Source organism: Chiloscyllium plagiosum, unplaced genomic scaffold (genome assembly GCF_037043375.1).
Source record: "Chiloscyllium plagiosum isolate Xiang-an unplaced genomic scaffold, Cpla_swu_hap1 HiC_scaffold_32, whole genome shotgun sequence".
NCBI lineage: Eukaryota > Metazoa > Chordata > Chondrichthyes > Orectolobiformes > Hemiscylliidae > Chiloscyllium > Chiloscyllium plagiosum.
Genome location: NW_028270170.1, coordinates 23567588 through 23626889, shown reverse-complemented (window position 1 = coordinate 23626889; position 59302 = coordinate 23567588). Strand labels below are relative to the sequence as shown.

At 42.4% G+C, this 59302-nt stretch overlaps 1 protein-coding gene across 1 annotated transcript; it reads left to right on the top strand.

Annotated features, from left to right (window-relative positions):
- The first annotated feature begins 3796 nt into the window (after nucleotides 1–3796).
- Nucleotides 3797–54581, top strand: LOC148141784 (beta-1,4 N-acetylgalactosaminyltransferase 2-like). Its single transcript, XM_087977601.1, is given in 12 exon segments — nucleotides 3797–3826; nucleotides 12337–12413; nucleotides 21206–21331; nucleotides 25329–25435; nucleotides 25526–25563; nucleotides 34870–35050; nucleotides 38165–38251; nucleotides 38356–38543; nucleotides 44601–44672; nucleotides 44674–44742; nucleotides 47265–47490; nucleotides 54472–54581. Coding segments are annotated over 12 exon segments (1311 nt in total).
- Nucleotides 54582–59302: the final 4721 nt, after the last annotated feature.

Here is a 59302-nt window from a genome sequence, read left to right as displayed (position 1 = left end):
CATCAGGATGCTAGTTCCAGCAAAGTTCAAGTGAAACCTGCATGATGGGAATCATAGAATCCCTACAGAGTGAAAGCAGGCCACTCAGCTCATCAAGTCGATACCGACCCTCCGGAGAACACCCTACCCATATCAACTCCCCCCCAACCCCACCCCCACCCCACCCCCACCCCCTACCCCCGCCACTGCCACCCCCATCCTATTCGTGATATCCTGCATTTCCCATAGCTAACCCACTTAGCCTCTACATCCCAGGACACGAGTGGAAATTTAGGAGCAAGGAACGACTCAGATGCTGGAGATCAGAGTCAAAGAGTGTGGTGCTGGAAAAGCACAGCAGGTCAAGCAGCATCCTGCCTGGCGAAGGGCTTATGCCCGAAACATCTACTCTCTTCTCCTTGGATGCTGCCTGACCAGCTGTGCAAATTTAGAATAGCCAATCCACCTAACCTCCATCATCCCTTCTTTCCCAATACTGGTGCTAGTGTTCCTTGAACTGTAACTCAATTCTCCTATACCAACAGTTAAGCCACTCATTTAAGTTGTTGATTTTATTTAAACTAAGTCAGTTTATATGAGGCTCAGGTCATAATCCTGAGACTATCATCATGGTGAACATATAGAAATTAATGATATCAGAAATATAGAACATGCAGCAGTTGCAATAATGGTTGTCCAATTCTTCATCCAGCAAGGTACTATTTTCCACAAATAACATCCTAAAACCTTTCGCCTTATGTTCTCTCTAGCATCCTTTAAGATGCTACAAATTTTGACCAACCTTCTGGACATCAGCCTTATTTATTTCAAAACTGTGAAAAAAAAGTAATTAAATGTTGCCTACTCTTCTATATTGCATGGGCTGTTTCTTTTTAGATAGAGCAGGAGGACAAAATATAATAGATTTGTGAAACAGTTCTTGATCGTTTAGCCTTTCAATAACAATTTACCTGTCAGGTGAAGCAATCAACCAGACAAAGATGCTTCAAAAAGTAAGCATCTAACAATAAGTGCAGAATAAGTGCCTTAAAATCAGAAGGTAATTATGATGAAGGGTGTCATTCAACCAATTCACCCAATTAGAATGAATCTGAATGACTTCCATACCTGTTGTTACGACACAGCGGTTAACTCTTCTGTTAATTAAACCAAACACCCAGAAAAGCTCCCCTCACCCCATATTCTGTTAAAGTCTGAGTGACAGAGAAATTCCAAATATCACGATTTAAAGAAAATAATCTCAATTTATTCCTTAACTCGAAAAGTGAACATTAAACAACAACTACGTACAACTCGAAGCCTCCTTTCTCTTAAATGCTTGTTATCTGCCTCCCACTCTATAACAACACACTGTTACAAAACAAACCATGATTAAAATTACATCAATTTAAGTTCAAAACCACACAGCGTCTGTCATCGTTGGTGTCTCTCTTCCTCTGGCTGAAGGTTTCCCTGTACTGTCTTCTGTCTTTTACTGCAAAGATGTTTCATGCAAAAACAATATCTTTGGGAGGGAATGTTTTGAATGGCAGTCTCTCTCTCTCAATGGTTACTCTGTCTAACCATTGCTTCTTTGTACCAGCTTCTTTGTACCCCTCACATCAGATGGTCTCATTGGTTCACGGTTGATAAAAGAAATAAATTCAAAATCGATTGGGTTTTAGAATCCTGGGGTATAATTTAAACTGAATGGTTAAATTCAAATTGTTGTCAAAATAGCAACCAAAACATAAGGTATCTGTTTCACAGCCAAATGTTACATTTTTCAATTTTCCAGTGCACTCTGAGACTGCTAGCTCATCATATGACAGGTGCTTATAAGCTCTCAGTGCAAAACAGCATTCACAATCTCTTAAAGATACAGTAGCCGCCTTTAACTTCATAACATTGTCCTTAGTTGGCAACTATTTCAAAACTACTAAAAGCAGAAATCTCTGAATGAAATGTTTGGGAAGCCTATCAACATGTTGATATCTCTCTCTGAGTTTCCTAAAATATGGTTATTTACATTGACAAGTACATTCCTATTCATAACCAATTAAAATTCTAGCTTCACTGCATTCCTCATAAGCTTAATGAATTGGGGTGTAGAAATGCAAAGCATCAAGTTAAAATCCTTGACAGTGCAGGTTGATTCGGATTGATCACATCCTTAACAAGTTTGCTAAAACATGATTAAGGAGAAACCTTGTTCACACAGAGAGGAGCATTAATCCAAGGACACAGAGTTAACATACCTGGCAAAAGAATCAATGCCAACATGAGGAAAATGTGGTGAGTATTATCATCGAGAGTATTTTTTCCTGAAAGGCCGCTGGAAGCAAATAATATATAACAACTTAGAGAAAAGTATGGAATGAATACTTAGAGACTAAAACTATTCATGTTTTCATGGCTCTTTCAAAAATATTTATGCCTGTATAACAGGGTTTGGGGTTCACGGGAACGTTCTTTCAAGGAAGCTACTTCCAAACCTAAATCAACTTTAAATATTGAACTCTTAAGATCTCAAGTAGTCCATGACTTGGAGACATAGAAATGCAAGTTTCTTGTTTGAAGTAATTAATACAATTGCTACTGCTTACTTGTTCAAGCACATCCTGCAGATGCTTGTTAGAATACAGTGATATGTTAAAGAGAACATTATGATTTCAGATGGTGTATACTTACTTGTCTAATGAAGCAATGAATATTATAATTTTTGTGTTCCTTTGGTAACTTTATTCACTGTAATCCAGTGATATTCAACAATTTGCAATAGCATAGTGCCTTTAATGTAGAATACTATTTCAAAGTGCTTTATAGAAACCAAAGGAAATTCAAATATCACTATGTAAAGAAATGTGAAATCGAACTTCATAACAATTTTTCAAGACACAATTTGTTGCAAACTCTGGGAATTAAAAATAACTTAGCGAAGGTTGATAAACACCTTGTTAGAAGGCTTGCATTGAAACCAAACACAGTAGAAGGGGGTGCCTCAGGTCTTCATTTTGAGACCACTGTTAGATTCATTACAATCGATGACCTAGATTTCGCAACCAAATATAAAGTGAGCAAATGTATAAATTTATATCAAGCTTTGAGTATGAGTTACAAAATTCATAATTGGTTTTTGTGAAATGTGGGCAAAGAAACGGTTGGTGAAATTGAAAGACCATGCTAATGGTAGGTTCCTTGGGCAGTGCTGTCGAACAGAGACACCTAGGGGTCAGGTACATGATTCTTTGAAATGTGCGTCACAAGTTGTGAAGAAGGTTTTAGCATGTTTACCTACATTGCTCAGGCCTTGGAGCACAGGAGTTGGGATACCATGTTGACATTGTACGGGAAATTGGTGAGGCCTTTTCTTGAGAACTGTGTACAGTTTTCTTTGCCCTGTTATAGGAAAGATATTATTAAATTGGAGAGGATTCAGAAAAGATTTATCAGGAAGTTGCCGGGAATGGAGGGACTGTGTTAGAAAAATAGGATGGATAGGCTGGGACTTCTTTCACTGGAACATTAGACTTTGAAGGGTTTATAAAACCGTGAGGGGCATTGAATATCAAGAGTCTTTTCCCTATGTTGGGGAAGCTCATAACTAGGGGCCATATTTTTAAGGTGAGGAGAGCAAGATTAAAATAAAACATGAAGGTCATGTTTTTTTACGGAGAGTGATTCGTGTGTGGAATGAGCTGCCAGAGGAAGTGGTGGATGCAATATTTAAAAGACAGCTGGATAAGTGCATGAATAGGAAAGGATTGGAGGTATATGGGCCAAGTGCATGCAAGTGGGGCTAGTTTAGTTTGGGAACATGACCGACATGGACCAGTTGAAACGAAAGGTCTGTTTCCTTGCAGTATAACTCTCGGGAAAGGATTGGTGCTGGGTCCACTACTTTTCATTGTTTATATAAATGATTTGGATGTGAGCATAAGAGCTGTAGTTAGTAAGTTTGCAGATCACTCCAAAATTGGAGGTGTAGCGGACAGTGAAGCAGTTTACCTCAGATTACAACGGGATTTTGATCAGATGGGCCAATGGGCTGAGAAGTGGCAGATGGAGTTTAATTTAGATAAATGCAAGGTGCTGCATTTTGGGAAAGCAAATCTTAGCAGGACTTATATACTTAGTGGCAATGTCCTAGGGAGTGTTGCTGAACAAAGACACCTTGGAGTGCAGGTTCATAGCTCCTTGGAAGAGGAGTCGCAGGTAGATAGGATAGTGAAGAAGACATTTGACATGCTTTCCTTTATTGGTCAGAGTATTGAGTACAGGAGTTGGGAGGTCGTGTTGTGGTTGTACAGGACATTGGTTAGGCCACTATTGGAATATTGCATGCAATTCTGGTCTCCTTCCTATCAGAAAGATGTTGTGAAACTTGAACGGGTTCAGAAAAGATTGGAGGATTTGAGCTATCGGGAGAGGTTGAATAGGCTGGGGCTGTTTTTCCTGGAGCGTCAGAGGTTGAGGGCTGACGTTATGGAGTTTTATAAAATCATGACGGGCGTGGATAGGATAAATGAACAAAGTCTTTTCCCTGGGGTGGGGGAGTCCAGAACTAGAGGTCATAGGTTTAGGGTGAGAGGGGAAAAATGTAAAAGAGACGTAAGGGGCAACTTTTTCATGCAGAGGGTGGTACGTGTTTGAAATGAGCTGCCAGAGGAAGTGGTGGAGGCTAGTAAAATTTCAACATTTAAAAGGCATCTGGATGGTTATATAAATAGGAAGGGTTTGGGGGGGATATGGGGCGGGTGCTGGCAGGTGGGTCTAGATTGGGTTGGGATATCTGGTCGGCATGGACAGGTTGGACTGAAGGGTCTGTTTCCATGCTGTACATCTCTGTCACTCTGACTTTATGATTCTAAGAAGGACCAAACATGAGGCATCAAACAGTTCTGAAGAAGGAGTCTTGACCCAAAAGGTTAACTCTGCTTTCTCTCCATAGATACTGCCAGACCTGTTGAGTAATTTCTGAGTAATTTCTGTTTTTATTTTTGATTCACATTTCTTTGGTTTAATTGAGGCGTTAATCTTTGCTTTGTTACACGTGACTGTTTTTACTATTCATTTCCATGTTTTCCCTGAGGCAATTACAGATAGGAGAAGGAGAAGAGATCCACTTTTTTACTGTTGAAAATCAGTTTCTCAGCAGTATTCAGGCAACATAAGGGAATTTTATTCCTTGCCACCTGATAAGCAGAGAAAATTAAAGGGGAAAGTTTGGAACGTTTTTTTTTCAAATTTATGTCGGGTTTTGCTAAAGTCAAATGGATAAATTGCTCCCAATGCCAGGAACATGCCAATTGGAAATTGAGACAGAGAGGAGATGAGGAGAACCAGCTTCAAAACAGCAAGTGGTGAAGATCTGGAATGGATTTCCAGAAAGCATGTGTAAGCAGATTTAGCAGTAACCCTCAGAAGAGAATCGCAAGCACAGATAAAATTTACATGCATGCTTGTACAAAGGCAATGTGCCTGTGTTAATGCTAAACCAACTGAAACTGAGGCAGAAGACCGTTGACTTGGAGGCAGAGGTGAACATAGAACAAGTTGGGATAATAAGTTCATAAGATACAGAAACAGAATTAGGCCATACAGCCCTTTGAGTTTGCTCTGCCATTCGATCATGGCTGGTATGCTCCTCACCTCCATTTTCCAGCCTTCTCTCCCTATCCTTTCAACGCATTACCAATTAAAAATCTGTCCAGCTCCTTCTTAAATATACCCAGTGCCCCAGCATCACCACACTTCGGGATAGCGAATTCCACAGTTTCACAACCCTTTGGGAGAAGTAGTTTCTCAACAACTCTGTTTTAAATTTGTTAGCCCTTATCCGAAGACTAGGATGTCTCGTCCAAGAATACCCCATAAGAGGAAGCGTCTGCTCCACGTCGATACTATCCACACCTTTTATCATCTTGAATGCTTCAATTTGATCTCCCCTCATTCTTCTTCAGCATTTTGGTATTCCTGTCTGTTTAATGTTCACCCTTAAGATCTGTGCCAAACCATCTGTCTTTTGTCTGGCTTCATCATGAAAAAGTGTCTGTATATTTGGGGTTGTTAATCAGAGGTGGAAAAGAGACAGAAACTTGTGAAGTCATAATCACAGTTACTGAGCAAACTGATGGAGCTATGGGGTGACAAGTCCTCAGGTTCAGATAGACTTTAACCAGCTCTTTTAAGACCCTAAGATAATGAGGTAATAGGGTTACTGGTGCTAATTTTCAAAGCTTTGCTGAATTCAGGAAAGATTCCATCAGATTGCTCTATTCAATAAGGGAGGGATGCAGAAAACAGGAAACTATAGGCCAGACAGCTTGATGTCCATCGGGGAGAGGATGATAGGATCGATCAATAAAGAGATTATAGCTGGAAGCAGGGTAATAGGGAGGGGTCAGGATGGGTTTGCAAAAGGGAAATCATGTTTAACAAATTGATTAGAGTTCTTTGAAAAAGGAACATTTGTACTGACTGAAAAATGTGAAGAATGAAGGCCAGCTACATCCCCCACATGCATGGAGCTGTTGGTAGAGATCTCCTACTACTGATTGCAACATCTAAGGTTTGAAAAATACATTGTGGCACCGACAAACCAGGGACAGGAGGAAAACAGTTCCGAGTAATTCGAGGCGAGGGGCCTCATCCCCTGAGCTGGTAGTTGAGAAGGTGGGTGTGAGGACCATTGCAGTGTTCCTCTTCACATTGCACTGCATCAGTGGCCTCCCACCTCTCCATTGCCAACCCCCACCTTTTCCCCCTCTCATCAGTCTCTTTGGTGACTGAGATTTTGAAGATTTAAGGATCGCGGATTTTTAAACTATTCTAAAACAGAATAAATGCTGCATTCTCTACAGGAGATCTGGGAATGGTTTGAGTAATACAAGTGACTGCATGTTTCCTCCACAAATCCAGTTCAAGCATATTTACTTTGTTCCACCTTACTCACTGTTTTTGTTGTTCTGTTTGATATCTGAAGCCTGCAACACGTGAGGATCATTGCAATTTATCCCCGAGGTGCTAATTATAGTCAGGGTGTTGCTTTGCTGTCGATTTCAGTATCTAGCAGGCAGTTACTGAGAACTGGTGAGTCAATCACCAGCCACTCAGCTTAAAATCCATAGCAGGATGAGATGAAAGGTAAGCAAGAGAGAACAGACTTCAAAAAGGAGATGCCCTATCTCCAATTTATTAAAGTTTAAGTGAAATATCTTCTGTACTGCTGATGGAGAGCGAGCAGAGAAGGGATTGGAGCCCACCCACAGGGTAACATGCACCTGCTGCTGAAGGCAAGCAGACAAGTCACTTCTATATTTGTCTGTAACACTGATACTCTACACTGTTCCCTAAAACTGAATGACTACCAGAGAGAGTCCGCCTCCAGGCAGCGGAACTGGCACATGCTTCCTGCTGGAGCTTACAGCCTGTCCAAAACATAATTACAGCTATCATCCTTTAATTGGCCTTGTTCCATGTGGAGACAATTAACTGTGTAAAGACGATGTCCTTTTATGCTTTTCTCTACTTCTTGTTCTGAACAAGTTGAGGAAATGACTTGTGAAAGCTGAGGATTGTTGAAGGATTAAGCACTGTTATACAAGCAAGTAACCTGACACTCATTGTAAATGTTGTTTACAGAACTTGTTCAAGCAGAAGTGGGTGTTTCCAGATGAGCTGGGGCCAAAGAGCTGTGTATAAATGGACATTCAAGTAGTTGATTAGTCTGTAGACTCGTGACCATTTCTCAATGACAAAGACTTGCCTGCCTGTCAAATCTACATCAGTGGTTCTCAACCTTTTCAGTTTCAAGGCACACTTCAATGAGACAAACTGTTCCATGGCACACCTAGATATTTCAGCAGGACTTATTGCTTATAAACATCACACTTACTTGCATTTTGTATAGTTAAAAATCACACAACACCAGGTTATAGTCCAACAGGTTTAATTGGAAGCACTAGCTTTCAGAGCAACGCTCCTTCATCAGGTGGTTGTGGAGGACACAATTGTAAGACACAGAATTTATAGAGTTGTACACCAGGTACATTGATGACATTTTCTTCCTCTGGACTCATGGCGAGGAGTCACTGATAAAACTACACAGTGATATCAACAAGTTTCATCCCACCATCAAACTCACCATGGACTACTCTCTACTATCAGTCTCATTCTTGGACACATGCATCTCCATCAAGGATGGACACCTCAGCACCACACTCTACCGTAAACCCACCGACAACCTCACAGTGCTGCACTTCTCCAGCTTCCACTCAAAACATATTAAAATAGCCATCCCCTATGGACAATCCCTACGTGTACACCGGATCTGCTCATATGAGGAGGAATGCGATGGGCACCTGGAAGTACTCAGGGATGCCCTCATAAAAATGGTGTACGATGCTCAGCTCATCGACTGCCATTTCTGACATGCCACAGCAAGGAACCGTAACAATCTGCTCGGGAGACAGACACGTGCTGCACTGACAGGGTACCCTTCATTGTTCAGTACCTCCCAGGAGCAAAAAAACTACCCCATGTTCTTCATGACCGGCAACACATTGTCAATGAGGATAAGCACCTTGCCAAGACCTTGCCCACACCTCCACGGCTCACCTTTAAACAACCGCCAAACCTCAAACAGATCATTGTTTGTAGCAAGCTGCCCGCTTTCAGGACAACTCCATACAACCCTGTCATGGTAGGCGCCTTAAGACGTGTCAGAGTGTGGATATGGATACCACCATTACACATGGGGACACGTCTCACCATGTACGTGGCAGGTACTCATGCAACTCAGCCAACGTTGTCTATCTCATACGTTGCAGGCATGATACGTCAGTGAAACCGAGCAAAGGCTATGGCAATGGATGAATGGGCACTGCACAACAATCAAAAGACAGGAGAGTTCCCTCCCAGTTGGGGAACACTTCAGCGGTCCAGAACATTCGACCTTGGACCTTCGGGTGACCATCCTCCAAGGCGGACTTCAGGACAGGCGGCAGCGAAAAGTGGCCAAGCAGAGGCTGATGGCTAAATTCTGTACCCATAGGGAGGGCTTCAACCGGGACCTTGGGTTCATGTCACATTACAGGTGACCACCATTGCATTATATACACACAATTCTATACACACACATACACACAGACACATGTATATACAGACACGCACACAGACACTCACACACACTCCTACAGACACATACACTCCCACACTCACACATGTATCCTCTCACAGACTTAGACCACTTTACACTCACACACACATATACACTCTCTCTCACAGACACTCACAACCCCCCACCCCAGACACACGCACACTCCTACAGACACACACACTGCCACATACACATATGCATCCTCTCACAGACTTAGACACTTTACGCTCACACACACACACACATTTATACACTCTCTCTCACACTCACAATCCCCTACCCCAGACAGACACACACACATAAAACCCACATGCACACATACACATATACATTTTGTACTTGCAGAGTTACATTGTACTTTGCACAAAAACTGCATGAATCCATGTAAGATTCTGTTGACTCACTTTTTACATCAGAATCAGTCTAAACATTATGGCACAGACAGGGAATACAGGGGACTAACACCTTCAACATCTTATCTGGCTGACACCAATTGTTAAAGTTAACTTGAGAATGTAACTTCTTAAAAAAGTTTTGTGATTTAGATAAGACAGAAGTGAAACTATCATGGTCATTCCAATAGATGAGAGACTCAACAAACAATCAAGGTAGTTTTCAATGTATAATTTCAGTTACATCACACTGTAAACTTTTGCTGTAAATTCTGTGTCTTACAACTGCGTCCTCCACAACCACCTGATGAAGGAGCAGCGCTCCGAAAACTAGTGTTTCCAATGAAACCTGTTGGACTATAACCTGGTGTTGTGTGAGTTTTAACTTTGTACACCCCAGTCCAACACCGGCGTCTCCAAATCAAGCATATTCTATGCTTATGACATCCTGGAGAGGTTTGAAACATTGTGCATATAACAAGCTCAAGAAAGATCCAAAACTTCAAAGTTTCAAATCCACCAGAATCCAATACACCATCTTCGACTGCACACACTGACACATTTTTAAAATCTGTTCAACTCAATTATTTCAAACTATTCATGAAGAACGGATCAGAGTCAAATGCAAAGTAAATCTTAATTCACTAACACAGGGGGAACAGTGGCTCAGTGGTTAGCAATGTTGCCTCACAGTGCCGGAGGCCCAAGTTTAATTCCAGCCTTGGGTGACTGTCTGTGTGGAGTTTGCACATTCTCCTCATGTCTGTGTGGGTTTCCTCTGGATGTTCTAGTTTCTTCCCACAGTCCAAAGATAGACAAGTTAAGTGGATGAACTAAGTGAAATTGTCCAGAGTTTTGAGTGATATATGGCTATGTGAGTTAGCTGTGGTAAAAGTGGGTTTAAGGGGATAGAGAGAAGGGTTGAGTTTGGGTGGAATATTCTTTGGAATATTGATGTGGACTCAATGTGCCAAATAACTTCTTTCTACACTGTCGGGATTGCATTAGAAGTGTGCCATCCTGTTGTTTTTCATGTATGCTAGAGTTGAAAAATGCTAGCTCTTATAGGTATGTTGTCTCAAACAGCAAGAGTACAGAAATAATGTGGTCAGAGATCACTGGATTTTCAGGGACTGTAGAGAGTTAAAACACATACAATGACACCAGTCCAAACATCAGCTTCATTATGCAATCCATTTGTTGCTCTGCATATCCTCTTTTCTTTTCCATCAGTCAAAAAGGTAACGTATTTGGTACCATCACATTATTTACCAATTTCTCTCTACAGGTGAGACATTCAGCTAAGGGGCAAGCCACATCTCCTGTCTGGGAAAATCGAAAGGTCCCATTGCTTTTTATTGTAACCTCTCTGTCTCATTTTTTTGCCTTTGGTTTCGGATTATTTTTTGCACTTATCCAAACAAGTCTTAAGTGGTTGTTCATGAGCAGAGTCAGCTTCTCACTGTGTGTGGACAGGCATCTCAGTCAACCTACATACACAAGCTCAGGGCGAAACACAGGCACATAGGCTGTCAGTGTTAATGTGAAGACATTCTCTGCAGTGTAGCCTACAGGTCAAGGCAATCAAATCTAAACCAGAAAGCATTGTTTCAGAATGGTTAGTTCAGGTTAAAGTCAGGAATGAAAAATGAAATAAGATTAGAAAAATTATGTCATCAAAAAAGAAAAGATGAACTGAACAATTGCAGCTTTCTGTAAAAGATTGATGTTTCTAACTTTGGCATGATCAGTAAAATCTGGCGTGCTACTTCACGTTTCTAAAAGAAAATTTATTGCTTTGCTGAGAAAGCCCTTGAGGACATTTGGTTAATGACAGCGCTCTTTTTAGATGATGGGTGTGTCCCAAACGTTTCTAGAGAAACGAGGGAAGAAGATCAGCAGGTCTGGCAGAGTTTTTCCAGCACCTTCTGTTTTTATTTTTGGTTTACACCTTCTGTGATTATTCCAATTTTTCAGTAAAATCCCGAATTTTCTGAACAGCTGACTCAAAGGATAATCGAGCAGAGACTTACAGATGGTAAAAATGTTCTGTTTCGTTAAGTCATTCAGTGATGCTGATGTTAGGTTGGTATTTCAGGCTGTTAATGAAACTAACTGAGGTGTGTACATTGTGACATCCCTCTAAAACAGTAATATGTATTTTAGTGATGTACTATATTATGCTAAAAGCCCTGTTAATTTGGATAAATGAAAGCAAAGCAAATGGGAAATTTTGGTTAATACTTATTTTTTAGATTCCTTACAGTGTGGAAACAAGCCCTTCAGCCAAAAGTCCACACTGACCCTCCGAAGAGTAACCCACCCAGAACCATTTCCCCCCTAACACTAACACTAGTGGGCAATTTAGCATGGCCAACTAATCTGACCTGCACATTTTTGGATTGTGGGAGGAAATCGGAGCACCCAGAGGAAACCCACGCAGACACAGGGAGAATGTGCAAACTCCACACAGACAGTCACCCGAGGCTGGAATCAAACCTGGGAGCCTGGTGCTGTGCGGCAGCAGTGCTAACCACTGAGCCACTGTGCCGCCCACAATAATATATGATATAATAATATATCGCAATAATATATGATGTGTTCTAAAGAATATAAAATTACTTTAACTGCACTGCGGATACAAATCTTTCATACTTAACTTTGCCTATGTTTTTCAACAGGTGCAGATCCTTTAATACATCGCTCTTGGGCCTATTGATTTTAGTGGGTGCATTTTTGCTCTCAACACTCATTTCCACTAAATTTATTAAGCCACACAATTTAAACACTGTTTTTCCAATCCAGAAGCAGATTGATAACTGGCATTTAAATCTTACACCACCAGAAAAGCTAACTTTTCTGTCTCCATATGGAGAATCTTGGTAAGTCATGTCAGATAATATTTCTACTTTAAAATAATTCTCATGTTCATAGCTCCTTAAAAGTGGAGTCACAGGTGGATAGGATAGTGAAGAAGGCATTTGGTATGCTTTCCTTTATTGGTCAGAGTATCGAGTACAGGGGTTGGGAGGTCATGTTGCGGCTGTACAGGACATTGGTTAGGCCACTGTTGGAATATTGAGTGTGCAATTCTGGTCTCCTTCCTATCGGAAAGATGTTGCGAAACCTGAAAGGGTTCAGAAAAGATTTACAAGGATATTGCCAGGGTTGGAGAATTTGAGCTATAGGGAGAGGTTGAACAGGCTGGGGCTGTTTTCCCTGGAGTATTGGAGGATGAGGGGTGACCTTATAGAGGTTTACAAAATTATGAGGGGCATGGATAGGATAAATAGACAAAGTCCCTGGGGTCGGAGAGTCCAGAACTAGAGGGCATAGGTTTAGGGTGAGAGGGGAAAGATATAAAAGAGACCTAAGGGGCAACTTTTTCACGCGGGGTGGTACGTGTATGGAATGAGCTGCCAGAGGATGTGGTGGAGGTTGGTACAATTGCAACATTTAAGAGGCATTTGGATGGGTATATGAATAGGAAGGGTTTGGAGGGATATGGGCCGGGTGCTGGCAGGTGGGACTAGATTGGGTTGGGATATCTGGTTGGCATGGACGGTTTGGACCAAAGGGTCTGTTTCCATGCTATACATCTCTATGACTCTATGATTCTAACTGCCTAAAAACATTCATAATTCTGACATTGAATTATCTAAGACTCTTTTAATGTCCAAGATGCTTCCTTTCCTGAGAACAGAAACTGTCAGCAATAGATTTAACATTATATAAATGATTTGGATGAGAATAGACAATAGCTGCAGGAGTAGGCCATTCTGCCCTTCGAGCCTGCACCGCCATTCAATATGATCATGGCTGATCATTCCTAATCAGTATCCTCTTCCTGCCTTATCTCCATAACCCTTGATTCCATTATCTTTGAGAGCTCTATCCAACTCTTTCTTAAATGAATCCAGAGACTGGGCCTCCACTGCCCTCTGGGGCAGAGCATTCCACACAGCCACCACTCTCTGGGTGAAGAAGTTTCTCCTCATCTCTGTCCTAAATGGTCTACCCCGTATTTTTAAGCTGTGTCCTCTGGTTCGGGACTCACCCATCAGCGGAAACATGTTTCCTGCTGCCAGAGTGTCCAATCCTTTCATAATCTTATATGTCTCAATCAGATCCCCTCTCAGTCTTCTAAACTGAGAAACTAGAATATAGGAGACATGGTTATTAAGTTTGCAGATGACACCAAAATAGGCAGTATTGTGGACAGTGAAGAAGGTTATCTCAGAGCATAACGAGACTTTCATCAGATAGGCCATGAAGCCAAGGAGTTTAGTTTAAACAAATGTGAGGTGGTGCATTTTAGTACTGTTAAGCCGTGGCATGACGTACATGGTTAATGGTAGGGCCCTGGGGCGTGTTGTGGAAGAAAGAGACCCAGAAGTACAGGTGCATATTTCCATCAAAGTGGAGTTGCAGGTGGACAGGGTGGTGACGTATGCACTATGCACGCATGCCTTCATTGGTTAGTCTATTGAGTATAGGAGCTGGGATGTCATGTTATGGCTGACATTGATGAGGCAACTTCTAGAATACTGTATGTTATTCTGGTTGCCCTGCTACCGGCAGGATATTGTTAAACTTGAAAGGGCGCAGAAAAAATTCACAAGGATGCTGCCACGACTGGAAGGCTTGAGCTATCGGAAGAGGCGGACAAGACTGGGGATTTGTTTGCCTGGAGCAATGGAGGCTAAGGGGGTGACCTAATAAAGTTGCGTGTGTAGAATGAGACGCCAGAGGAAGTGGTAGAGGATGGTACAATTATAACATTTAAAAGGTAATTGAATGGAAATGTGAATAGGAAGTGTTTAGAGGGATATCATCCAAAAGCTGATAAATGGAACAAGTTCAGTTTAGGATAACTGGATGAGTCGGGCCAAAGGGTCTGTTTCTGTGCTGTATGATTCTCTGATTCTCTGACTCGAACAGTACTTTTCACATGCGGAGATCTATCCCCATACACTAATCTGCTAACCTCTTAATACCTGAATGAAATTGGCTTTGGAGACCCCACACTTTTTGCTGGATTCTGTTTGAACAAATGTTGCTGCCATGACAACAACAGGAAAACATTCCAACTGCAAACCAATGTTTTTCTCAATACTGGCCTTAACTTTGTCTTCGCTGGCAATTTTGGTTAGATTTCTGAAATAAAAACCATTCCTCACCTTGATCATAATGCCAAGGTTCGTGTAGTCTTTAGGAAGCAATGCTACGTATTACCATGAGCAAAAATGTTGATGGTTTGGCGAGGAATAGAGAGGAAAAATAGTTCAAAAGAACAGGATCATTGTGACTGTCAAACTGATATCTGATCGTGACTGGAAAGGGCCGGTAAATTACTCAAGAATCAACAACTGATAATTAACTGATTCAGAATAGCTGAAGACATAGACATCAATATTTCAAAATACAATGATTCATTGACAGCAGAAAAAACAAGATCACACATAAATATTGAATTTTGTTTAACTGAGGCAATGGACACTGAGGGATTATGGCTGACAAAATAAACTTACCTGATATAGCTATCAACAATTAGTCTGCTGTAATATTTGGAAAATTTCCCTACAATTATTAGGAAGTCCAAGTCATAAGCATCTTCCTCGCATCAAACTTCAAGAGTTTGAAACAATCAATATGTTTCATGTTTTGCTAGGTTCAGGGATGTGTAGGTGAGGTGCATTAGTCAGGGGTAAAACATAATAGGGTTGGGGAATGGGTCTGTGTGGGTTACTCTTCGGAGGGTCAGTGTGGACTTGTTGGGCTGAAGGGCCTGTTTTCACACTGTAGGGGAAAAAATTGATAGGTTTATGACGCCAATTATTTTCATTCATTCAGTGAAGGATGAGAAATTCGAGATGCGATAGAATGCCTTTATTTTTAAAAAAAGTTGTCATTGGATGCAGGCATTGCTTGTTCGGCACATCCCTGACTGTCATTGTGAAAGTGGTGATAAGCTGCATCCTTGAACTGATGTGGTCCATGGGGTATAGCTGCACGCACTATGCTGTTATGAAATGGGATCTTGGGTTTTGAACTGGTGACTGTGAATGAATAATGATATATTTCTAAATCAAGGGGGTGAACGTCTTGGAAAGAACTTGCAGGTAGTGGTGTTCCCATGTTTTGCTGCCTCTGTGCTTTTGTGTGGTAGAGATCAGAGATTTTTAAGATGCTGTCAAAGGAGCCTTTGAATCTTTTATGTGCAATATCACGCTGCAGTGGTGGAGGAAATAAATGTTGAATTGGAGGACAGGGTGTCCATTATGTTGTCTACTTTATCCTGGATGCTGTCTAACTTCATGAGTGTTGTTGGACCTATCAAATAATTATGTTTGAACAAATATTGTTGATTTTGTTGCCACTAATCTCCAGATAGCCACAAGACAAAGCGAAGATAAAGTATGATTGATTGTAATGAACAACTTCAAAAAGAACCATACCCAGTATCATTTACTGCCAGAGCTGGGAAATACAGGTGACAAACCAACCATGGTTAACCAAAGAAGTTACAGACAACATAAAATTAAAAGAGAAACAAGAGGATTGGTAAAATCTTGTTAAAAAAATCAACAAAGTTGAAGGAAAAGAAAATAAAGAAGGAGAAAATAACCTTCAAGGGTAATCAAGCTTGTAGTGTGAAAAATGATAATAAGAATGTCTTTAAATATGGAAAATAGGAAGACAGCATATGGGCCCCTTAAGGAATGAGGCGAGGGAAATATGACGTGGAGTACTCTGTGTTGGGCTGGAATGTACAAATTTAAAACTCACACTGTACCAGGTTATAGTCCACCAGGTTTATATGGAAGCACTAGCTTTCAGAGCGCGACTCCTTCATCAGGTGGTTCTGGAACAGGACCATAAGACACAGAGTTTATCGCAAAAGATGACAGTGTCATGCGACTGAATTGATATAATGAACAAACCAAGATTGTTGTTAAGTCTGTCATCTTTTAGAATGAGTTGCAGGTTTCGGTTCATGAATATGTAAATCTCAGAACATCTTTTAAGTCGCATTCTTGAGATAACTTAAGGTTTTATAAAAATGGGTGACCTCTCAACACAGAAAGTGCATTAAAGGTATGAGGTTAGAGTCTGTCTGCATCCCAATCTTGGGTCAGACTGGTTCTATTTCCAAAGTGAAATTTATAAATTATTACATGGATTGATTGTCTGCATTGACTGCCAGCAGATTGTGCATTTTTTAGGCAAAATAGAATGTATCTGCAAATATAATTCTGTAAATACAAATATAGTTATATGCGTAAGAGATAGAGAGTGAGTGAGCATGTGCATGTGAGTGTGTGTTTGTGTGTGTGAGTATGAGTGCGTGTGAGAGTGTGTGTTTGCAGGTGTACAAGTTTGGTAAAGTGTATAGATTATAAGCCTGTGAGTGGGTGTGTTCGCAGGTGTGAGTGTTGGGGGTTCAGGTGTGTGTGTGTATGAGAGAGCATGTGTATGAGTGACTATCTGCATGAGCAGGTTATTATGCAAAAGAGTGTGTGTGTAAGTGAGAGTGTGTTCAGTGCAGTGGGGTCACCTGTGTTGTGACATGAACCCAAGGTCCCGGTTGAGGCCATCCTCCTGGGTACCGATGAGCCTTGGGCCTTATGACAGAAATTCTGTATCTTTTGGTCTTGCTCCACAACTACCCTGATGAAGGAGCAGTGTTCCGAAACCTCGTGCCTCCAAATAAACTGCTGACAATAAGCTGATGTTGTGTGATTTTTAGCTGAGGAAATAAAGCAAAGGAGATAAATAAGTACTTTGTTTCTGAAACAAACACCAATAGCATTCCTAAAATATTAAATACTGAGGTGACAAAAGAAGGGGAGGAAATAATAACAATCACTAATTAAAAGGTAATGTGAATACTAATGAGGCTAAAAGTTGAAAGGTCCTCTGATCTTGATGATTGTTATCCTAAGATATCAAACTAAGTAGCTAAACAGACAAGGGAATCTTTAGATTCGGAAACAGTCGCAAAGGTTTGGAAAATTACCAATATTACACCGTCAGTGCAAAAGAGAACAAAAGATACAAAACAATAGGCAATTCTAGGTAAGGTATTTTCACTTCTGGCCCTGGGAAATTATTAATATCTATTATAAAGGATGTCAAAACAGAGCTTTTTGAAAAACATATCGTAATTAAAACTAACTCAGTATGGTTTCACGAAGGAGAAATCATGTCTGACAAATTTATTAGAATACTTTGAGGAAGTAACAAACAGGATAGATAAAAAGAAGGCAATGGATGTAATTTATTTGGATTTTTCCAAGGCAGTAGATAAGATGCCTCATGTTGGGCTAATCAGAAATAAACTGATGGAATTGGAGGTAGTATAGATAGAGGATTGTCAAACAGACAAGATTGTTTTGGGATAAGGAGGTCCTTAACAGAAAGTGAATCAAGAGTTAGGGGAAAGGTCAGGAAAGTAGAACTGGAGATTTGCAGATCAGTCATGACCTCATTGAATGGCGGAGCAGACTCTACAGGCTGAACAGACTACTTTGATTCCATTCCCTCGAGTCTTATAATGGTCATCTCAGAAGATATCACAAGATAAATTCTGCAATTGGGAAACATAAGGAGAACACTAAAAGGCCATGCACAGTCAAATGTTAGGTGCATTGGCTGTTCTTGCCGGACAACTTCTGACACTATCAAGAGACATGGAGATACCACATTCAAATGACCAAAGGTGTAACACAAAGCTCACCATCTCCACAGCCTTTGCTGCAAGCTCCTGTCATGTTGCTGAACCAGAGTCACTACCAATGCTGCCCTCACAACTGCAGCCCCAGATTCCTTGCTCCTCTGTCATCCTATTGGATTGAGGTGATATTTTCTGCCAAGTTAGGAGCTCACTGAAACCTTTCCAACAACACTGCAAACTACTGATAGCTGCTTTGCAATTGAAATATTTCAAGAACAAAATTTCCTTCCTTGGATTCAGAGTTTAAATGATGCCACTGCTGGGTTTTTTGCCTTTTTTTTAATGATCAAACGATGCAGATCATTCCAATTCAATTATTGCGCAAGTTTGCAATCTTGACCTCACAACAGCTAGTTGGTTGTGTAACAGCAGGATTGTATGTAATCAATATCTTCAAACACACAAAGAGAAGCAGATATGTGCATCCATATATCTCCTGAACATGGCACAGTTCATCCCTGTCAGCAGCGCACCATGTCCCAGGAAATGGAAGCATGTGTTCCTGTTTTTGCTGAACTTTATTGAAATATCGATATTCCTGATATTAAAAATGATGGTCAATAGACAATTAACAAAGGTAACAAATAAAAGCTCTTGCTTGTGTCTACGATTCTCTCATTACTTGTGTGGCTCAATTTCACACACTTGGCAAAAGTGGGTACTGCAGATGTTGGAGATTAGAGTCAAGATTAGAGTGGTGCTGGAAAAGCACAGCAGGCCAGGCAGCATCCGAGGAGCAGGGAAATCTATGCTTCGGATGCTGCTTAAGCTGCTGTGCTTTTCCACCACCAAACGCACACTTGTCTATCTAAGAACTTAGGGTCCACAATTGTGGTCAAACAACCACGGGACCAAAATAACACATTCTAATTTGACACAGAGGCGGAAAAGTCAGGTCTGACAGAAAATTGGCCTTATTGGAAACCAAAGACAGACAGAACACAATGGTTCAGGGAGAAACCGTAACAACCACTCGCCTGTGGGTTATCTATTGGAGTTCTTTCAGGCACCTTGACTTCCAGCCAGTGGCTGAGGACATGTGCTTCATGCCTCCCTGGCATAGCAACAGTGAAGTGTGCGAGTGCTATTGGATACTTTGAACCCCACGTATGACCCTATGGACAAAGGTCACAGAACATTCAGAGAGGTCAATGAAGGCATAAAAACACAGATTCCTGGACACTGCACCCACCCCCCTTTCCACACCCCCACTCTGCAAAGATTTGCAGCTAGATTCATGGTGGAAGACCATGTGGCAACTGACAATGACCCAGAGCAAGATCCTCCCTGACCTATTGGCTCACCTTAGCAGAAGAGAGCAAGCCTTGTTGGAGAGGAAGGAGATTCCAAGCTCAAACACATGGATCATTGTGTACAACATCCCTTTCTCGGGTAGATAGAGCTTGATAAGAGAGTAAATATAATGGGAATTCGGGAAAAGCTTGCACAGTGTTTTTAAAAAGGAATATTTTGTTATTAAAATTGAGTTGGACCACGAGCCAAATTCAGTGTCCCTTTGTCCACTTTACCAACAAAAGTGCTTTCAATGCATAAACTGATCAAAATGTTCAAAACAGACAACATAACGAAATAGAGAGTAAATCATGACACTGTGAAAGAACTCAAACCATTTACCTAAGGTTACCAAAAGTTACAATTATAAGGTCACAGAGATGTACAGCACAGAAACAGACCCTTCGGTCCAATTCGTTCATGACGCTCAGATATCCTAACCTAATCTAGTCCCATTTGCCGGCACTTGGCCCATATCCCGCCCAACCCTTCCTATTCATATACCCATCCAGATTCCTTTTAAATGCTTTTTAAACAGCCTCCTCCACTTTCTCTGGCAGCCCATTCCATACACACACCATCCTCTGTGTGAAAAAGCTGCCCCTTAGGTCCCTTTTTTATCTTTCCTATCTCTCCCTGAAACCATACCCTCAAGTTTTGGACTCCCCACCCAAGGGAAAAGACATTTTCTGTTCATCCTATTCATGCCCCTCCTAATTTTATAAACCTCTATAATGTCACCCCTCAGCCTCTGATTATCCAGGGAAAACAGCCCCAACCTATTCAGCCTCTCCCTATAGCTCAAATTCTCCAACCCTAGCAACATCCTTGTAAATCTTTTCTGAACTTTTTCAAGTTTCACAACATCCTTGCAATATGAAGGAAACCAGAATTGCACACGATATTCCAAAAGCGGCCTAACCAATGTCCTGCACAGCCACAACATGACCTCCCAACTGCTATAGTCAAAGCTCTGACTGATGAAGGACACATACCAAATGCCTCTTCACTATCCTATCTTCTGTAACTCTACTTTCAAGGAACACTGAACTTACACTGCAAGGTCTGATTGTTCAGCAACACTCTCGAGGACCTTACCGTGAAGTGTATAAGTCCTGCTCTGATTTGCTTTTCCAAAAAGTAGCACCTCACATTTATCTAAATTAAACTCCATCTAACACCTCCTCAGTCCATGGCCCATCTCATCAAGATGCTATTGTAATCCGAGGGAACCTTCTTCACTGTCCACTACATCTCCAATTTTGATGTCATCTGAAAACTTCTAGGAGAAAGTGAGGACTGCAGATGCTGGAGATCGGAGCAGAAAATGTGTTGCTGGAAAAGTGCAGCAGGTCAAGACCAGCTGCGCTTTTCCAGCAACACATTTTCAGCGTCATCTGAAAACTTACCAACTATGCCTCCTAAGTTCACAACCAAATCAGTTATATAAATGACAAAATTGAAGGCAAAACATTTTTAAACTAGTTTAGCAGAGGTCAAAGCAATGTTTAAGTGGATCGGTCTTATAATTCAGGCTTGCGTTATGATTATGACTGCACTGCATAAGATTATGATGAGTAGACACATGTATTCTTTATATTTTACTTGTCACTTTGACTAATGGTAACGTTAATTCCTTTACAGGTTAAATAGCAAACTTAACTGCAGTTGTAATATTGGGAAACCATTACCTTTAATAATCTCTTCCAATTCGAAAGATCTATCAGCAATCAAAATAAGAAGATGACAGTATGAACAACATAGAAAGCGGTAACTAATTTTGAATGTACTGATATTTGAAGAACAACTCTCACAGATGGTATATAATTTTATGATATTAGTTTGATTTGAAAACTTGCTTAACAGAACTATGCATAACTTCTACATTGATTTGTACTTTTGTATTATGAAGACAATAAGAAAGAACCGAAATTTCATTTTGCATTCTGTGAGAGGTGATGCGTGTCTGTAAATGTGTTTGCATGCACTGTAACTAAACATTTCAAAAAATCTTGCGCTGAACAGTTCAGTGCTTTAGAAAACAAAGAATGCCAAAGGGAAACAAACTGGGCTGCTGCCTACCAACAAGGTGTCCTGTCACACAAGGAGGAAGGAACAAAACCAGTTCTTTTGAATATCCAGAAGTTAAAGAGCGGAAGGATGTCTTTCAGCGAGTGACTGACAAAGGTCTCCACAAAAGCATGAGTTGATTTATGGGAACAGACTTCCATTGGCTGATCAAGATATTTATGGAAAGGATATGTGATAGACACAATGCAGAAGAATTAGTTCAAGCAAGGGAAGAGATAAATTCATGCTTTACAATGTGTAATGACTGTCCTGTTCTGTATTTATGATTGTGAACTCAAATGGGACAAGGATGGTTGTGGAAACCTAGAAGAGTGGAAGGGATTGCTGCACTTTTTAAGAGCAGGTTACTGATCCACTTTATCAGAGCTGTTTGTGCTGCTGTTTGTTCAAGCAGTGGGGAAGTTTATTATGGATGAGCTGGAACCAGGGGCTGTGTTTGAAGGGTATTCAGCAGACAAATTGTTGATTGGTGTGTCAAGTAGAGATCAGGTGTTGATGACAACAGCTTTCTATCTGTCAACAATAATATGTAGTTGGCTTCCAAGTGGTTAAAAAGCTTGTGGTTGCTCACAGCACTCCCAATGTGATCTCATCAGTACCATGTACAGTTTCAGTAATACTTCCCTATTCTTCTACTCTAATCCTTTGAAATAAGAGCCAACATTCCATTCAATCTGCTGTACCTGTGTGCTAACTTCCTACATTTCATGTCTCAGTACTCCCAAGTCCCTTTGTATTGCAGTTTTTCTTCATTTAAATAATATTCTGTTCTTTCGTTCTCCCTTCCAAAATGGGACAACTTCACATTTTCCCACACTATTCTCTATTTGTCAACATTTTGTCCACTTGCTGAACTTGTTAATACCTCCCTGTATCTCTCTTGCAACTTGCCTTTCTATCTATTTTTGAATCATTTAAGCAGCAGTTCTAGGGGTACAATGTCGGGATTATATGCTGTGCTCTGTGCCAGCGCTAAGAACTGTAAGATAGTAAATACATAGCTAAAGGGTTGGTGTAGAAGGGAGTACTTCAGGTGTGTGGATCATTGTCTCCTGGTCACATGGCCTGTACAATAAGGATGGGTTGTGCCTAAACTGGCAGAGTACCAATAATCAGGCAGGGAGATTTGCTAATACCACTGAGGAGAGTTCAGACTACCGTGGTGGGGGTGGGAAGCCAGAGTAGTAGATCATCAAGTAAAATAATCAAAGAGATGTCAGAGACTAAGGCCTGTAAGACCAAGACTTATACACTGAATGGCAAGGTCCTAGGGAGTGTTGCTGAACAAAGAGACCTTGGAGTGGAGGTTCATAGTTCCTTGAAAGTAGAGTTGCAGATAGATAGGATAGTGAAGAAGGAGTTTGATAAGGTCCTAGGGGATGTTGCTGAACAGAGACCTTGGAGTGCAGGTTCATTGCTCCTTGAAAGTGGAGTCACAGCAAGATAGGATAGTGAAGAAGGCGTTTGGTATGCTTTCCTTTATTGGTCAATGTATTGAATACAGGAGTTGGGAGGTCATGTTGCAGCTGTACAGGACATTGGTTCGGCCACTGTTGGAATATTGCGTGCAATTCTGGTCTCCAACCTTTCGGAAAGATGTTGTGAAACTGGAAAGGTTCAGAAAAGATTTACAGGGATGTTGCCAGTGTTGGAGGATTTGAGCTGTAGGAAGAGTTTGAATAGGCTGGGGATGTTTTCCCTGGAGCATCAGAGGCTGAGGGCTGACCTTATGGAGATTTATAAAATCCTGAGGGGCATGGATAGGATAAATAGACAAAGTCTCTTCCCTGGGATGGGGGAGTCCAGAACAAGAGGACATAGGTTAGGATGAGAGGGGAAAGATATAAAAGGGACCTAAGGGGCAACTTTGTCACTCAGAGGGTGGTGTGTATATGGAATGAGCTGCCAGAGGATGTGGTGGAGGCTGGTACAATTGCAACATTTAAGAGGCATCTGGCTGGGTGCATGAACTGGAAGGGTTTGGAGGGATATGGGCCAGGTTCTGGCAGGGAACACTAGATTGGGTAGGATTGTCTGGGTAGGACAAGTTGGACTGAAGAGTTGGTTTCCGTGCTGTACATGTCTGTGACTCTCTGACTCTAAGAAGTAAAACAGGCAGGCAACACATTCTGAGATTTATATGTTTAATGTGAGCTCAGGCAGAATTTAGAGATTGGATTTGTTTGTATAACTAATTTGTTGTAGCTATTACAGAGCTTTAATTGAAAGAGGGACAGGACTGGCAACTTGATTTAGATGTTTTAGGCATGATAGAGAGGGGTGCAAAAGAGGTGAGGGAGTCGTATTAGTCATAAGGGAGACTGTCACAGCTGTACTGAGAGAATACACCTTGAAGGGCTCATCCAGTGAGGCCTTATGGGGACAGCTCAGGAACAAGGAGGGTGTAGTCACTTTGCTGGGATTGTACTACACACTTCCCAACAGCCAGCAGGTGATTGAGGCATGGATGTATGAATAGATTATAGAAAAATGTGAAACCAATAGGGTTGCTGTGGTGGGTGGTTTTAACTTCCATCTAGATTGACTGAATCTCATTTAGTGCCAGAGACTTGAATCAGGTGGGGAGTTTGTTCGGCTTGGATGGTTTTTGCAACAATATGTAAACATTCAACTATTTGGAAAAGGACCACACTAGATGTGGTTTTGGAGAATGAACTTAGCCAGCAGATCAAAGTTTCAGTGGGGAAGCATTTCAGTAACAGTGACACTAATTCCAAGGTAGTTTATACTCATTTAAGGAACAAGAGGTAGCAAAGGAAAGGATAGATCCAATCAATGAAAGAGGAGGAACCTTATGCATGGAGCCAGAGAAACTGGTTGAGATCCTTAACAAAGGTCCTTTGCATCGGTATTCACAAAGGTGAAGCACATGATGGATGGTGAGTGGGTTATGTTGATATTCTCGGGCATGTCAACAAAACAGGAGGAGGTGTTGGGTGATTTTAAAAGCACTCATGTAGAAAGGACCCGATGGGATCTGTCCCAGAATAATGAAGGAAGTGAGGGTGGAAATTGCTGGAACTTTGTATTAAATCGCTGCATCTTCTTTATTCACAAGGAAGGTCCCAGAGAACAGGAGAATAGTAAACATTGTTTTGTTGTTTAAGTGGGGCAACAGGGATTATCTGGAAATGAAAGGCAATGAGCCTTATATCCGTGGTAGGGAAATTATTGGAAAAGTTTCTTAGGAATGGATTTACTCACATTCGGAAAATTTATGCACTCATTAGCAATTAGCACGAAGGCATTGTGCGGGAAGATCTTGTCTCAAGTCTTTTGAGGAAGCACAAAGGTGATGGATGATGGCTAGGTGGTCGATGTTGTCCATGTGGAGTTTTGCAAGGCAATTGACAAGATCCCTCATCGCAAGGTGATACAAAAAGTGAAGTTACATGGGATTCATAGTCAGCTAGCGAGATAGATACAGAACTGGCTTAGTCATCGAGACAGACTGTAGCATCAGAAGGGTGTTTTTCAGATTGGAGATCTGTAACCAGTGGTATTCCACAGGGATCAGTACTTGGACCCCTATTCTTTGTTATTGACATAAAATAATTGGGAGGAAAATATAGTGGCGTTTAATTCAAGTTTGTTGCAGATGAAATAAATTAGATTACATTTATTATATGGCATATAACTAAATATTTCTAAACAGGATTGAGTCACCTTTGAAGAAGATAATCACAGCACAACCCAATTCCCCACTAAGCTATCCTATCCATGGAGTTGAAATAATGCCACTGCAATCCATCGTCATTCCAGGTGAGAATAACAACTTAAATTCCAGGAAAGCAATGAACATTATTCATTTTTACTTTCCCATTTTGGATAAAACACAATCTCTTCTTTCAGGTTTGGGTGTGTTTGCATTTGGTAGAGAGAACTATACGGTAGGTACATCTCTGTTTCTTCCAAGTTTTTGTTGATCTTAAACTATGCCTGGCAACAATTCCACTGGGGAGCAGGAGAGTCAACGTTTGGAGCATAAGCTCGTCATCAGGAATATGAGGTCGGACTGCTGCCCAAGGGGGCTGAGAGATAAATGGGGTGGGGGAGTGCGGGGTTGGGGCTGGGGGGAAGGTAGTTGGAATGCAATTAGTAGGTGAAAGTGGGGGGTGATAGTGATAGGTTGGAGTGGAGGATTGAGCAGATAAGTGGGAGGAAAGACAGACAGGTGGGACATTTCAAGAGGTCGGGATCTGGGATAAGGTGGGAGGAGCAGGGATGATGAAATTGATGAAATCGACATTGATCCTGTGTAGTTGGAGGGTCCCAATGTGGGAGATAAGGTGTTCTTCCTCCAGAAGCCAGTTGGTTAGGATTTGGCACTAGAGGAGGCCCAGGACTTGTATGCCCTTGAGAGAGTCAAAGGTGGAGCTGAAGCGTTCGGCCACCGGGCGATGGGTTTGTTTAGTGCATGTATCCCAGAGATGTTCTCTGAAATGCTCCGCGAGTTGACGTTTAGTGCATTGTGTCCCAAGTTGCGGAACGTTTCAGAGAACATCTCTGGGGGACACACACTAAACAACCCCACCACACTGCAGGGAAGCAGGGAAGTCATGCTGGAGCTGTACAAGACTTTGGTCAGTTCACAACTGGAGTACTGTGTGCAGTTCTTGTCACCACACTACAGGGAGGATGTGTTTGCTCTGGAGAGGGTGCAGAAGAGATTTATCAGGATGTTACCTGGATTGAGCAGGTTAGCTTTAAAGAGAGGCTGATAGTTGTTTTCTTTTGAGAGTAGAAGGCTGAGGGGGAGCTGATAGAGGTGTACAAGGTTTTAGGGGGCATGTACAGAAAGCAGCTGTTCCCCATCACTGAAGGATTAATAACAAGGGGACATAATTTTACGGTGAAAGACTGGATCCATTGTTATCCTCATGTCCTCTGGCACAGCCTTTATGGCCAGAGAGGAATTAAAATTTGGGTCAGAGCCACTGTAACTTGCTGCATTGTCTCCCACAGCAACTCATCCAGAGTGTGGGGATATGTTCAGTTTTAAGGCGGACAAATCCTCCATTCCCTCCTCACTCCCGATATTGCCCAAGATTCTCACAGTCCCTGGTGTTGAATCCTGTAACTACATCTTACTTCTCTAAAGTGTGAAGGATTCATTAAACACCCTGTCAATGTCCTCCAGCTCCACACACACATCATCTATTTGCTCCCTCATGAGCTACACTCCTTCCCAGGTTATCTTATTCCTTTGTTATGGAACATCTCCCTTTATTCTTAATCTTATCCCCAGTGTTTCTTCAGGCCCCTCTTTCCTCTCCTAACTATTTTCTTCAGTTCCTGCTGAAACTTTCCATACTCCACTAACGCCTCCATTGATTTGCTCCCTTTGTACCTGCGAAAAGCCTCTCTTTTCCTTCTTATCCAGTGCTGAAAATTCCTTGATATCCAGGGTTCTCCTGGCTTGCTGCTCCTATAATTCACCCTCAAGGAAACATAGTGGGGCTTGTACTCTTGCCAATTCCAATGTGAAGCCTCACCCCTCCCCTTCCATTGCATACCGACCAAGAACTAGCTGTTATCGTCTATTCCCATTTGGGTCAGAGCCCACCTATTTGAATAAAATCTGCCTTCTCACAATCAAACACCGAATTTTGCAGAGCATCTTTTTCCTTTTCTGTGGCACATGTGAAACATATTGTTTTGTAGTCACAATCACTAAAATGCTCTCCCACTACCACCTCAAACACCTGTTTAGCTTCACTCCCCAAAATTAGGACCAGCACAGCACTGTCCCTTGTTAGACCTTTAAACTGTGCGAATCTGGGATGCACACAGCTACCTCAGAGGGGCAAGACCTGCAGCAAATGGACACTGTTAACCTCGTAAACTGTTAAAATGGAGTTAAAAATTGCCAGCATCAATGTGCATAGCATCAAATCGGCTACGCGATGTGTTTCTACGATGGTCTTCCTGGCCAACATTAAAGCCGACGTCCTGTTTCTGCAGGAGTGTGGGATACCGCACCTCAGCAGCTACAGGAGATGGTCGAGCTTGTGGGCCCATGGGCCGTCAGTTTGGTCGGGGGGGCAACGATAGCCGCGCCTCCGGTCTGGGTATCCTGTTGCGAGGAGGCAACTTCACCATCTCCGAGGTTAAGGAGGTGGTGGGCGGGTGCCTCCTCGTTGCCGATGTCATGTACAGGAATGCTCCCCTGATACTGATTAATGTGTACGCCCCAGTGGGTAAGAGTGAACGGTTGGCCGTCCTGCAGCCGGTTCCACTGTTGCTGGCTACGTCCAGGCCGGTCATTCTGGCTGGAGACTTCAACTGTATCATTGATGCAGATGGACGATCCGGCGGGGGAGAGGGGGACAGTAAACTGGACGCCACATCCAGAGCCCAGATGGACACGGTAAAAGATGCCAAGCTGCACGATATCTTCAGCACCCCTGCAGACGGAGCGCAGCGTAGATACACCTGGTCACGGGCAGACGGGTCTATCCGCTCAAGGATAGATTACCTGTTTTTGTCCCGAACGCTCTCGGTCAGATCCACCGATGTCAAGCCGGTGTTCTTCTATGACCACTGCCTCCTGCTGGCTGACTGTCACCTACAGGACGAGCAGCGGGCTGGTAAGGGAATGTGGAAGCTGAACACAAAGCTGTTGACCCCGGGAAACATTGAGGAGCTCAGGAGGGACTACACAGGTTGGAGAACCGTGAAGCCCCTCTTTGCGTCCCCAGCGGACTGGTGGGAAACGGTAAAAGGGAACATCAAGAGGTTCTTCATCCTCAAAGGTGTTCAGGAGGCGAGAGAGAGGCGGGGAAAACTGTCCCAGCTCCAGGAAAGTATGCAGCACCTGCTCCTGCTGCAGATGATGGGGGTTGATGTCACGGAGGACCTCAAGGAGATGAAGGGCCAGCAAGCCTCACTCTTTGCCTCGGAAGCCTCCAAGATAACCTTCCGGTCCAGGGTCCGCTCGATGGAGCAGGAAGAGACGTGCTCATGTTTCTTCTTCCAGAAGGTGCACAAAGAGAGCTCCGTGCTCAGCAGCCTGAAGGAAGAAGATGGCTCGATAACGTCATCTCAGGCTGACGGCATGAGGATCAGTAAATCCTTCTATGCCAGTCTGTATGATGCAAAGCCGACCGACAGCACGGCCTCCCAGTCGTTCCTGTCCTCTATCACGGAGGTCTTAGACGACAGAACACGCGAGAGGCTGGACCAGCCGCTATCTCTGGATGAGCTGACCAAGGCCCTCGAGTCCTTCGAAAAGAATAAAACTCCCGGAAGCAACGGCTTACCGGTCGAGCTCTATTCCGCTCTGTGGGACTTGATTGGCCAGGACCTGCTGGAGGTGTATGTCAGTATGCTTCGGGCAGGTACCATGAGTGAATCCATGAGGAAAGGCATCATCACCCTCATCTACAAGCGGAAGGGGGAGAGGGAGGAAATCAGAAATTGGAGACCAATCTCACTGTTGAATGCGGATTACAAAATTCTGTCAAAGGTAATCGCCAACCGGGTTAGGTCTGCTCTGGGGTCGGTGATTCACCCTGACCAAACCTGTGCTGTGCCGAGCAGGAAGATCGCTGAGAGTCTCACACTCCTCAGGGATACGATCGCCTATGTGCAGGACAGAGGGTTGGACACCTGCCTGATCAGCCTGGTCCAGGAGAAAGCCTTTGACAAGATATCACACAGGTATATGAGAGATGTTCTCTCCAAAATGGACTTTGGGGAGGGAATTTGCAATTGGATCAGACTGCTCTACACCAACATTGTCAGTGCAGTCTCAATCAATGGGTGGGAATCAGATAGCTTCCCAGTCAGATCTGGAGTCTGGCAGGGCTGCCCTCTCTCTCCTGCCTTGTTTGTGTGCTGCATAGAGCCATTTGCTGAGTCCATCAGGAAGGATGCGATCCTGAGAGGGGTGACTATTCCTGGCAGCGGGGGCCTGCAGGTTAAGGCCTCCCTGTACATGGATGACGTCGCCGTTTTCTGCTCGGATCCGCTGTCCGTGCGCAGACTCATGTACATATGTGACCAGTTCGAACAGGCCTCGGGGGCCAAGGTAAACCGAGGCAAGAGCGAGGCCATGCCCTTCGGGAACTGGGCCGACCAATGCTCGATCCCCTTCACAGTCAGGACCGACCACCTGAAGATGCTGGGTATTTGGTTCGGGGGGGCTGGGGCGTGTGCCAAGTCTTGGGAGGAGCGTATCAGCAAAGTGAGGCAGAAACTGGGCAGATGGAAGCTACGTTCGCTTTCCATCGCGGGGGGAAAAAACCTGGTCATCAGGTGTGAGGCACTGTCATTGCTGTTATACGTGGCACAGGTCTGGCCTATTCCCAGAACCTGTGCCGCTGCTGTCACCCGGGCCATCTTCCAGTTTATATGGAGGTCAAAGATGGACCGGGTCCGAAGGGACTCACTGTACAAAGATCTGGGCAACAGGGGAAAAAACACACCCAATGCCACCCTCACCCTGATGGTCACCTTTGTGTGTGGCTGCATCAAGCTGTGCGTGGATCCCCGGTACGCAAACACCAAGTGTCACTACGTACTGAGGTTCTACCTGTCCCCGGTGTTGCGAAGGATGGGCCTGGCCTCGCTGCTGCGGAACGCTCCGAGTAGTTGGACCGTTCCGTATCACCTGTCCTTCGTGGAGAAGTTTATGAAGAAAAACACCTTTGACCACAAGTCCATCAGGAAGTGGTCAGCACGCAGTGTACTTGAGACTCTTCGGGAAAAGGAGAGGGCGGATCCTATCAAGCGGTTCCCTGAGCAGACTGTCAAAGCCATTTGGCAGAATGCCTCATCGCCAGAACTTTCCAACAAGCACCAAGACACGGCTTGGCTGGTGGTGAGAAGGGCTCTGCCTGTGAGATCCTTTATGCATGCCCGAACTCTCAGCCGCACCACACGCTGCCCTCGAAGTGGCTGCGGGGGGGATCGAGACTGTCACACACCTCCTTCTGGTACGTGCCTACGTAGAAGAAGTCTGGAGAGGAATGCAGTGGTGTTTGTCAAGGTTCGCCCCGAGCAGCGCCATGACGTCGGACTCCGTGCTCTACGGCCTGTTCCCCGGGACGCACACCGAGACGAACACCAACTGTGCCTGGAGGATCATCAACTCGGTGAAGGACGCTCTCTGGGTGGTCCGAAACCTGTTGATCTTCCAGCTGAAGGAGTTGACCCCAACTGAGTGTTGCAGACTGGCACATTCCAAGGTCCAGGACTACATGTTGAGGGACACGCTGAAGCCTGGGGCAGCTGCCGCCAAGGCGCGGTGGGGAAAGACCACCGTGTAACATCTGCCTGCCTAAAGAAGAACAGGGGGCCCGCGCTGTCATTTGGGCTCTGCTGACGCCTCAGCTAAAAATGTAATCGTACAGACCTGTAAATAGGAATGATTACTCTGTTTCGGTATGCAAAGAAATGGAATGTTTACATATGTATGGCATGTCCAGTTGTATAGATCATCAAAGTATTTTATGAATAAAGTGTATTTTTGAAAGAAAAAAAACCTTTCAACTGTGCGAATCCCAAGGCTGCGCTCCCTAAATTCCATCAGCATGGGGACTTTGCGATGAGAGGGGAGAACATGCTGGATCTGGTTTACACAAACATCCCCAACGCATACAGGATAGAGCCATAGTCCCACCTTCGCTCCTCAGGCGACAGCTCTGTTATGCTAATTCCAGCAGACAAATCAGTCGTCAGACGTGTCAAACCGGTTCTGAAGCAGGTGAAAACCTGGCTGGGTGGAGTCATTTCTGCTCTTCAGGACTGTTTTGGGTGTACTGACTGGCACGTATTCAAGGAAGTTACAACCGATGGAGATTCCATCAACTTCAAGGAGTACACAGCGTCAGGGATTTGCTACATTAGCAAGTGTATTGACAGTGTCACTGTATCCAAGACCAACACTTCTCACCCCAACCAGAAGCAGTAGATGAGCTCAAGGGTGTGTGTGCTGCTGAGGCCCCGTGACACCGCCTTCAGGGCCGATGGCAAGGCGGCCTTAACAACAGCGAGGGCCAACCTGACCCGGGCCATCCGAGAGGCAAAGCGAGCACACAAATGACATGAAAGTCCACCACCCCAACCCCAACCTCCAATGACCAGGTGCTGCACCTTACCACAGCCGATGTGAGGAAATCCTATGCAGAGTCAACCCACAGAAGGCTACTGGACCAGATAACATCCCTGGCAGATTACTCAGAGGATGCTCTGATGTTCTGGAGGATGTTCTCACGGACATCTTCAACATCTCCCTGAGCTGTGTCATAGTTCCAATATGCTTCAGGGCCTCTCCCATCCTCCCCATGCAGCAGGAGTCTTCAGCATCCTTTCTGAATGACTACTGCCACATTGTGCTTACACCTATCATCATGAAATGCTTTGAGAGGCTTGTGATTAGGAATGTTAAGCCCCTGCTGCCCTCCTCACTGGACACCCTGCAGTTTACATATTGTCCCAGATGCTCAACATATGATGCCATTTCTACCACCTGCCATCTGGCCCTCACCCACCTGGAGAAGAAGGTCAGACTACTGTCCATAGACTTCAGTTCTACATTTAACACAATCATTCCTCAGCACATGATTGGAAAGCTGAGTCTGTTGGGCCTAAACACATCCCTTTGTAACTGGATCCTGAACTTCCTGACTGGGAGACCTCAGTCAGTCAGGATTGGGACCAGCATCTCCAACAGCACCACATTGAGCATGGGGCCCCCCGAGGGCTGTGTGCTCAGTTCACTGCTGTTCACCCTGCTGTCACACGACTGTGCAGCTGTGCACTGGCTGAATCACATGATCAAGTTCGCGGGTGACATGACTGTAGTGAGTCCCATCAGCAGGAACGATGAGTCAGTACGCAGAGAGTAGGTGCAGCAGCTAACGGACCAGTGCAGAGCCAACAATCTGTCTCTGAACATGGACAAAACGAAAGAGATGGTTGTTGACTTCAGGAAGGGACGGAGCGACCACTCTCCACTGGACATTGGCGGCTCCCCCGTGGAGATCGTGAACATTACCAAATTTCTTGGTGTACACCTGGTGGAGAATCTCACCTCACCTTCAACACCAGCTCCATAGCCAAGAAAGCCCAACCGCGTATCTAATTTCTGTGTGGGCTGAGGAAAGACCACCTCCCAACCCCCTCCTCGCCACATTCTATGAAGGGTTTATTGAGAGTGCCCTGTGCTATTGCATCACTGCCTGGTTCGGGTATTGCACTGTCTCAAATCGTAACAGCCAACAATGGATAATGAGGACAGCTCATAAGTTGTTGGGGTCCTCTGTGCTAAGAGCATTGTGGAAGACACCACCCACCCCTCACTCAAACACTCCTCCCTCATGCCATCTGGTAGAAGATACGAGAGCATTCGGTATCTCACGGCCAGACTGTGCAACAGTTTCTCCCTCCAAGCCATCAGGCTCCTTAACACAGTATGCTCGGACTCTTCCCCATCTGACATTCTTTGCACAACTTCGAATTGCTGTGAGAAACATGTCTATTATATATCATTCTTCTATTACACTATAATTTGAGTATTTTGCACGTCTTATGCAGCATGTGCCATGTACAATTGTGTAGTTTGTGCTGTCCATGGGGCGCCCTTGGTCCTGGAGGAACGCTGTCTTGTTTTACTGTATCAGTTGTCCTTGGTAGAAATGATAAATATAAAGCTACTCCACTCTACTCTCTGTACTCTACATGATGGTATAAAACGCTCTCTCTACCCCCCTCGAAACTATTTACAATACCTGCTCCTCTATTGTGCACGGTCTGTACCGGGATGTATAATACACTCCCAACAGTGTGACTGCCCCCTTTTTTTCCGAAGGTGTACCCACAAAAGATCATTTGAAGACCCGTTCAAGATATCATCCCTCTTTACTGTAGTCACCGATTGCTTAATTAATTGTGCATTTCATAACAGATAATAATTAATCCTCTCTCACACCCTCCACTATCTTATTTAAAGATCTTATACTCTGGAATGTTGAATTGTTCGGTCCTGCCCCTCACTTAGTTATGTCTCTGTGATGGCAACAACATCACAATTCCACACGTCAGCAATGCCCTAACTCATTAGTCTTACTCTGAGCTTTAAAGTAAGGGACAATCCAGCTTTGCCTTTCTTACCTGAAACTCAACTTGGGCTGATCTCTCCCTGCCTTGGTTCCTTTACTAAAGTATGATGTATCCCAATTGTACTAACACCCTGTGTTCTCAACCCACCAAACTGGTTTAAATTCCTCCCATCAGCATTAGCCAACTCACCTGGAAGGATGCTGGTCCCACTCAGGTTCAGATGAAGACCATCCTGCTTATATGGGTGCCACCTTCCCCAGGAATGGTCCCAGTGATGTAGGAATCTAAATCTTCCCTCCTTCACCAGTTCTTGAGCTTTGCATTCATCTGCCTTATTTTCCTATTTTTGGACTTGCTGGCATGTGGCACTGGGAGAAATCCAGAAGTTACAATGTTTAACATCCTGCTCCAGACTCCCAAATTCTTAATGCAAGACCTCATTCTTCATTCTATTAATATCATTAGTACCAATGTGTATTATGTCCTCAGTCTTACCCCCAACAGGATGCCCTGCAACTGCTCAGTGACATCCTTCACCCTGGCACTAAGGGAGGGAGCATACCATGTTGGAGTCATGTCAGTAAGTACAGAAACACCTGTATGTTTCCCTAATTAATGAATCCCCTCTCACTATCACTCCTACTTTTTTCATCCTCCCCTCCTGGATAATCAGGATGCCATATTGTGCCAGAAGCTTGGCTGTGTCTGCACTCCCTTGATAAGCCAGGTCCCCTGAGAATTCCCAAACTAGAAAACCAATCGGTGGGCAGACCCCAGAGGACTCCTGCACTACCTGCCTGATTGTCTTTGATTGTCTGATGGCCACCCATTCTGTTCTTTCCTCCGATCCCATCAGCTGAGGTATGACCACCTTTCTAAACGTGCAATCCACATAACAATCAGCCTCACAGATGTGCCACATGGAACCAGCCACTGCTCGCTCAGAAACACAGAGCTAACTTCACTTTCATTATATTTCAGAGAGTAAATGGTGTAGTCTTTCACTCAACAGATATTAACGGTCACTACCTTTTTCAGATGCTTAATTGCACATGCATACAGCAGCATTCTACGAAACTCACCACCATATTTCAATGCACACGTCAATGATCCATTTTCTTGTTGTTTAGGTGAAACTAACAGCTACCCAAGGAGTATTTAACACAATTGCTGAGGTCCCAGATGGTGTATTGAGAGGCTTAGGTGACAAAACGTTAACAATAACAAGTCCAAGCTTAGAATTCATAAATGCTGTACTTAAATATATTACTTACACAAGCAAACAATATCACATCAGTACAAATGATATAGGTAAATACAGCCTATAGTATTTTATTTGTTAATACAGTGTTAAATAAACTTTGCAATTCTATATGTATGTGAAATGAATCCTCTTTCTTGATAATTATTCCACGTTGTTCCTTTATGATGTAGGCATTAAAGAAAACGATTCTTACAATTATTCTTGGATAGTTATATTCTAAATTCAAACTGAATTCTTTTAGATTTGGCATTAAAACATTTTATAGTTTTTGGCAGAGCAATTTATTTATACACTTGTTAAATTGTGCCAATGAAATGGTAAAAATAGCAAATCGCCTCAGTTAGGTGTTTTTCAGTTAGAACTGACACAAATCCCGACTCTCATATCCTGCAGTGCTGTGGAGACTGTGTATCTCTGGGCCAGTAATCCCAGAATACCAGTCTCATGCTCTGGGTGATTTAAGATCCACTTTTGCAGATGGTAAAATTTGAATTCAATAAAAAGGACTGGAATAAAAAACTTATATCTTTTATGGAAGAAAATCTGCTATCCTGAACATGTTCAGGCACACAGCAAATTGGTTGTCCTTAACTGTCCTCTGGGTAATTTTCGATGAATAATACATACTGGTCGAGCCGGTGATGTTACATTCCATGAATGCATTAAAAACGTTTGTTTAAAAGAGGAACAAAAACAAATCCTTAAAATACCTGGGGTGTTCACTGAGACATATTAAAATTAACTAGGTTATGTAAAGGAAATGATTAATTTTATTTCGTGAGATGGTAATGTGAATCTCACAGACCCAATACTAAATACTTGTGGGATTGACTGACTTGAATTTAGCAGAAGGGAATATTTAAGGAAATGTTGTGATCTAAATTTCTTTTGAATGAGAATTAAAAGCTATATATCACTTCATCGAGACTTAGCCATCAATGCACTCCTGGCCAGACTCCCACCTTCCACTCTTCGAAAATTGAGCTCATGTAAAACTCTGCTCCACAAACTCTAACTTGTGCGACATCATGTTCACCAAGCTTCATGCTTATCTTTATAATCTCCTCTTACTCTCCAGTATTCATTGAACATACAGTAGTACAACACAGAAACAGGTTTTGCAGCCAGATGTCTTTGTCAACGTAATGCTATTCTGAATTAACCCTATCCAACCGTACTTGGTCCAAATCCCTCGATTCCCTGTCTGTTTTTCAGTCTGTCTAAATGGCCTAATTTAAGATCGATACAACTCTCTAATGCTGGCTTCCTACATAACTCCAATATTAATCCATATACAGTGAGGCTGGAGATCTGAAGTCAAAATGGAAAGTACTGGAGAAATGCAATGGGTCTGGCAGCGCCTGTGGAGACAGAAATAGTTACCATTTCAAATCCAATGATTTCTTTCAAATTCCCAACATTAATCACATTTATGGGTGCGTTCAACCAGGGGTGAGACCACTTTTAAACTGTTGTGTACAGTTCTGGTTGCCCCACAACCAGAAGGATTATGTTAAGCTGGAGAGCATAGAGGAAAATTTACACAGATGTTGCTTCGATTGGATGGTTTGAGTGACAAGGAGAGGCTGGATAGCCTTGGATCTTTTTTTCCCTGGAACTTCAGAAGCTAAGGGGTGACCTAACAGAGGTTTTTTTCCCTGGAACTTCAGAAGCTAAGGGGTCACCTAACAGAGGTTTACAAAACCAAGAGGGGCATGAACAGGGTTCTTGGACAAGATCTTTTTCTAGGGGTAGGGGAGTCCAAAACCATAGTCAGTCGTTTAAGTTGGGTGGAGAAATATTTCAAAGGAATCTGAGGGGCAGATTTATCACACAGAGCGTAGTGTGTAAATGAAATGAGCTGCCAGAGGAAATGGTAGAAGCAGGTACAATTACAACATTTAAATGATATTTGGACAGGAACATGAATAGGAAAGGTTTGGAGGGATATGGATCAAATGTAGGCCAATGGGAATACTTCAGTTTAGGATACCTGGTCAGCAGGGACACGTTGGACCAAAGGCTCTGGTTCCATGTTGTCAGACAGTAAATTTGATTTGGAAGAACAATTCAATGATTTGGTATTATATGATACCATTCCTGATTTCTAAGCTATGCCGCCCATGTACTGTAACTTCATCATTAACTGTTCCAAAGTGGACTGCAAGTATTGCACAAAAATCAGCTCCAGTTTATTTCAGATTATTTTCAAGGACCACCCAAAGTGTGGCTCAAGCTCATCAAAGAATCAATCCATTTGGTCTATCATGGGTTTTCTCAGCATTTTGACCTAATTGCAATCTCCTGCCTTTCCTTATAACCTTGCCCATTTTCCATTGCCTTTCAGGCCACAAATACAGAATTATATCTCAAAACAAAACACAAAACCCACACTCAGTAGTATTCAGCACAGAATGCATCCTGAACCAATCCACTCACAGAGAATGTTATAGGAATTTGTACAAATAATTCTGCAGATATAACATTTACTGCAATACCTAAACATCAAGGTCAGTGTAATCAGTGAATACTGATGTATGCCAATCTTCAGTCTGCACAGTCAATGAAATATCCACAAAACACAGGACTGCAGAGATCAGGAAGGTAAAAGTGTACTTTCCAAACTGGAAGACTGCAAGTCAGTTAAGTCGTTTAAGTCACTATCCCAAGTCCATTGCTATTCCCACACACTGTGTCAATGATTGAGAGGATTTAGTATTTTTGCTAAACACATCACTTCCATTGATGTTGCTTTGGGGGAGACATGAAGCAGAGACTTGATATTTCCATGCAGATGAGTACTCAACCTCGAATGTAAAACTGAAGCTAAAATCATCCTGTTCCTTAATCTTGTGAAAGGAATTCAAAAGGAGGGTCAACAGAAACAGAATGACTCATAAAACATTGATTTGACAACACAGAAGGGACCAAAGGTTAAATGGTTATGATGTTACCCACCTATACTGTCATGGAATAACCAACATTTCAACAGGATATTTGTAGTATGGGTTCAAGCTTAAGATATTTCATTTGGAATAGACTGCTTTTTGTGTTCCTTAAATATCTTGTGCTAAGTTTGTTACAATCAGTTCATATTTTATACATCTGCAATTCAGAAAATTGACTGTTTTGAACCTTATTTACATTTTCTCTGCACAAAGTGTCTTTCCAGTTTGAAGAACATGTTGCTGAACTTCCGATTATTATCAGGCATCCCCCAATACCACGGTTGTTTGATCCTGGACCAGGTAAACTTGGTTTCAATTTGGGTCAAAAACATTAGAGGTTTGATCAATATTTTCAAATAAAATTTGTTTCTCCAAGGAACTTGGATTGTCTTCCCTTATTCCAGATAATGACATCAATTCCTTGGTAACCGTTACAACAAAGACATTTTTAAGATATCATAAGCTTCGAATCTTGATAGACAGCATTCGGAGTTTTTACCCAAACATGACGATAATCATTGCAGACGACAGTGAAGTTCCTGAAAAAATTGAAGGACCCCACATCGAACAATACTTCATGACATTCGCAAAAGTATAGTAAAGATTTCTGTATTCAGTTTATACAGACTTGAAACAGAAGTTTGATTTGAAAGCAGAATTCAATGATTTGGTATTATATGATGTCATTACTGAGTTCTCGCATTTGCTGCCCACATACTGTAATGTCAACATTAACAAAAAGTTGCAGAAAAACAACTCAGGTTTATGTGGGGTTGTTTTCAAAGAGTACCCAAACTAAGGCTCAAGCCCCATCAGAGAATCAATACATTTGGTCTATCATTTCTGTATTGGCTTTCTAAGCATTTTACCTTAATTCTAATCTCCTGCCTTTCCCCATAGCCCTGAACATTTTCCTTTTCAAGTTCTAAACTAGTGCTCTCTTGAATGTCTCAGTTGACACCAAACTTCCAGGCAATGCACAATGGATTCTAACTAATCACTGAGTTAAAATCTTCTTCTCATCTCATAATTTTCTAAAGTATTTTGAGATACAAAATGAATATTTTGAATATTTTGTATCAGTATTTATTGTGGAAAAGGATATGGAAGATATAGACAGTAGCGAAATAGATGGTGGCATCTTGCAAAATGTCCCGATTACAGAGGAGGAAGTACTAGATGTCTTGAAATGGTTAAAAGTGGATAAATCCCCAGGACCTGATCAGGTGTACCCGAGAACTCTGTGGGAAGCTAGAGAAGTGATTGCTGGGCCTCTTGCTGAGATATTTGTATCATCGATAGTCATAGGTGAGGTGCCGGAAGACTGGAGGTTGGCTGGGTCCTCTACTTTTTGTCATTTACATAAAATATTTGGATGCGAGCATAAGAGGTACAGTTAGTAAGTTTGCAGGTGACACCAAAATTGGAAGTGTAGTGGACAGAGAAGAGGGTTACCTCAGATTACAACAGGGTCTGGACCAGATGGGCCAATGGGCTAAGAAGTGACAGATGGAGTTTAATTCAGATAAATGCGAGGTGCTGCATTTTGGGAAAGCAAATCTTAGCAGGACTTATACACTTAATGGTAAGGTCCTAGGGAGTGTTGCTGAACAAAGAGACCTTGGAGTGCAGATTCATAGCTCCTTGAAAGTAGAGTCGCAGATAGATAGGATAGTGAAGAAGGCATTTGGTATGCTTTCCTTTCTTGGTCAGAGTATTGAGTACAGGAGTTGGGAGGTCATGTTGCAGTTGTACAGGACATTGGTTAGGCCACTGTTGGAATATTGCGTGCAATTCTGGTCTCCTTCCTATCGGAAAGATGTTGTGAAACCTGAAAGGGTTCAGAAAAGATTTACAAGGATATTGCCAGGGTTGGAGGATCTGAGCTACAGGGAGAGGCTGAACAGGCTGGGGCTGTTTTCCCTGGAGCGTCGGAGGCTGAGGGGTGACCTTATAGAGGTTTCCAAAATTATGAGGGGCATGGATAGGATAAATAGACAAAGTCGTTTCCCTGGGGTCGGGGAGTCCAGAACTAGAGGGCATAGGTTTAGGGTGAGAGGGGAAAGATATAAAAGAGACCTTAGGGTCAATTCTTTCATGCAGAGGGTGGTACGTGTATGGAATGAGCTGCCAGAGGATGTGGTGGAGGCTGGTACAATTGCAACATTTAAGAGGCATTTGGATGGGTATATGAATAGGAAGAGTTTGGAGGGATATTGGCCAGGTGCTGGCAGGTGGGAATAGATTGGGTTGGGATATCTGGTCGACATGGACAAGTTGGACCGAAGGGTCTGTTTCCATGCTGTACATCTCTATGACTCTATAACTCCATTTGCATTGGTTGGGAGCTCTAGAATTAGGGAGTACAATGAGAACTTTGAGGAGCAAGGAAACAGGCTTGAACAGATTGAGACTGAGGAAGTTGATGTGCTGGAAATTTTGACAAACATTAAGATTGATAAGTCCCCAGGGCCCATCCAAAGTTATTGTAGGTTGCTCCAGGAAGTGAGAAAGCAGGTTGCTAAGCTGCTGGCGAAGGTTTTTGCTTCCTCACTCTCTGCGGGAGTCGTACCGGAGGATTGGAGGGAGGCGAATGTTGTTCCTCTTTTCAAGAAAGGGAAAAGGGAAATCCCTGTCAATTACAGACCAGTCAGTCTTATGTCTGTGGTCAGCAAGATTTTGGAAAGAATTCTGAGGGATAGGATTTATGACTATTTGGAAAAGCATAGCGTGACTAAAGGCAGTCAGCATAGCTCTGTAAGGGGCAGGTCATGCCTCATAAATATTATTGGGCTCTTTGAGGAGGTGACATGACAGATCGATGAAGGTTGAGCAGTGGATGTGGTGTACATGGACTTCAGGAAGGCATTTGATAAGGTTCCCCACAGTAGGCTCATTGATAAAGGCAGGAGGTATGGGATTTTAGGGTATTTAGCTGTCTGGATTCAGAGTTTGTTGGCTGACAGAAGGCAGAGACTGGTTGTAGATGGTGAGTATTCTGCCTGGAGGTCAGTGGTGAGTGGTATCCTGCCATCTCTGTTCTTGGGCCTCTGCTCTGTAGTTTTAATAAATGACTTGGATGAGGAGGTTGAGAGGTGGGTTAGTAAATTTGCCAATGATTCAAAGCTTGGAGGTGCTGTTGATAGTATCGAGGGCTATTGCAGACTGCAGCACGACATTGACAGCATTCAGAGCTGGGCTGAGGAATGACAGATGGTGTTCAACCTAGATAAATGCAAAGAGATGCATTTTGGAACATCAAACTTAAATGCTGAATATAGGATTAAAGACTGGATTCTTGGCAGTATGGAGGAACAACGGGATCTTGGTGTTCAAGTGTATAGATCCCTCAAAGTCGCCACTCAAGTGTATAGGGTTACTAAGAAAGCATATGGTGCTTTGGCGTTTATTAACAGGGGGATCAAGTTTAAGAGACGCAAGATTTTGCTGTCACTCTACAAAGCCTTGGTGAGTCCCCACTTGGAATATTGCATCTAGTTCTGGTCGCCATATTATTGAAAAGATGTGGAGGCTTTGGAGAGAATGCAAAAGAGGTTTACCAGGATGCTGCCTGGACTGGAGGGCATGTCTTACGAGGAGAGGTTGACTGAGCTTGGACTTTTCTCTCTGGAGAGAAGGAGGAAGAGAGGTGACCTGATCAAGGTGTACAAGGTAATGAGAGGCATGGATAGAGTCGATAGCCAGAGACCTTTCCTCAGGGCAGGATTGACTGCCACGAGGGATCATAGTTTTAAGGTGTTAGGAGGAATGTACAGAGGAGACGTCAGGGGTAGGTTCTTTATGCAGAGAGTTGTGAGCACTTGTGGTGGAAACAGAGTTATGAGGGACATTTAAGCGACTGCTGGGCATGCACATGGACAGCTGTGAATTGAGGTGAGTGTAGGTCAAGTTATTTAATTTTAGATGACAATTAATCTTCGGCACAACAATGTGGGCCAAAGAGCCTGTACTGTGCTGTACTTTTCTATGCTCTACATTCTGAGAATTAAGGCCAGACTATTCAGGAGAGATATTAAAAAACACTTCCACACACAAAGGCTGGAAGATGTTTGGAACTCTTTAACACGAACAGTAATGGATGCTGAATCAGTCATTAATTTTAGATCTAAAATAGATATTTTTTTTATTAAACAAAGGTGTTAAAGGATATGGGCCAAAGGTAGGTCTGCAGAGTTATGCCACAATTTAACCATGATCTCATTGAATGGCAGAACTGGTTTGAGGGATCCGATGGTCCACTCCTGTCCCTATGTTCCTATCTTCTTCTCTCACAAAACACTTGAAATCGGGCCTCTGGTTCTCGATCCCTTTATGAGCAGGAACAATTTCTCCCTACCTCCTCTACCACTGTCACCTTAAACCTTCTCTCAGATCTCCTTTTAGCCTTCTCCTCTTCAAGGAAAACAATCCTAACGTCTCCAATCTCTGCTCAATAACTGCAGTTGCTTATCTCTGACACCAATCTCACAAACCTCAGTCAAGCCAGATTTCCATTTGTCCACTAAGAGCAGTATGATCCTGAGCCATCTTTGGTCCCAGGCTCAATACAATGAATCCAATAAGCTGCAAGTCTCAAGTCAATGCCTTTTCCAGCTGGAGAGATGAGCACTTGGTCAGTTCACCAACTGAGTCAGTCAACAGGTGATGCCAAGGGAGCAGGAAGTGGGGTGTGATTCACATCAGAGTCCTGGTTTTCTTGAGATGCTCAGGTGAGTAAATGTGAAAAAACTTAATCTTATATCACATGGAACCTCAAGGTCAGATTCTCTCAACGTGAGCTGCTTTCGGTATAATTCAGTCTTGAGTTGTTTATTCAAATAGCAAATGTGGATTTATATTGATATATGCTGAGGGGTAAAGCAAAGCCTTTGTCAGACTTGTGTTCCAAAGTTACATGGTTGTTTCTACTATCACTGTTGCTGTTTATTTCTGTACAGCTTTTTTTTGAGTTGCCTATTGCTCTGGTGTACTCTGTTACCTTTCAGCACTGTCAAGAGCTTAATCCAATTAACCCAATCAAATGTTTTTTTCAAAATCTACAAGACAAATATATAATTCCTGTCTAACCCCAAAACTACATCCCCTCAATAATTGTACAATACCAGTTGCATTTCTTGTCTCTCTTCCTCCCTGGAATCCAAAACTGGTTGTCTTTAATTTGATTCCGTGATATCTCACCCATGCTCTTGGTCCTAATTTTATTATTATTAGGTACAGAGTGTGAATAATACCTACCAGACTAGAGCTACTGGAATGGAATTGCCACTCAGTCCTTTTGAGTGCAAGTCCTGCTCCAGCAGATGTCACAGCTTAGTGTTCTTGGCGAGGGACATCTTTCAGGGAATTGAAGGAAATAACAACAAGGCCTATCTGTCAGTAAATGCAGGGGTACTTACTTCAAACCATTTCAGCTCTCCACCATTCTCTGGTCTGCTGCACAGTGGGAACATCAGGAGGAGTGTGAGTGGGAGTGCTTATAATTAGGTCATGAGTTCTGACTAATGGGGAATTCTGCTGCGTAAATATTAGGGACTTGATGATTTGATTGGTGTGTTGTCAGTGATGTAGTGGGAAAGAGATGTTACAGAAAGATACATTCACTGACATTGAGCACCCACATGAGTTCATTAAGGTTCTTGTGACACTGCTCCTAGATCCTCAACATTAAATGGCAACAACTGACATCTGCCAATGTCTCTCCCTGCCATTTCTGAGGGTGGTCCTTGAGGGCATCCTTTACCCAGGACACAATGGCCTGCCTCCTATTGACCACAGATACAATCAGTACCTCAAGCACCAGACATTCCTTCTGCATCTGTCTTCATTTTTCCATGTTTTAAATCATAACATTGTTGTTTAGTGCCATTTCCCCTTAAAAGGGTCAAAAATTCTTTAATAACTTGTGGCTGACTGTAACATGTAACATTCACTCAATATCCCCCAGCCCTTGCATATTGTTGAGGCAGCCAATCACACAGCAGATATTGAGCCCTACACTACATCGTAATTGGGTGTCACCAACACACTTATGTGCATCTCTAATGAAATCAGTGGGACCATATGTCCACTGGTAACCCCAGCACCTGGCAACCCCACCAGTTTTGGATTCCAGGGAGGAAGAGAGACAAGAAATGCAACTGGTATTGTACAATTATTGAGGGGACGTAGTTTAGGGTTAGACAGGAATTATATATTTGTCTTGTAGATTTTGAAAAAAACATTTGATTGGGTTAATTGGATTAACCCAAGCTAATTTTTAGGCTAGTTCTGCAGGTATTGGCTAATTGTGTCTTTTCTCTGGGATTTCTCAGAGATAGTTCCCTCATTGTAAAACTGTACAATTCTCCAAAAGACTGAAACTCCTGGTCACTGTCAACTGGTATGCCATTCAAATTTTGTACAGGATCCTTCCAACATTGGACAATTTACAAGACATTTAGGTGAATTGAAAAAGTAGGAGGAAATGTGGTGGAAGTAAATGTTGGAAAATAAATGAACTCCATGTCTATTGTTCATACCACTTCAAGCTAGATACTTCTTGTAACATAATTGTGGCTAACCCAATTTCAAAGAACCAATTTCTCCTCATTTATTGATCCTGAAACTCTTGCCATTTTATTCTGCACAGGGATGGTTTGCTGGAAGAAACTTGGCAACTTCTCAGGTCACAACTAAATACCCTCTTTGGGTGGATGAAGATTTTTTTATTCACAAAACAGACAAAAGTGGAAAAGCTGGTGGAAGTATTAGAAAACACAAACTTGGACGTGGCAAGAATGGAACTGCTTGGAAAGTGGAACAATGTTTCACAAATACTTCAACCTGATGACATTTCATTTTTGTGTTTCGAGAAATGAATTTTAATTTGCATATAAAATATTGTGATTGATGTTTTGTTCATATCTATACACACAAGTAAGTTTGACAGCAAGTAGCCTGTCATTCAGTGAGAAAAATAACTCCCATCTTGTAGTTATAAAATTGGAGGACATTTAAGAAACCCATCTTTCCAAGCTCTTAACTCATAATGGTTAACAGAGGGAGGGAGAGAGGAAGGAAGAAAGTGAGGGAGAGGTGCAGGGATGTTGGAAATAAGAAAGGGAGGGTGAAAGGAAGAAAGAAACATCTGCCTTTTAGAAAGTGTTAGAGTGTATTACAAAGGGTATAACAGCAGAGCATTTACAAATACATAATATAACCAAGCAGCATGGCTTCATGGAAGGGAAATCATCCCTGACAAATTCATTCCAATTCTTTGAGAAAGTAACAAGCAGCATTGATAATGGGGATCCAGTAAATGTAATATATTTAGATTTCCAAATGGCGTCTGAGAAGGTAACACACAGACGACATCATTAGATAAGTGCCCATGGTGTTGGCAGTCATGTATTAACATGGATAAAGGTTTTGCTGGTAGAGAGAAGACAGAGTTGGGATAAAGGGGACACTTTCAGGATGGTAACCTGTAACTAGTGGAGTGCTACAGTACGAGGGCCACAATAATTTAGAATATATTTTAAGAATATATATTAATAACAAGGATAATGCAAATGGATGTGCTGTGACCAAATTTGCAGATTACACCAAAGTAGATGTGAAGGCAACTAAAGAGCATAACACAAGAAGTTTATAGTGATTACAGACAGATGCAGCGGGTGGGAGGCAACTTGTCAGATGGAATATAATGAGGGAAATGTGAGCTAAAGCAACTTAGAAGGAAGTTTAGAAGAATTGAGTATTATTTTGGAAAAGACTGCAGAAAGCTGCACCACGGAAGGATTTGGGAATCTTCATGCATGCGTCACAAATAGCTGGCAATAAAATTCAATAAGTAATCGAGAGGGCAAATGGAATGTTGCCTTTTTAATTCAAAAGGAAGGGATTATAAAAATAGGGAGGTCTTAGTAAAAATATACAAGACACCAACCAGACCACAACTGGAATACCGTGAATGGATTTGGTCCCTTTATAGAAGGAAAGATGAAGTGTCATTGGGGGCAATCCAGAGAAAGTTCACTCGGTTGATTCCGGGCATGCAGGGAAGGTCTTATGGAGCAAGGTTAAGTAGATTGTGCTGGCACACATCAGAGTTTAGGAGAATGAGAGATAATCTTAGTAAAACATAGTATTCTTAGGAGGCGTAACAGGGTAAATGGAGCGACATTTCTTCCTCTTGTGGGAGAGTCTGGGACCAGAAGGTGTAATCTCAGAGGAAAGGGTCATCCATTAAGTCCAGTGATAAAAAGGATTTTTTTCAAAACTCAGTGAATCTATTAAACACTTTGCCGCAGAGGGCTGTCAAGGCTGGACCATAACTTATATTCAAAACCGATGTACTAAATCTTAATCAGAAAAGGAATCAAGTGTTATGGCAATAAGGCAGGAAAATGGCATTGAGGATTATCAGATCAACCACGATCTCATCAAATGATAAGGCAGACCTGATGGGCTGAATGGTCCACTTCTGCTCCTATGTCTTCTGGTGTAAAAGTCTGAGAAAGAACGGGAGAGAAGGGAAGGATATAGGAAGGTAAGAATGAAGGAATGGAGGAAGTAAGGAAAAGAAAGAAGAGGCCAAGTCAGTGAGGAAGGGAAGCATGGTGGCTCACTGGTTAACACTGCGGCCTCACAGTGCCAGGGACCTGGGTTCAATTCCAGTCTCAGGCGATTGTCTATGTGGACTGTGCGCATTCTCCATATATCTGCATGGGTCTGCTCAGGGTGATCCAGTTTCCTCCTGCAGAGTTTGGATGTGCAGGTTGAGTGGATTGGCCATGCTATATTACACATAGTATCCAGGGATGTTAAGGTGGATAAGCCAAGGGAAATTCAGGGTAGGGGGTGATTCTGGTTGGGATGCTCTTAAGTGGGTAAGTGTGGACTCAATGGGTTAAATGGCCTACTTCCACACTGTAGGGATTCTACAACTCTTGGAAGGGAGGAAGAAAGGATATTTCACACATATTTGGTTCTTTGAATGTGATCACGTGACGCAAATATCAACTCCAGCTTCCTAAGGTAAGTATCAGGATGCCAAATGGGGTCATGAGCTGAACATTTGGTGTCTGGACCCTCATGAAGTAATGGATTGTCTCCATCTTCCATGGTTCTCCAGGTCTCAGCAAGAGGATTGCTCAAGGACTCACAACAATTATACAGCCTTGAAGTGGGCTTACAGCAGGAAACACTGAGGAAGCATTGACAAAGAGACCTTGTGGTAATAGAATGTAAAATCATTGAGAAAAGAAACTATATTCCATTTCTCTAATTGGATGTAATATAATCTTTACAGGTTGGTGGCTCAGTAAGCGGTAATCGTTTCCACTTTAGGCTGTGGTATGAATATGGAAATCCTGATGATGGAGAATGCTTGTTCTCAAAGACTGGGGGCTTTCATCCCTTGAATGGGTTTCCAAACTGTGTGATATCCAGTGGCGTGGTCAATTTCTTTCTGGCAAAGACATCAAAGGTATTGAGTGTTGGATTTGACCCTCAATTGGCCAGGGTAGCTCATCCAGGTCAGTTGTGCTGTTCCTCTGTCTCTGCCACCAGCAGGGTGGATGATCATTAAGTTTTATTCTGATTTGTTTGTTTTCATGTTTCAGTAACAACCTTAGGGAGTCAAAATGTACCATGCACATGGGTCAGGCGTTTGTGACAAATTGGGGTGGGATCCGTGGAGAATGGGCACAAAACATCCTTCCACCAGCTGCACTGTCCATTCTCAGCACCGTAACAGGCTGTGTCTAGGATGGAAGTGAACCAATTAAATCTCCTCTCCTGAATTGACTGGAAATTTCCAATCAGCACCTTGACCCGACAGTGGCCAAAACAGGGCCAGAGAAAGGGAGCATCCAGATAGTGACAGGCCAAGGTCTAACCTTCCAGATTGCTTTAATCCCAAGCCTCCTCCACACACCATCACTGCCAATGATGAAGAATGACCAGAATTGCAGCAGCATTCCACCCTCAAAAGGTTTCTCCTTGACAAAGGTATGATTTAGAATCATAGAGATGTATAGCACAAAAACAGACCCTTCAGACCCAAACTGAACAAATGAACTAGATTTCCTAAATTCATCTAGTCTCATTTGCCAGCATTTGACCCATATCCCTCTCAACCCACCCATATGCCTTTTAAATGCTGTAGTTGTACCAGCCTCCCCTCCCTCCTCTGGCAGCTTATTCCATGTATGCACCACCCTCTGCATGAAGAAGTTGCCTCTCAGGTCCTTTTTGAATCTTTCCTCTCTCACCTTAAACCTATGCCCTCTGGTTTTAGAAATGTGTTGCTGGAAAAGCGTAGCAGGTCAGGCAGCATCAAAGGAGCAGGAGAATTGACGTTTCAGGCATAAGCTCTTCTTCTGATCCTTTGATGCTGCCTGACCTGCTGTGCTTTTCCAGCAACACATTTTGCAGCTCTGATCTCCAGTATCTGCAGTCCTCACTTTCTCCTCTTGTTTCAGATTCTCCTACCCTGGGAACATGACCTTGGTTATGTACCCTATACATGCCCCTCGTGATTTTCTAAACCTCTATGTAGTCACCCCTTAGCCTCCGATGCTCCAGTGAAAACAGCCCCAAACTATTCAGCCTCTCACTATAGCTGAAACCCTCCAACCCTGGCAACAGCCTCGTAAATTTTTTCTTAACCTTTTCAAGTTTCCCAATATCTTTCCTGTAGCAGGGAGACTAAAATTAAATGCAGTATTTCAAAAGTGGCCAATCCAATGTCCTATACAGCTGCAACATGACCTCCCAACCCCTATACTCAATGCATTGAGCAATGTATGCAAGTATATCAAATATCCTCTTCAATACCCTGCCCAGCTGAGACTCCAGTTTCAAGGAACTATGAACCTGCACTTCAAGGTCTTTTGTTTGGCAATACTCCCAGGACCTTAACATTAAGTGCATAAGCTCTGCATTAGTTTGCCCTATCAAAATGCAGCACCTCACATTTACCTAAATTAAATTCCATCTGTCACTCCTTGACCCATCGGCCCATCTGAACCAGGTCCTGATGTACTCTAAGGTAACTCTCTTCGCTGTCCGCTACACTGCAGATTTTGGTGTCATCTGCAAACTAATTAACCATAAATACGGAGGCATGGAATTGAGGATGATTTAGCAGCTTGAACTAGAAATTGGCCAGCTGAAAGAAGACAGAGAATTGGTTTTGGGTCCACTGCTGTTTGTCATTGTTTTAAATGACCAGGATTAGGGCATAGAAGGATGGGTTAATAAATTTGCGAATGTCATTAAGGTCGGTAGAGTTATTGATAGTGACCAAGGATGTTGTAGGTCACAGAGAGACATAGATAAGCTGCAGAGCTAGACTGAGAGATGGCAAATGGGGTTTAATATAGAAAAGTCTGAGGTGATTCACTTTGAAAGGAGTAACAGGAATGCAGAGTACTGGGTGAATGGTAAGATTCATGCTAGTGTAGATGGGCAGAGAGAGCTCAGGGTCCAGGTCCTTGAAAGTTGCTACACAGCTTGATAGTGTTGTTAAAAAGGCATACAGTGTGTTAGCTTTTATTGGGAGAGGGATTGCATTTCGGAACCCTGAGGTCATGCTGCAGCTATATAAAATTCTGGTGCATCTGCACTTTGAGTGTTGCATATAGTTCTGGTCATTGCGTTATAGGAAGGATGTGGAAGCTTTGGAAAGGTTTCAGAGGAGATTTACTAGAATGCTACCTAGTATGGAGAGAAGATCTTGTGAGGAAAGGCTGACAGACTTGAGGTTGTTTTCGTTAGAGAGAAGAAGGCTGAGAGGTGACTTAATTGAGACATATAAGATAATCAGAGGGTTAGATAGGGTGGATCAGAGGATGGACAGGGAGAGCCTTTTTCCTCAGATGGCAATGGCTAGCACGAGGGGACATAGCTTTAAATTGAGGGGTGAATGCATTGCCTGAAACAGTCATAGACTCGCCAACTTTAAGGGCATTTAAATGGTCATTGGATAGGCATATGGACTAATGTAGGTGAGATGGGCTTTGGATCGGTTTGACAGGGCAGCACAATATCAGGGGCTGAAGGGCCTGTACTGCGATTAATGTTCTATGTTCTATACTTCCTGTATTTACATCCAGATCATTTACATCAATGACAAAAAGCAGTTGATTTGATTTGATATATTATTGTCACATATTGAGATACAATGAAAAGTATTGTTGTGCATATTACCCAGACAAATCATAACTTACATAAGTACATCAGCGTAATATAGCAGAATGCAGAACATAGTGTGTAACAGCTGCAGAGAAGGTACAGTGAATGGTTAACCCAGTCATATGTGAGATCAGTTTGTAAGTCTGGTAACTGCCGGGAAGAAGCTGCTCATGAATCTGTTGGTACCGTTTTCAATTTTCTTTTCTCTTCTACCCTTGGAAGAGGGTGGGAGAGAGTATAACTGGAGGGGCAAGAGTCTTTGATTGTGTTGGTGGCTTTCCTGAAGCAGTGGGAAGTGTAGACAGAGTAAATGGAGGGAAAAGTAGGTCCACATGATGGTTTGGGCTGCATTCACTAATCTCTGTAATTCCTTGTCATCTTGGGCAAAGCAGTGCCACACTAAGCTGTGATGTATCCAGATGGGATTATTTCAATGGTACACCTCTGCAAACTGGTAAGGGGTTATTGTGGGCATGCCGAATTTCCTTAGCCTTCTGAGGAAGTAGGGTGTTGGTGTGCTGTTGTTACTGTAGCATTGATGTGGATGGGCCAGGACTGATTGCTGGTGATATTTACTTCCAGGAACTTGAAGCTGTCAACCACCTCCACCTCAGCACCATGGATACAGATAGGGGACTGTCCTCCACTCTGCTTCCTGAAGTCGATGGCCATCTCCTTCATTTTGCTGACATTGAGAGAGTGATTGTTGTCTTTACACCATGTCACGAAGCTGTCTATCTTTTTTCATGTACTCTACCTTGTTGCTGTAATCAGCAAACTTGAAAATGAAGTTAAAGCTGAATTTGGCCAAACAGTCATGAGTGTATAATGAGTATAATATAGGACTGAGTATGCAGCTTTGCACCGATGTTGAGGGTTATCGTGGAGGAGGTCTTATCACCTATCCTCATTGATTGCTGTCTGCGGGTCAGGAAGTCGAGGATCCAGTTGGAGAGGTGGGAGCAGAGTCTGAAGTTTTGGAGTTTGGAGATGAGTTTGGTTGAAATTATGATACTGAAGGTGATTCATCAGCTGTGGAAGTTTTTACTTCCTTACAGTTTACACCAATATTCTTTCACTGCACAACTCCCACATATTGGCCCTTCAATAATACCATCTGTCCTTATTATGACAGAGAGTTCACCCTGAACAAAGAACAAAGAAAATTACAGCACAAGAACAGGCCCTTCGGCCTCCAAGCCTGCACCAATCCAGATCCTCTATCTAAACCTGTCACCTATTTTCCAAGGATCTGTATTCCTCTGCTCCCTGTCCATTCATGTATCTGTCTTGATACATCTTAAATAATGCTGTCTTGCCTGCCTCTACCACCTCCTCTGGCAACATGTTCCAGGTACCCACCATCCTTGAGTAAAGAACCTTCCATACATATCTCCCTTAAACTTATTCCCTCTCACTTTGAACTCGTGACTCCTAGTAATTGACACCCGACTCTAGGAAAAAGCTTCTTGCTATCCACCCTGTCTATACCTCTCATGATTTTGTAGACCTCAATCAGGTGTCCCCTCAACCTACATCTTTCTAATGAAAATAATCCTAATCTAGTCAACTGCTCTTCATAGCTAGCACCCTCCATACCAGGCAACATCCTGGTGAACCTCCTCTGCATCGTCTCCAGAGCATCCACATCCTTTTGATAATGAGACAATCTGAACTGTACACAGTATTCCAAATGTGGCCGAACCAAAGCCTTACCAAACAGTAATACGAAATGCCAACTCTTGTACCTAATACCCGTCCAATGAAGGAAAGCATGCTGTATGCCTTCTTGGCCACTCTATCGACCTGCGTTGTAACCTTCAGGGAACAATGGTCCTGCACCCCCAGCTCTCTCTCTCTCCCTACATCAATTTTCCCCATGACTTTTCCATTTACTGTATGGTTCGCCCTTGAATTGGTTCTTCAAAAATGCATCACCTTGCATTTGCCCAGATTGAACTCCATCTGCCATTTCTCTGCCCCACTCACCAATCTATCTCTAGTCTGTTGTATTTGCTGACAGTCCCATTCACGATCTGCTACTCCACCAACATTAGTGTTATCTGCAAACATGCTAATCAGACCACCTATATCTTCCTCCAGATCATTTATGTATATCACAAACAGCAGTGGTCCCAACACGGATCCCTGTGGAACACCATTGTCACAGTTTTCCATTTTGAGAAACTCCCTTTCCCCACTACTCTCTGTCTCCTGTTGCCCAGCCAATTCTTTATCCATCCAGCTAGTCCATCCACTGGACCCCATGCGACTTCACTTTCTCCATCAGCCTACTATGGGGAAATTCATCAAATGCCTACGGTCCATGTGTATGATATCTACAGCCCTTCCCTCATCAATCAACTTTGTCACTTCCTCAAAGAATTTGATTAAGTTGGTAAGACATAGCTTTCCCTGCTCAAAACCATGTTGTCTATCACTGATAAACCCATTTTCTTCCAAATGGGAATAGATCCTATCCCTCAGTACCTGCTCCAGCAGCTTCCCTACCACTGACGCCAGGCTCACTGGTCTATAATTACCTGGATTATCCCTACTACCCTGCTACACGAGTTTCAGAGCACTGCTTATTCATCAGGTAGCTGTGGACAGGATCATAAGACACATAAGAATTTATAGCAAAAGATTACAGTGTCATGCAACTGAAATGACGTATTGAACAAACCTAGATTACTGTTAAGTCTTTCAGCTTTTTGAATGGGTTGGAGGTTTTGGTTCATTAATATGTAAATCCCAGAATTTATTTTAAGTTGCATTCTTGACATAACTGAAGGTTTTATAAAAAAAAAGTGACATCTCAGTTCAGAAAATGCATTAAAGGTGTGAGGTTAGAGTTCTGTCTGCGTCCCAGTCTTGAGTAAGACTGGTTCTATTTCCAAAGTAAGAAATTAGAAAACGTTACAGTGAGTGATTGCCTGCAGGGACTGCCTACAGATTGTGTGTTTTTTGAGCAAAATAAAATGTATCTGCAAATATAATTCAGCAAATGCATTCTCCGTCTTTGAGGATGCCAGAGCTCAGGATTTGCAACAACGCAAACAACGCAGAGTGATCAAGCAAAGGCTGACAGCCAAGATTGGAACCTATGAGGATGGCCTCAACTGGGACCTTGGGTTCATGTCACACTACAGATGACCCCACTACACTCTGCATACACACACACACACACACACTAAAGCAGACCCTCTCGCATGCACACGCTCTCTCTGTCACACAAACACACACAGATATACCCCATACGCTCACACCCACGTACACATCCTCTTACAGGCTTATACTCCATCACATTCACATACACACTTTACCAAGCATGCACACATGCAAACACGCACTCTCTCACATGCATGCACACTCATATGCACACACTCACATGCACACTCTCTCTAATGCACAAACACACACATATAAGTGTTTGCATTTGCTGTATTATATTTGCACATACATTCTATTTTGCACAAAAATCACACAATCTCCAGGCAGTCCCTGCAGGCAGCCAATCCATGTAATATTTTATAAATTTGTACTTTGGAAATAGAACCAGTCTCACTCAAGATTGGGATACAGACAGTCTCTAACCTCACACCTTTAGTGCATTTTCTGAGCTGATGTCACCTTTTTTTATAAAACATTAAGTTATCTCAAGAATGTGACTTAAAAGCTCTGAGATTTATGTATAAATGAACCAAAATCTGCAACCCATTCTAAAAAAATGAAAGATTTAACAGCAAGTTAGGTTTGTTCAATATAGTATTTCAGTTACATGAAAAAGAGGTGAATGTAGAAATTATCAGAGTAGTAGAGAAGAATGTGGTAGTAAAGGGGCCAAAACCCCTCAGTTAGAAAGAATTCAGGAATAATGTAATCTTTTGCAATAAATTCTGTGTGCTATGATCTTTTTCCACAGCTACCTGATGAAGGAGCAGTGCTCCAAAAGCTAGTGCTTCCAAATAAACCTGTTGGACGATAACCTGGTGTTATGTGATTTTTAACTTTTCCACCACAGTACAACACCAACACCAACATCATGGCTATTATTTTCAGATGTTGCTAGCCCTGCTGAGTTTCTCCAGCACTTTCTGTTTATGTTACAAAGATTAATTCAAGTTATTATTGAATTGCATTGCAAGGGTAGGTCCCACAACTGAACTCAACACCATCAGAAGATCCATTATTTCTGTGTTGTGTTTTGTGTTTGATACATTAAATAGCATTTATCATTCTGTGCTATTCTATCATTATGTTTGATTTTTCCACACCAATGTTTTCACAACTAAAACTGAATTTGAAATCTTTCCTAGAGTTTTTCATTGACAGACTCGGCAGACTGCTCGTGGGATCGTGTAATGATGTCATCATTGGCCATCAGGCGTACCAATCAATTCAATCTGCCAAAATATTAAGCAATTAATTTATCTGTCATTGCATGATTGTGCTAATGTTGAATATTTAGAGAGAAAGGAGGAGAAAGTGAGGACTGCAAATGCGGGAGATCAGAGCTGAAAATGTGTTGCTAGAAAAGCGCAGCAGGTCAGGCAGCTTCCAAGGAGCAGGATAATCGAGCATGAGCCCTTCTTCAGGAATCACACAATCACACAATATTTAGAGAGAAAGCCAAGATAAGGAAATCATAAACCTTGTCAAGAAACATCTTATTGTGGCTTCACTCTGCCATTGGTTCGATAAGTTCCACAACAGACAGCAAGATCATGTGACTTCATATCACTTCCAAAAATGATGCACACTGTCTCAGTAGCATTCTGCATACTTCAGCTTCATGCGTTACACTGCAAGAACCACAGCAGGGATGTGGAAATTATAATTTCAAGTGTGAATTTCTATGATCTGGAATTGCATGCCTGAATATGTAGTGAAAGCAGATTCAATAATAACTTTCAAAAAGAGGTGAATGTAGAAATTATCAGAGTAGTAGAGAAGAATGTGGTAGTAAAGGGGCCAAAACCCTTCAGTTAGAAAGAATTCAGGAATAATTGAGGGGCTACAATGCTCCTGGGTCCATATTATTGAGAGATAAGACCATGGGAGCTATGAGAGGAGCAAATATTTAAGTTTATAAAGTGAGGTTTGGACTGAGAAAAGCTGGAAATTGATGCTAAACCTGTAAAAAGCATTAGGTCAGCCCACCCCAGCTTAGTACCTTTGAAAGGATTTGAACATATTGGAGAGAATAAAAATAAAGCAGTTTTCTTTATTCCCCCATGGGAATGGATGGCCAGCATTTATTGGCTGTCCCTTGTTGCCTTTGAGAAGGTGGTGGTCCGCTGTATTTTGAAAAGATTGGGAATATGCAAAGCAACATGTCAGGCAGTCTGGATGGGATATATCTTGGCTTATTGTGCAAAGTAAGGGTAGAAATTCCAAATGACTTGGCCAAAATCTTCCAATCCTCATTCAAGATATGGGTGATTCCAGAGGTCTCGCTGAGTGCAGATGTCACAGCCCTATTTGCAAAAGGGGAAGGAATGTCAATCTTCATCCTCATGATCCTGGTTGGAACATGTTTAAAGACAATAATCTAGTGCAAGATTATTCACATTTGGAAAAGTATGGGCTCGTAAATGGAAGTCAGCACAGTACAGTGCACGGGTTGGGTTACGAGTATATAGAGCTTACTGAAGAGCAGGAGGTCACTTCATTTCCACCTAGACTCATCCATGATCACTGTCAAACCTCTGCCCTGAACACCTCCAGTCACCTCTTCCCAGTGAGTGCCAGAGTATTCTCGCTGACCCAGCCAGGAATTTCCCATGTCCAATAAAGGAGAGTTGGTGGATCCCATCAAATGTTAATGAGGATTTTGCAAACCTTTCTGTAAATGAGTGCCTGCCGTACAGATACGTCTGGTCTCCACATTTCTGCCTCTTGAGGCTCACATGCACCACTGGCACCTTCTCAGTCCCCCACATCCAGCATCACATTTTAAAATTGGGAACAAAATCTCAGAATACAGAAGGTCTTGTGGATCACAGCCAAAGTCAACGAAGTTGGTTTGACATTTTTTTGAGGATTGGAGTTTATTAAACACAACTTTCTCAGGGAACATTTAATGGATGGTGAAGATCTTGTCATGGTGTGATTATTTCTGTGTTGTGTTTTGTGTTTGATACATTAAATAGTATTTATCATTCTGAGCTATTCTATCATTATGTTTGATTTTTCCACACCAATGGTTTCACAACTAAAACTGAATTTGAAATCTTTCCTAGAGATTTCTAATCAACACTGACAACATCAAGTTCTATCCTATCACTATCTCTTTTGGCCTCTCCACTCCCTCGGTGTTGTCAGGCTGTTTCTGTGACACTGTTTCTGGATGCAGTGAATTTTCCTGCAATTCAACATTTCTTCTTATTTGTTCTTGGAACGTGAGCATCAATAGAAAGGCATTAGCTTTTGACCATCATTAATTGTTCTTAAGAAGGTAGTGGTGAGGCACTTTCATGTGCTGCTGCAGTCTATTTGGTAAACATTGGAACCCAGCATGTGGAAGACTGAAGCTCTTTTCTTTTTGGTACGCTTTCCTGTATTGGTCAGAGGATTGGATACAGGAGTTGAGAGGTCATGTTGTGACTGTACAGAACATTGGTTAGATCATTTTTGAAATATTGTGTGTAATTCTGGTCTCCCTCCAACTGGAAGGATGTTGTGAAACTTGAAATGGATCAGAAGAAACTTACCAGGGTGTTGCCAGGGTTGGAGGATTTGAGCTATAGGGAAAGACGAAATAGATTGGGGCTGATTGCTCTGAAATGTTGGAAGCTGGGGGGTGACCTTATAGAGGTTTATAACATCATGAGGGACATGGATTGGGTAAATATACCAGATATTTTCCCTTGGGAAGGGCAAATTCAGAGCTAGAGGGCATAGGTTTAGGGTGAGTGGGGAAAGATTTACAAGGGACCTAAGGGACAATTTATTCACGCAAAGGGTAGTTGTAAGTATGGAATGAGCTGCCAGAGGAAGTGGTGGAGACTGATACAATTAGAGTTTTTTAAAGGAATCTGGATGAGTACATGAACAGGAAGGTTTAGAGGGATATGGGCCAAGTTTCAACAAATGGGACTGAAGGGTGTGTTTCCGTGCAGTACATCTGTATGTCTCTGCGACAAATGTCACCTCTCAACTGTAAATTCCTCCATCACCATGTCATCCAAACTGCTCAGAACCTTTGTGTCCTATTTGACCAACAGCTGAGCTTCCAGGAACATATCCAGTTCCTGCAACAGTAGTGGACCTGCTGATATTAAGGGCATTTAAATGGGCATTGGACATACATATGGATAATAATGGAACAGTGTAGGTTAAATGGGCATCAGATTAATTTCACAGGCTGGGGCAGGGCCGAAGGGCTGTATTGTGCTGTAACGTTCTATGTTCTACATCCTATCAATGACCACAACAACTTAGTTTCTTCTTAGTCCCTTCTTCAGCTGCTGAACACTTTTGCTAACACCGGCTTTGATTGTTCAAATACTCTTTAAATCTCTTTGAATCACTCCTTAAAATCTGAGAAGTTACCTTCCATTATTTACACGAAGTGATATTTTGTTTGTTGAAGTTCTGATGAGTGCCCTGGAGCATTTCAGTATGAAAGGAGCTACATAAATGATTGTATTTGATTGTAATTCTTTGAAGCACTTTGGGCCATCTCACTATCCTAAAGATGCAAGTTTTTTTTAATGATTAATTGTCTTTGCAATTCATGGCACAAGATGTACATTATATTTGGATGAAGCATAGTGAATACTGCAGCTCAGTTTTAAGTAAACATAATATTTGTATAATAGGTAAAGGTCTTTGGTAGATTGTGTTTTGAGTCAGCTACTTAGAAAACTCGGATATTATATACCTGTTTAGGAATGACTACTGCTTGTTGACGTTTGCAGGTCTGGACTAATTGGTATTTTATTTTGCCTATATTCCTGTTTCATCTTTTTCTTAGTCAACACACTGCTAAATATTCACTTTTTTCCAGTATCATCCATTTTATTTTCCATTTATTAAACGCTGTCCATTTTACTTTCACATTTAAAGTTTGTTCCCTAGAACTGAGACACATGTTGCTTGTGATTAACCAAATGTTCCTCATGGCATTTCTCAGCAAGTGGGAAGTGTGACAATGCTTTCACTTGAAAGCGGTTATTTTGCCCTAGGTTTTTTTTGAAGAGGGGTTGAAAAGGCAGTGGTGGTGAAGTGGCTATGGAAGCTAGTCTAAATCAATCATTTAGTAGGGTTTTAGGCTTTTTTTAAAAAAAGTTCAATAATGATAGGGGAATGGCCAGTTCCCCAGATCAAGCTTTCTAGTTTTTTCTTAGCTGTGGCAGTGAGAAACTGTTTTGGTCCCAGAAAAGTTGGTCCCAAAAAATCTTCAGTAAATGATTCCTAACTGTGTCTTTCCCTGAAATCTCTCTTACTGTTGTTCCCTCCTGGATTGGGAAACTGCATGTAAGAATCTGTGTCTGAATATACCATTTTGCCAAGGGTAGTGTTTATATAATGTTACAATATTGGAGCAGTTAATTAGTAATTGGTACTGAATCTATTAGTCGCTTAAGTTTTCCACTAGTAAGTTTTTCTAAATTCCTCTTTCTTTTGTTTGCATTTTAACAAGAGTGTTTAAATAAATTGCATTTGCTTAATGTCAAGTAGTTGAACCAGTTACGTCACATCTGGAACAAGCACTTCACATCTACTTTTAAAATAAAAAAAAGTCAAGGTCTCCGCTACTTTCTTAAACTGTTATGAGGGGGTCTGGTTTGGTCCCTAACAGAAGTCAGATACCTCACTGATTTATGTCTTCTTTGGTTACATTTGCATCTATGTAATTTGTGAAATTCTCTCAAATATAAGAGCTACAAGAGCAATTATCTATCAGCCACATCGCAATGCGGTCAGTTGCGACAGTGAAACAAACCTCAGAATTCCTTGTATCTCCTGTAGAGGGATCATGTTCCATTAAACTGTGGAAATATTGGCATGAGTATTCCAATAGGAATAATAGTGATATAATCATCATTTGGCATCAATAGGTAATAATGATAGGACTTGGAATGTCATGTTGTAGCTGTACAGGATATTGGTTCGGCCACTTTTCAAATACAGCATTCAATT